This window comes from Glycine max, chromosome 7 (assembly GCF_000004515.6).
Source record: "Glycine max cultivar Williams 82 chromosome 7, Glycine_max_v4.0, whole genome shotgun sequence".
Lineage (NCBI taxonomy): Eukaryota > Viridiplantae > Streptophyta > Magnoliopsida > Fabales > Fabaceae > Glycine > Glycine max.
Window position 1 is genome coordinate 40,611,605 of NC_038243.2, and position 66,200 is coordinate 40,677,804.

At 34.2% G+C, this 66,200-nt stretch overlaps 4 protein-coding genes and 1 long non-coding RNA gene across 6 annotated transcripts; 2 read left to right on the plus strand and 3 right to left on the minus strand.

Moving 5' to 3' along the window:
- Positions 1-10,352: 10,352 nt before the first annotated feature.
- On the minus strand, positions 10,353-15,199 carry SGF14Q (putative 14-3-3 protein SGF14q). Its single transcript, XM_003528512.5, has 7 exons — positions 15,026-15,199; positions 14,119-14,425; positions 13,263-13,350; positions 13,039-13,148; positions 12,193-12,341; positions 11,533-11,579; positions 10,353-11,092 (listed from the first exon to the last, which is right to left on the minus strand). Exons 1-7 carry the CDS (start codon positions 15,096-15,098, stop codon positions 11,087-11,089), a joined length of 780 nt encoding a protein of 259 aa, XP_003528560.2. The 5' UTR covers positions 15,099-15,199; the 3' UTR covers positions 10,353-11,086.
- Positions 15,200-17,583: 2,384 nt separating this feature from the next.
- Positions 17,584-31,220, plus strand: LOC102664532 (uncharacterized). 2 transcript variants are annotated; one of them, XR_005892390.1, is made up of 8 exons: positions 17,584-18,148; positions 19,512-23,688; positions 23,776-23,872; positions 23,997-24,277; positions 24,408-24,475; positions 26,337-27,170; positions 27,833-27,888; positions 30,976-31,175. It is a non-coding gene; the product is annotated as an uncharacterized lncRNA (long non-coding RNA). The 2 variants fall into 2 exon arrangements; XR_005892391.1 differs by lacking the exon at positions 26,337-27,170 and having other exon boundaries at positions 30,976-31,220.
- Positions 31,221-33,062: 1,842 nt separating this feature from the next.
- LOC100812239 (probable methyltransferase PMT5) lies at positions 33,063-39,722 on the minus strand. The gene is made up of 9 exons (XM_006583887.4): positions 38,738-39,722; positions 38,072-38,207; positions 37,617-37,857; positions 36,618-36,840; positions 36,287-36,444; positions 35,864-36,167; positions 34,704-34,836; positions 33,688-33,893; positions 33,063-33,466 (listed from the first exon to the last, which is right to left on the minus strand). Exons 1-8 carry the CDS (start codon positions 39,271-39,273, stop codon positions 33,744-33,746), a joined length of 1,881 nt encoding a protein of 626 aa, XP_006583950.1. The 5' UTR covers positions 39,274-39,722; the 3' UTR covers positions 33,063-33,466; positions 33,688-33,743.
- Positions 39,723-50,340: 10,618 nt separating this feature from the next.
- Positions 50,341-53,381, plus strand: LOC100813319 (pentatricopeptide repeat-containing protein At2g03380, mitochondrial). Its single transcript, XM_003529413.5, has one exon. It carries the CDS (start codon positions 50,415-50,417, stop codon positions 52,512-52,514), a length of 2,100 nt encoding a protein of 699 aa, XP_003529461.1. The 5' UTR covers positions 50,341-50,414; the 3' UTR covers positions 52,515-53,381.
- An 890-nt stretch (positions 53,382-54,271) lies between these two features.
- LOC100799436 (protein GDAP2 homolog) lies at positions 54,272-64,921 on the minus strand. Its single transcript, XM_041017546.1, has 13 exons — positions 64,632-64,921; positions 63,964-64,335; positions 60,773-60,850; positions 60,206-60,254; positions 59,917-60,010; positions 59,554-59,757; positions 58,996-59,247; positions 56,843-56,951; positions 56,593-56,660; positions 55,579-55,648; positions 55,384-55,458; positions 55,212-55,303; positions 54,272-54,625 (listed from the first exon to the last, which is right to left on the minus strand). Exons 2-13 carry the CDS (start codon positions 64,270-64,272, stop codon positions 54,550-54,552), a joined length of 1,476 nt encoding a protein of 491 aa, XP_040873480.1. The 5' UTR covers positions 64,273-64,335; positions 64,632-64,921; the 3' UTR covers positions 54,272-54,549.
- Positions 64,922-66,200: the final 1,279 nt, after the last annotated feature.

A 66,200-nucleotide genomic window follows, 5' to 3' on the forward strand; every position in this document is an offset into this window, starting at 1 on the left:
TTATCATCATGCCTGTAATTGATTAAAACAGTTTTAAACACTGAAATTTTTTTCTAGCTTTAGCACCTTTCTTCTTACTTCTACATGATGATGCATTATACACATATGAAAAAGAAGGAGACTAAGATGCAAGGTGGCTCAAGGACTTGAAAGACCTAAAACAAATTTAAGAATGAGACTTTTTATTTACTCATAAAATAGTTTATTAAAATTAATGTGAGAAGAGTAGAAGATAATAGATATAAAAGAAAAACTTTTGAGTTTCTTTAGCTATTAACTATTAAATCTCTTTTTTCTAAACAAAGCTATGATATTGGTGAAGAGTTGTTGCTCATTAATTGTTACTTACGGTATCACTAAAATGATTAAAAATTACTTATAATATTTTAATTAAAATTTATTTTCAAATATAATTTTACAATAATTTTTTTGAGGTATATTAATACTAACAAAAAATTTTGGGACCTTTTTTTGGGGGGGCCTAAAGTCCTTGCTTGGACTGCTTGGGCCTTAAGCCGACCCTGTTAAGATGCAACACATAATATAACAATCAATACAAATGACACTCAAGTGAGGTAGACATGTAAAAGACAAAATTTTTTCAAGCTTGACTAGGTCTTCATGTTGCTCCCCATATCTCTAACTATCCCCCATTTAAACATGACTTGTTCTCCTCCTTTATTTTTCATTTTTCATAGAAAATTTGATAGATTTATAGATATAATATATTTGTTCTTATATCTATATCTTAAATAATATTTTGATTAAATATAATTAAATTCTAATTATATGAATTTATACTCAAAAGTTAAAACATCACACTCAAACTAAAAATTTATTAAAAAATTCAAAAACAACAAATTAAAAATTATGAAAAACAGAAAATAATTGATATTAATAATTTTATCCAAATTTAATTTTGAATTAACATAAACAATAAAAATTTGACAGATTTATACATATATATTTGTTCGTATAGGTATATCTTAAAACTAAAAAAATTTACAGATCTTAATCAAAATAATCAATACACTTGACTAATACAATTATCAATAATATTTTTTTAGCCACAATCATTTAATTAATCGGATATTAAAATATATATTAATTAGTTAATTAAATATATATTAAAAAAACATAATTAATTTATTTACTTTCAGTCAAAGTTGGGTTTGATTCAGAACCATAAGATATAGGAATATTTATCATGCCTACTTTCAGTTTATTGAAACTACACAAGGGTGAATTGAGTGTCTTACTTATTCGTCGAGATACCCTTACTCACCCAAATTAACATGGACCAAAGAAATTATCTTTTTGTTTTTTTTTCTTTCAACCTTTTGATATAAGTTTTTAATGATGTGTATGTCATTGTTAGTTGTGTTCAATATTAATGTATTTGCTATGTGTCTATCCATGTATACGATCACGACATAAATCCTAACTAACATGCTTAAAAGTCTTAATTTTTTTTATGTATAAGGATAAAAATATTATACTCCCAATTTTTTTTACGACTCTATTAGTTATTAGCATAAAAAAGTATGATTTACAATATTATTATATAAGCATTCTCTTTTTTCTTTATTCATCATTATTTTTTTATTGTAATTATAAGTTTAAATACCCAAAAATATTTTCTTTACATGATTGAAGATTTGAAGTTAGTCATTTCTATATAATTGATATTTCTTTCCTTTATGATAATAATTTTTAAAAGGAAATGATTACAAAATGAAAATTATTAATACTTTTTATTATAATTAGGTATATATGTAAGTTACATACTAATACACAAATATTATAGTTTCTTAAATAAATATTTATATAAACTAGAATTATATAAGACATGCATAAATATAAAACAATTTGAATATATATATATATATATATATATATATATATATATATATATATATATATATATATCTTAAGAATTCAATAATATAAATAACTTTTGATGTTATAAACTTCACCCATGCAAGAAACATGACACGAAGCTAATGTTATATAAAAGAAGATTTATTCATTTGGCATCACCATATTCATTTTCATTAAATAATACTACCTCATTTCATATCTTTTGATGTTTTAGTTTTCTATTCTTTTTTTTCTTCAAAAAAAAAATAGATGTTTTAGAATTTCAAAATCTAATTAATGCATTTTTCTCAAATATAACCTTATTTAATACTACTCATTCTTATATCTTTGATATTTTAACTTTCTATTTCTCCCCCAAAACATTTGATGTTTTAAAATTTCAAAGTTTAATTAATGCATTTTTCTCAAATATACCCTTATTTAATATTCATTAGTAATGGTGCAAGTATTAAAAATTAATGTATTAAATAAGGAAATTTTAGTCTAAATATAACAATTTTTAGTTCAATTAAATATTTTTTAATCTATGTGCAAAAACTTTAAACTTCAAAAGAGATGAGAAAGAGGTACTATTCACTACTAGTGGTGTAGATAACAAAGATTAAAGTATTAAATAAGGACATTTTAATCTAAATACACGAAATTTTGGTGTCATTAAATATTAATTTATGTTTAATAACTTTAAACATGAAAATATATGAGTAGCAGGTAGTAGTTAAATTTTTTCATTATAATTAAGGCAATTATTTTAATTATAGTAATCAATCAAGTTTAGAATATTCTAACTAATACAAATTAATTAATAACACAAATATATTTTGTATCTAATTTAAATTTAATTAATACTAATATGTTGTTTTATATTTATTATTATTTTACTATCATGATTTTATTAAATTGTCGTAAATATTTATTTTAATGATAATAATAAAAATGAATTAAATAATATCTTAAATAAATTATAATTTTTTATTAATAATTAAATAAATTGAATAGTTATAATAATATAAAAATTATAAATTGTAAAATTAATAGCCGGCACGGGTTATTTAACTATTTTCTAAGAAAACAAAGTAAAATTTTAAAAACAGCGGCTAACTCATTTGATGAAGTTTCTTTCTTTGCAATTAATTATAATTATTTCATAACTACAAGCAATTTTTTAAGTGTAACTACAAGCAATTAAATATACTAAAAAAGTGAAAGTACAAAAATATACCTTGGCAAACTTGAAAAAAAAAATGCGTTGGCTAGTAAGCTAATGTAAATTGACTCATTTTTTTTCCGATCGAAAATTTTGTGACTTATACTAATATAAATTATACGAATATAAGGCCGGCGCTTCAACCTACGTACCTTATAAGTTGTGTTTTTGACTGGACCTACTACCTTATAAGTTATAACCACTTATAATAATTTGTGTCGTTCTTGGTATAAACTGACCCTCTTTTATTTGCGTTTTGGACTTGGCTTCTGCGTAAAGGTTTGCAAATTCAACTCTTCTTAATTACAGATATAGCTCCTATTATTAAAGAGATTAGAAAAACCCACAAGTTAGATACAGATACAGATATTTCTTTTCTAAGGAATGACACAAATTTAAACGTTAAGCATTCAATTTCCAGTTGAGAAATTCGCAATTTTATTTTAGGAAACGTTAAACGTCCACACCAATTTAAAGGATAGACAGGTGTAAAAGAGAACTGAAAGAAGAAAAAAAAAGAAAGAGAAAAAGTGTGTGAAAGGAGAGAAAAATAAAATGAATATATATTTACATATTTTTGTGAGCACAAAAATGCAGTTGATTATTTGGAATTTGAACTTAACGCAACTAATCCTGAATACTTTCTCAGATTATATTTATATAAGACCTAATTAACTAATTTATGATAATTAAAAATTAATTAATAGTTAATTAGTAGTATTATAATTGTCTTAAATTATATTTTTTTCTTCAAAATTATCCTAATGTTAAAGAGACATATTCTTATTTTGTTTTAAAAAAAATATTATTATTAGTTTTAATTCCTTTAATATCTTTCATTATTAATATATTTGTTGCCTTATTTTTTATTGGCTATGTATGTTAATAATCAAAGCTCAACATGCTTTTTATACAAGACAAAGTTAGACTTCCAAAAAACCTAGACATTAATGTATGTCATCTGTTATTAATTAAACTCAAAAAACTACTTTTAATGGACGGAGTCTTCAAACAACAGATCAGACGAAACATCAAGGTATATGAGGACGACATGGTCATCAAGTCTCAAAGCATACCCCAACATGTGTCAGACCTGAAAGAAGTCTTCGGGAAACTTTGCAAATACGACATGCGTCCTAAAAATGCACTTTCGGGGTAGGCGGAGGCAAGTTCCTTGGCTTTATAATCACTCACCGGGGGATTGAAGCCAACCCCGACAAATGCACTGTCATATTGGAGATGCGAAGCTCGACCAACATCCAAGAAGTTCAGAAGCTGAAAGGTAGACTAGCATCCCTGTCCAGGTTCCTCACAAAGCTTGCCGAAAAGGTGAAGCCATTTTACAAAATGCTCAAGAAGATTGAGGTCTTTTCATGGGACAACACTTGTGAAGAAGCCTTCATGGCTTTCAAAAAGACCATTGCCACACCGCCAGTTTTGAGTTGACCTAGGCTAGGTACACCACTACTTCTGTATCTCTCAGTAGCTAACGAAGCCGTCAGCTCAGTCCTCGTACAAGAGGAAAGGAAACACCAATTCCCTATCTATTTCACCAACTACATACTCTATGATGCCGAGAAGAGCTACCAAATGATAAAAAAGGTGGCACTAGCACTCATCACCTCGGCTTGACAACTTAGGCCCTACTTCTAGAGTCATCAAGTGGTACTAAAGATGAATTACCCCATCAAACAGGCTCCCTCACACACGGGACAAACTTCCTCAACATAGGACAATCTCTTTCAACACTGGACAACCTCTTTTGCCCGCAAGCTAACTTAGAGCTTAGGGGGCTTATGTACTGTCCAGGACCCATAAAACACACGTGGCATCCTACATGGCACTCAAAGACATGTGTCAACGCTCCATGTCAGCCCTGCTACAGGAGTGCCGACGCTTGACCCTTAGCAGTTGGGCTCCCCAACAAATAGGTTATCTCTAACCTATTAATATTCAAATGTATTTGAATATCTTATCTATTGGCAAGTAATTAATTATCCGTAAGGCCACACATTATCTACAAGGTACAATTATCTTCTACCTTTTATATATAGGCAAATGTTTATCTCTAACATTATCTATAAGCACCCGGCTGTTATGTGCAAGCTGAGAATTATCTGCAAAGGCTACAACATCCCCTACAAACAAGGACCAACATGTCACACTCAACTAATATAAAATATAGGTTTCATCAAACCCCTCTACACAATCCCATCACACACTTAACACCCGAGCAACAAGCCTGTGCCTCCTTTTCTCTTTCTCGCTTATATGAGTTTTACTTAAGCATATACTTGCTTTACTTTTGTCACTCATATTCTTACTTGAGTGTTGGTGTGAAGTTTGGGACCCCACTTAACCACATCCACCCTGACGTGTCACGGTTCCAAATGTTGGTAAGAACAATTAATATGAATGATGGATGATGATGTTGAAGTTCCTCTCATTCTTGGAAGGATATTCATGAAGACAACAAGGGACTTAATTGATATGGATGATGTACAATTCAAGATAAGGGTTCAAGATGAAGAAGTTGTTTGTAATGTTTTCAAAGCAGTAAAGCACCTTAATGATGACAAGTCTTGTTTAAGGGTTGATGTCCTTGATGAAATGTATGTAAATTCACTAAAGCAAGTGTCAAATTCATCTTCTCTGGAGAAAGCCTTGATTGATGCATTTGAAGCACTTAATGAGGAGGAAGAAATGGAAATTGAAGATTGCTTGAAAAGTCTTGACACTTTGAAGGAAATTCCTAAAGAAGTGGCAACTCTTGAAGAATTGAGCGGATTATGCAAGAAATCTAAAAAAAATTGCAGCGAAATTTCGCTTAGTGGATGAAATTTGCCTGAGCAAGAACTTAGCAAAAAAAAAGGGTGACAACACTAAAGCCATTTTGCTCAACGGGATCCCATTTCGCTGAGCGAATAGCTCGTGAACGAAAAAGTTGAAAAACTCAACTTTCCAACTTCCCACCTTAATAACGTTCCAACTTTCCATCTTCCCCCCATATACTTTACCCACTGCATCACTTTGAGTAAGACAAGTTCTTTTTTTTCTTTCGTTTTTCGTTCTATTGTGGGTAGATTAAAGGTCTAGAATTAAGGGATTATGCAAATATGTTGAATAAACTGCGTACATTAAGATGTTTAAACCTTAGGTAGAAGATTTACTCGAGAATGGTGTGAGCACAAGATAAATTATTCATTTGTGTTTAGTAAATCTGAATGGGTTTCTGGTTTCCAAAAAAACATCATTTCACTGAGCGAAACAAGCTCATAATAACCTATTTTGAAAAATCCCATTTCGTTGAGTGAAACTTCCAATGCCTGAGCAGAAATCCATTAGTATGTTATAAATTCTAAATGATATTATTAAACCAATTGTACCTTGGAATTCAAATGAATACATGTTTAATTAAGGGGCATGCTTTTGTTACTCTCATCATTGAAATCTCTCTTTGTTCATTATTTTTCAGATGGCACCACCAAGGAAACCCATACACACTATTCCTTCAAGTAAGAAAAGGAAGTGACAAGCTTCCTTTCACCAAGAAATAGAACCCATGCACTAAGATGAGGAACATGACATTCCTCAGGGTGTTCTGGAGCCTTTGGATATGAGACGCTTCATGTCCAGATCCAAACAACAAAGATATGCAGAACTTGAGTCCAGAAGTCTAATCTGTGAGCGAAAAGTGGACCTAAAGGCTAAGGAATATGAAGAATTTCAGGCTACCATCACTAAGAAAAAATGGGACATTTTGGTAGAGCTTGAAATGAAATTCAATGAAGAAATAGTCAAAGAATTATATGTCAATGCCTGACCAATAAAGCAGCATGAGATCACTAAGATTTCATGGGTGAGAGGGGTTCGAGTGAAATATGATAGAGATACCATCAATAGGTATCTAGGGGAGCCCACTACACTCCTAAAAGATGGCAAGGACACTTATCAGAGAATGAATAAGTGACATGAATTCAACGATGACAATGTGGCTAACCTTCTCTACATTCTAGGTCATACATATGAAGTAGAAGCATCAGGAAACCCTTTGAGGATTCTTCGTCCTAGCATGAGGACTATCACCCCAATTTCTTGTTGGCTAATGTTATCCCCAAGAACCATGTGTCAAATATCAACATGGACAAGGCCCATTTGATTTGGTGCATAATTCAGGGACTCCAGGTGGACGTTGCATCTATTATATTAGACGAGATGCAAATGATCATCACCTAAACATCATCAGCTACTAGTAGCGCCTCCATACCTTTAGGATATCTTGCACTCATCATTGGACTGTGCAAATTTCATGGTCTGCAGATCCCAACTCATCCAATGAAGAGCATTTGACAACCAATCAACAAGGCCTACATTGAGACACATTGCACAAACCCCTTAGAGGAGGTATAAGGTCCTGTTCCTAGACTACAACCACCTTCCAGAGCACCTGTCACTGAGCTGGCCACCTTTCAAGATTTCACAACTATGCATTTCACCCATATGGAGCAGCAACAAGCAGCGAACCACTGGGCCTACACTTCATTAAATGATTCTTTTTATAGGTTGACCGTACACCATCATCAACATTCCAGAGAACTATTCCCTTGGCCAACACATAGTTTTCTCAGCATATAGCTTGGTCTACGGACAACCCAATTTTCCTAAGGGGGATGGAAGCTGCTGGTACTGATGTTGATGCAAGGATGGTATTGATGATGATGAAGGAGGTGATGAAGAAGAAGATGAAGAGTTTTTTAAGAATGTGTCTCATCGAGGAGATGACTGATGTTCTCCCAAGAATAATGCAATTTTACATTTCTACTATTTATTTTTCTGCAATTTAATTTCTCGCAATTTACTTTCAAAATGTTTCAGTTATGTAGTTTGACATTTTGATGTTTTAGTTAACATTTTGTTTTTGAGTAACTTGGTTTACAGTGGTTATGGTTCACTTTGATCACTTTTAGTTACTTTATATTTTGTGAATTGATGGATTATTTTGAATGGCGAACTCATTTTGTTGGGTGAGATCAGTTTCATTCTTTGTTATCTATACATGTTGAAAGCCTTTACGGGATGAAATTTTTAAGGTTTGTGACTTTGGATTGAATTGAAACATTTGTTGAACTCATTGTTTAGTATAACTTGAATACCTCTGTGAAATTCGAAGCGTTCAATAAGTGTGGCATGATGTTGTTTTTGCAAGAGAATAATTGAGACCTTAAAATGGGATGAATGTGTTTATTGGATTGCATTGATGAATGAGTGAGTACCACCATTGGAGTAATTACAATGAGTTTCACTTGATTTTGTATTTTGTTGTCTTACACTTATGATTGGGAATGATCAAGGCATGTTTTTTATAAGCCAAATAGCCAACCATTCTTAATTTTATCCCTTGCACCCTTTTTTTTGTGCCTAAATGCGAAAAGTGATTTTCTTCTTGAACCCTTTGAGCCAAAATGAAAAAACAATGACTTTCCCTCACTTTTAGGTAGGAGAGCAATTGTTTATGAAAGGGGTTCCGTTTATGTTGGAGGAAAAACTTATGTGTAAGGGTTGATTTGAATTGGAAAATAATTGGCCATCTTAAAAAGATTGCCACCAATTACAGTTTGTTTTCTCTTCATATGTGAAATAAATACTTGTTGTTAATTTTATTTATTTCCTAAAAAAAAGGAGAAAAAGCAAAAAGCAAAAATACTAGTCAAGTGAGTGAAAAATGATATGAATAAAAAGAGAAGAAGAAAATAGAATCAAGGAATCATGGTGGCAAATGTTGTAATGGAAAAAGTTGATTGAGTTGGGGATGGTTTTCATTAGGGAAAGAGGAGAGTGAGAGATTTTATGTAATTCATGTAACAATTGCTCTCTTGACCTCTTGGTGTTTTGTTGTAATCTAGAAAACCATGTTTCTTTGGAAGCCCAACTATATTACAAGCCGTGAAAGTTCTTAGTGATTTAAATTCTAGGTGCTTGAATTGTGTTGAATGTGAGAAGTATAACAAAACTTATTTGTGTACAACCAATGTGTGATGCAAAGATAAACACTTGAGTGCACCAAAAAGTGAGTGAAACACTTGATTGGTGAGGATTGCATTTTTTCCTGCATCAATAATGGATTTTCATGCTTTTTGTCCTCTTAGAATTGTGAATTTATGTATCCTTGTTATGGTTCCCAATGGAGGGCATCATTGTGGATAATCAAAACATTGTTTGATACCTTGTTGATGAGTTTTATTGGAACAACCATGTCCTAGATATATTAGAATGGGAAGGATCTCAACTCATGTTTAGTTCTGAGTTCAACATTAGTAGTTTAATTTAGATTGTATATTGTAGTTTGTTTACTTTTGTTTAGGCTACATATTGTAACAACTATGTCACAATTCCTTAGGCGCACATTCGTTTTCTATTTATCTTTAGACTTCCACTTTAATCTTAAGTATCAATAATAAAATCACCATGGCTTTTGTCACTAAAATAAATGTGATTAGACCCCAATGAACACCACATTAATACATTCAATGACATAGATCAATATGAATGAGCAACATGAAAATTGTATGCAATGTGATCTCAATCATATTTATTTCCAATTGGTCCAACTTAAGTCTTTAGCAAGATCTTGATCTTAAGTCCTTAAATACAATTTAAATATTGTACATAAATAAACAAGTTTAAACTTGTAACCCATAATCTATTTTAGTAGAAAATCAAATCCATAAAATCTGAATCCAAACATAGAACATAAAAATTCCCACCAAACCAAGGCAACAACTAAAACAACACTATACAAGCACCATTCTGATACTTAAGGGTTAGCTAGCACATTTTATCTTCTTATATATTATGTTAGTATCTTTATTCTCTGATTTTTTTTTAACAACCAAATACTTTATGCCAATAAACTTTCACCTGGTTGAACTTTTGTTGTTGTTGGAGTATAACACTACTAAAGTATTGCCACAATAAATCCTTAATCACCTCTATAGTAACAACAACCAGACTAGTGACAAAACTTTGTAGTCATATCTTGTGGTTTGATGTCTTATATCATGATATTGACTCCACCACCATGGTTAAAGATGTATCCTAATGTGGAGTATTCGCTATTTGGGCATCTCGAAAGTTGGAGTAAAAAATAAACCTAATGATCTCTAATTTGTCATATTTGTCATCCTTGGTTTCCTTTCCCTCCAAACTCAACTTCTTTAAGGAATGTTGCATTCTCGTGCCAAAGAAAGATTTTATAGTGGGATTGTAAAACTTATATTCGCGAGAAACCAACAAAGTAGCAATTAATTATCTTTAAGTCCAGTTTTCCTTCATGTGGATTATAAGGCCTTGCTTCAACTGGATATCCCTAAATGTGCATGTGTCTAATGCTGGACTTTTTCTCAACCCTCAACTATAAGGGATTATTAGCCACTACACTCTTGATTCACAAATGTTTTTTTTAGCCTGCTTTGTAAGTTTTTTTTCATCTTTTATTGCACTATAGTTCTTCCTTTGTAATTATAAACACTTCATTATTTTATACATCTCTCACCAACACTTTCATTTCTCTCTATCTCTCTTTTTATCACCTATTATACTTGTGTTTTTCTTCTCTTCCTTTCGTAGCTGTCAAATAGGTTGAATGGTTGTAAGTATCATTTTTCAATTATAAATTAGAGCCGAGAGGTATAAACATCCCCTGCTGAACGTTTTTTGCAGCCAAGGAGTGCATAGTAAACAAACATTTTGCACAAAATCAATTCAAAAGTAATCAATAAAGAGAAGAGATGCTTTTAAGTAAAATATGTAAATTATCCGTTACTTCAATTGACCACTTTACTTAAAATATACGAAGTATATAAAAAAATAAATTTGGTAACTAAAAAATGCCGCAGGTTGAACTTTTCTAGGTTTAACGAGAGCACAGCAACTATGAAGTGACCATAATTTGCATTTTCTGGTCCAAATGAACTTCACTGCTCCAGGGGCAGCGGTATCCTATCAGTGCTGTAAACAAATATAAAAAAAAATGTCAATGGAAATATTATATGTACCATTAGTGCATCAAAATTGTTGAGATAGTAGTAAATCATGATGGCTGTTTGACCAAAAATGAAAATTAATCGGTATTAATTGAGACATTGACTAATTGACCATCCAACACAAACCTCTCTTAACTGAGTTAATCGTTAAGACCAGTAAATCATGATTGCTTTTTGACCAAACTAAAATTACTAGGCATTGATTAAAACATTGACTAGCTGAATTAGCATCCTACATAAGCTTTTCTAGACTAGGTGACACCCTTTTGTCATTTTAAGGAAAAAGAACAAGTCATGTGCTTGATTTCACATCATTCCATTTAACTTTGGATTCCAACGACTTGGTACAACATACACTCGGAGAAATAATGCAAAACACAGGTGAAAACAATTTCATGCACAAACCTCAACAGTTTCAGCAGGTTTGACTTCTTCTGTTTTGATTTCGTCACCTGCATAGTGTTAATGAAGTGTTTAGAATAAAGAAGTGTTGATGTATCATTACTCTAATAAAGTCTCACTATTGAGCAGTTCTGAGTGCGTTTATTTTACACACTTGATAAAAAGAAGCAAGATTTTGCAAATAATAACTAGTACCTCTAGAAAAAAAAGATGAAATTCAAAGGCAAGCAACTAATTCCTTTTTCTTTACTCTAATGTGATTTTCTTTCAAAGGTTCGGAGGGAGGAAAGTGTTGTGGTGACACTGTATACCAAACTCTTTTTCTATCCGTCTTAGACATAATAATCATTTTAGCCAAAGAACATGTTATGGTAAGAGAAATAATAATAATAATAATAATAATAATAATAATAATAATAATAATAATAATAATACACGTTTTTTAACATTTTTATTTACCTTTAGATAAAACTTATGAAAAGCATGTTGAATAAAAGTAGGACTCATTAAACAATAAGTGGTGGAAGAATCATATCATTTATTGAGACCTACATATATATCTAATAACAGATTTTGTTAGAGACGACAGTTGCTATGTTTTATGGTAATATTACGAGGCAGAGTCCAAGTGCATCTTATGCCAAGTCTCAATCATGATCATACCTCCATCCTCAGGTAGATCGGAGGTCCAGAGAGTGAGATTGTCTCTCAGCAGCTGCATGATCAAAGTGCTGTCCTTGTATGACTCTTCACTCAAGGTGTCTAACTCTGCAATTGCCTCATCGAAAGCTTGCTTAGCCAAATGACAGGCCCTGCAAGTTTCAGAAAAAAAAGTGAAATAAGCAATTGGACCAATGCAGATGATCATAGAAGTGTTGGAAACCATATGGGAGTGTAATAAGTGAAATGAGGAAAACTTAGACTTTACAAAAATAATGATAATTTATAAACATGGATGGACCAGATGTAAGAATAAGTGCATGTTTGGATTAAAGTTGAGAGAGAGTAAAAGTACTTTAATGTTAAAGCAATAATTTTTTTCCTTTCTTCATTTGGTACATTAGAATTTGTTATTGTGCATTCAAATTTGCAAAAATGCTTTCCAAACTTTAATCCAAACATTGTCCAATTATGTTATATCAACTTGATGACATGGACACCCTCTTCCCCCACCCCCAAAAAATAACTTGCCAAGTATGCGGCGGATGTTTCTTCCTTCACTCCCCCAAATTTCTCACGACATCTCCTTAGCATTTCGGAAAGGCTAATCCAAAATGTAATTTACATCTTGGGTTAACCTTTTTGAAATGTAAATTAGATGTTAAGAGAAACTTGTAGGGTACAAGAAGAAAGAGCCGTATATGGCCATTTGGGTCCAATGGATTTAATTCACACCAAACCCAATACGAAAGGCCCCAAATGGCAACAGAGAATAAAATAACTCAAAGTTTGTTGTTTTTATGGTTCTTTGCGGCAATGCTTGAATGGACCAAAAGAAAAAAAAAATACCTTTCAGGAGAGTTCAGTATCTCATAATAGAAGACTGAGAAGTTGAGTGCAAGTCCAAGACGGATTGGATGTGTTGATGGAAGATCTGTGCTTGCAGTAGCTAAAGCAGCCTAATGATAACAATAGTTTGAACATCAAACAACAACACCAAATATAGATAAACACAAGAAATTATATATGTATGAAGCAGTTCTTTGCTGAAATGAGAGATATCATACACCAACCTCATATCCCTTCAGTGATTGCTCAGCTGCCTCCTTTCTGTCCTGGTCGGTCTTGAACTCGGCTAGATATCGATAATAGTCACCTTTCCTGGATCAAAATGAATTGATTAAGCTCAAGGAAATCAAATACAGAATCAAAGCATGCTAAGCTAAAATAGCAAGAGATATATCATGACACGATTTTTTTTCTTGTTACATTATATTTTTCACATTTGTGTATCAAATAAGATAACAGAATATAAACACATAAAGCCACTGTCCACTGACATATTCATGGCATTGGACTCCTTGAATTGGGCTGTTTGCGAACAAACAGTACAAAAAGCCTAAAAGATAAATTCCATCCCTCATTTAGTTAATTTCAGTCATAGGTGACCCCAAAGAAAATTAATGCCATTAATATATATTGACACAAATTCTTCCTTAAAGAAAAGGGTGAGAATTTTAACTATTGATTGACAGGTTAGCTAATGATTATAAGAAACTTTTTTGATATTATGTTATTGATTAATATTTATTATCTTTATTGGGATCTTCTCTCTTAATTATACTCAAAATCTAAGAGTTTACTTAAAAGATTTGAATTGAGTTTCACTCAAATTAAGGACATGTTGATTTGATTATATATATATATATATATAAAACTTAAATCTCAATTTTTGATTTCAATCAATTGTTATAATTCCTCATTAAAGTAAATCCCTCACTTTAGAGAAGTGATATCTATATCTATCAAGTTATATTTCAAAAAGGAATAACATCTACTCAAAGAAAGTAAAAAGTCAATGACAAAAAGGGTAGAAATTAAGTAAATAATATTCAAAGGACATAAGTAAAAATATTGAACATGACTCACATCTTATAGTAGAAAACGGTGGCTTCTCCTGAGGTGGAAGAAGGAACAAGATGCTGATCAATAATGCTGAGAATATCACTGCAAATCTTGGACAGTTCCTCTTCGACCTTTTGGCGATAATTTTTTATCAGTTTTGCATTGCTCTCATTTCCTTTAGACTCTTCCTTCTGTTCAATTGATGACATGATGCGCCAAGAGGCTCTTCTTGCACCAATCACATTCTTATATCCCACTGAGAGCAGGTTCCTCTCTTCCACAGTCAGTTCTAGATCAAGTTTTGCAATTGTCTTCATGCATTCAACCATCTCTGATATATATCACACAAATATCAAGATCAACATATTAATATAACATTGTCCATTCATTAATTTGTTTGCATCCAACATGGGATTGCACCCTCGCGTAACAACTCATAATCATTCTTATCAATTAGCATTATGGTATATGCAACAACATTATAATAAATTAATAATCAATCTCATTTCATTTTTGCTTTTCGAAAGAAAAAAAATCTCTCATAAGATTCTCATCATTAACCAATTACAAAATCAATTATATGAATCAATTTCAACATAATAAATTAATAATCGATCTCTCAGAAGTTTCTCATAATTAATCAAACAAAATTAATTAAAGCTATATTTGGGAATCCGTTGGTTAGGAGGTGAATGTTCCGTTTATGAAAGGAACTCAAGTGTATCTTTCGAAATGAACGTCATTTTTGAGGTCTGGGAACGTGTTCCCGAACATGCATTAATTAACTAATTTAACTTAATTTATGCCATGACATATTAGTTAATGTAAAATGTTACAAAACAAATAATCAAGATTAACATAATTGAATGGAGTAATAATGTTTATGATTAGAAGGAAACAAAATAAAAAAAAGAAAAGAAGTGATGAACACCTTCATATCTCTCGGCTTGCTCAGAGAGCTTGGCCAAGTAAACTTGGGTCTCTCTCTCCTTCTCCGTGGACATTGTTGTTGTATTATTGAATCAGAGAAAAAGAAAAAAAAAACAAAGCTTTTGAGAAAATGTGCAATAATGTGATTGTGGAGAAGAAGAATGCGAGGAAGAAGGAAAGGAAGGGTAGAGTGTTTATATAGATGGAACAAGTCGTGGGGGGAGAGGGCAAGACTGAATCTGAGCCGTTGGATTATGAGAGATTTTGAAAGATGAAAAAAACGCGCAATTCCGAAGGACTGTGATCGTGCTTAGTTGTAATTCTAGTTGTGCTCTTTCTTAAAGCCAATCACCCAAGCCTAACTTGTCGGAATTGCTTACCATGATTTGAAAATTTTATAATTATATTAATTAATCTCAAAATTGGCATCTATTCAATTAAGATTTATTATTATCCTTTTAGACTTCATATTTTTAACGGTAAAAATTCCATGTATATATGTTGTATAGCTTTCATTCTTATAATCTAGTGCTCCTTTTATATATAAGGTAGATTGAAAAAAATAGATAAGAATATAATATTAAAGACTTTTTTTGTAGATGATGTCTGATGGGAAAAAATATAATATTAAAGACTCATTTGGTAAAATAAGATAGAATCAAATAAAATAAGAGTAAGATCTATTCTTCGATCATTTTTTGTTTTACTCATAATGCTTGATTCTGAGATTTTATTTAAGGAAATCAATATAGTACCACTCACACAAACCATTAACATAATATAAAATAAGAGTATGATATATAGGATGAAATGAAAAAAAAAAAAACTAAAGCCATATACATTAGTATGATAGGATAAAATAAAATGAAAAAGTAGAAAGAGCCAAATACATTTTTAAATAGTATATATGTTATCGTATTTTCTTTTGGGAATATATTATCCTATCTTATGTTTGAGACAAGTTAGATAATATCGGAATTGTATTGTCAAAGGTTTACAAAATATATGTGGTATCCTTTGTGACATTCTGAGACATGTGTCAACTCTATATGTCACATTACCCTGACATAGGAGCACAGGCGTTCGATCCTTAGCCAACACACATGCACTGCACACCTGCTTGCATACTCGTCTATACATACTCTCTCTTATTTTCCTAATTCATACATTTACTTAAGCGTCGTAGTTCTTTATTTTGTAGGTCTCCTCTTTTATTTTTCTAATAAAGGTCACTCTTAATTTGACGTGTGAAATCTAGGAACCTACCTTAATCACGTCCACCCTAACATGTGTCGGCTTCGAATTTTGATAAGTTCAAGAATATGTAATAAAACTAGTATATTCACCAAAAAAATATATAACAAAACTAGAATTTCATAATTTCTATTGTACATAATAAATGTTTAATTTTATATAACTAAAATTTATAATAAATAAATAAATAAATTATTTTTAATATTTTTTATTCTGACATTATTTTAAATATATAATTATATTGTAATTAAAATTCTTAATAAATAAATAGTTTTGAACATATAAATTATATTTTGAATTTATAATAAATAATCTAAGTTAAACATATAATTTATTTAGTTCATGTACTTGTCGTGAATTCTCAATTTAGTTTTTATATGTTAAACTTATTAAATCAATTATTATATGTGTAATTTAATTAGTTCTAAACTTTATTAGTTTTGTTTTTATTGTCGTTAACTTCCTTAGATATTCTTAATATGGTTATTATACGTGTAATACAATTTTAATTTGATTCATATAGGTAAGAGCCAAATTAAGAATGCACTATAAATATAAGAATCAAATTAAGAATGTGTAATGAAATTAATGATCATTGTATACTGATAAAGACCAAACTAATAATGTTTGACTAATTTAATAAGTTTTTAGATATAGAGATCAAATAAAAAAAAATGCATGACACGTACAGGACTATATGTCATGGGTTGAAATTACATGTCCCAAAATCTTGTCTCCTTTCCTGTCCCTCAAATCATATTGCACTACATCAAATAAAATTTTACATGTTGGCAATTTTAAATTTGAATGCCCTTAGAACACAAAAACAAGTGTCATTATGCTTCTGACTCCTCTTCACTTTCTGAATTTCTCAAAACATGAGTCATTTCACTGACTAGTGAGCACAGTTGTGGAACCCAGTTTGATCCGGCAAATTGGATCGGTCCAATCAGAATTCGATGACCTAATCGGATCGGTTCTACTATTAAATTGATTATGCAATTGACTCAGCCAGTTAGATACCGGATCCTAGTTGGACTGATCAATCCAACCCCGCCGGTCTTACAAAAAATGGACAATCTCTAAGTCGTTTTAATGTCTTATTATTATTAATTATTATTTTGAATTTTGAAATATGGATAAACTTTTATGACTCAAATAATACTAGTTATATACTTATATATAATAAATACACATATAATTTTAAAGTTTTAATATATACCGAATCAAACTAGATCAATTAATAATTCACCGGTTGGACCATTAATCCATTATCTCCATTGGATCAATGACTAGACCAGATTTCACAACATGCTAGTGAGTACCCCATCCCCTTCTTCTTGGCCCACCTCTCAATTTGCCTGCAACACAAATTCCTTGTTCTCCACTTACTCCCCCTCTCTATTCTTGTTTGTTTTAATTGATTTACTTCACACTCATGGGAGAATTCCCCACATCGTAGCATACGGGGAAAGAGAATTACAAGCAAAGCAACAACACTGGTTTGTCAACCTCAAACACGAGAAGCCGCAAACACGTTTTCCATAAGAAGCAACAATTTCATGGTCGACGATGTTCAACAACATCAAAATTACCATCCTCCAAATATGGGAAACGTACAGTTTAATGACCAGGAGGTCTCAGTAGGTATGTCTGTAAAGGAAGGAGGTGTTGATGAGGAATGAGAACACACAGATCGAACTTGATGCACCGATATGGATTTGGCGAGCTAGTCGAGATTCAAAAATTGGTGGGTAGTGGAGATGCGAAAATTGATCCATGAGAAAGTGGGTTGGAGAGGCAGTAACAGCGAGAGGGTTATCGAAAGAATAAGGGAACAAGAAGAGGAAGGATCTCTCTGGCGACCAAGGTAAGAAAGTTAAAATATATGTAACAATTAATGCTGACATGTATAATTTTAATTCACCTGGCATAAGATTATTTATGGATAGATAGGGAAGAAGATAGGATTTTGGAGGATTTCCGTCCGTTAACAATGTGCTACACACTTAAAGGGAGCAAATTAAGAATGTGTTGAGAAGATAACACTTGAAGTATAATGATAGGAACAAAACTGATAATATTTGCATGTATAAAAACCAATTTAGTAAGATTTTATACATAGAGACCAAATTGAAAATCCGTGACATTAAAAGGGTCTAAATTATGTGTTTAAGTAATACAAAGTTATTTTTAATTATTCATAATTTCTTTAAAAAAATCATTAAAATTCAATATAATGTTATGTTTGATAAAACATTTAAGTTAGTCTTTATTTTTTTATTGCATAAAAAATTTGTTTGTTTGTTCGGTAAATAAATTTTTTGTAGCTTATTGATAATTTTTAACATTTTTTGAAACGCTATTTAAAGTATCATTTTTTAAACGTTAGTTTCTAGTTTTTTATATATTTTTTTTTTTATCCTTAATATATTTATATATCAAAATTTCTAATAAACATTTTTAAAATAAATCATGATTTTTTTTTGTCATTTTATACTTTTCAGTTAATTCAAGAGCTAGTTTTATCAAACACTTATAATTTAATAATCAAACACCTATAATTTAATAAGTTAACTTTTCCTAGCTTATTGAATTATAAGTATTTGGTAAAATTGATTGTTCTAGTATTTTAAAAATGTTACTTCAAGTAGGGTTTCAAAAAACACTAAAGCTATTAACACTACAAGAAAAATCGTTATTATCGATAGAATATTTCCAGGAATGTATTTCGTTAGAAATGTTTGAATTACCAACGAAATTTACTGAGGGATTATATTTCGCCCGAAAATGTTTGAATTACCAACATATAATTTTTCTGTGGGAAAGTATAAATTACTGACGAACGTTTACCCAGGGATTTTGTTCTGTCAGACATTTAAAAATTACTATTGGATTTTACCCATGAAATATGTATCCATTGGAAATTAAAATTTTACACAAAATAAAAAACCCAACCCTAGCCAGACTCTCAATCACTCACGTTTGCCCTCATTGTCGTCACACGCTCACGCCCACGTTGCCGTCGCATGCTCACTATTGTCGCACATCATCATGCCGTCCTCTCACCCGTATTGTCACGTCGCTGTCGTTGAGCCCACACCACCATTCCACACGCCGCCGCACACTTATTGTCGTGCTCATGCCAGCTGTTTTGTAATTTTTTTTTACTTCAATTTCTTTTCCTTTTTTACTCACCGACTCACTTTGTGTCTGTTTTGCGCATGTCAAAGAAGTGGCTTCAGCTGAAAGGAGAAGAAATGCCAAGCTCTCATTTACCTTTTAATTGGTTGACAAAAATGGTTGTTTCAAAGTTCAAGAGGTAAATCAATATGCTCTCTTTTCTATCTTAGCTTAGGGTTTATTGTCCGTAAGTTTGAGGATGATGTATATTACTTTGGTTGATAAGTAACTGCATCATGCATATCTAATTTTATTGATGAGTGTGGACACATGAAGCTCAAGGTTTCCTCTGGCTGCGGCTGCAAGGAGAAGAAACTAACCTTTTTCTAGTGTGTTTCGTCTAAATATGTTATGAAGTGACATTATGAACTTCACTAGTCTTTTCCCGTGGAATATTGCACAGGTCAAGTGTGTTGTCTATGCTTAATACATAATTTCAAACACAAGCAAATTGTAATATATGTGTAGAATCAATTGTCTTAGAGCTTATTTAAGCTTGCTGAAAATGAACAAAACTTGCAACAAATGCTTGTATGAGTTTGTGAACTTCATTGTTGCTTGTTTGTGTTTTCAAAGGCACGGTAGGAATGGCATTGTGGTTCAGGAAACCCATGGCTTTTGCACATATGAAAATTATCTTAATGTCCAGCTATTAAACTTGCTAACTAACAATATTGAAGGGATAAAATAGTTAGAATGTTAAAAGAATAACTATGCAAAATAGTAAACTATTTTATTGTTGGCCAAAGGAACCCTACCTGTGCCTACAGGGAACATGAATGTTTCGTCCGAAGGTGGAACCCAACCTCAGGATGAGTGGATGGTGGTTAGGCGCAAAAATCGTAATGGATCATTGTTAGGAGCCCAAGAACAGACCCAAGAGTTTGAGGACCCGGGAGAACCTCCAAGAACAAAGTAAGAGAAAGAGAGATAGTTATTTTCTTTCTTGTTTCTTCCTTGGTACAATCAAGGATATATATAGCTGATTACAAGAGCTAAATGACTAAAAGGCTAAAGGATAACATAACAGAAACAATAAAAGAAAGCAAAGTAATAACAGAAATCGTAAATGCAATAACAGAAAAGTTGTTTTTCCTAGCCTCGAGCCTCAGCACTAAATCCAAACAGATTCTGTTAGCGGATAAAATCGTCCAAGTGCCTGGGTATTTTGATATTCCTATTGGGCCTTCTTATGTTGGTTCCTACTTCCTGCACACCCATCTATCGTGGCACTATGCCTATCAATCATCTAACCAAGAATGAAATGATTTGAAAATAAATGCCAATAATTCAAATTAGACCATTGATAGGAGATAGATGATGGGCAATCCAAAGGCTTCTTTATTGGTGGAAAGTCCATGGATGTTGGGCCACCTATCAAGCACGTGTCCAATCCACAACGCCCCAAGTTCGATATGAAGAATAAGCAACCTCGAAATAAGAGTATTGTCCCAATACAAACCATGATAAACAATGCTACATACTATAACAATCGATACAATTTGCCACAAACCTTTTAACATCTTCGCGGAACCCTGCCCAATGGAAGTTTTTCGATATGTGTGGCAGGGTCTTAGTGACTCCGGCGTGGCCCCCTATCGGAGTGGTATGGTATTCAACAAGCAATATAGGAGCAATTGGGATATCCCTTGGTAACCAAATTCGACCAGAGTGAAGCACCAAATCCTGAGAAAGGGTGAACTGGGGATGTTGCTGGGGATTGTCTCGAAGGGATTGACGCAGAATGCGATACTCCTGGTTGTCTTCCAACTGCTGACAAAGTTCCTCCAGGAAGGTCAAGGATGGCATTGAGAGGATCATGGACAGGGATGACTCAGATTCTGGTAGGCGGGACAGGGCATCAGCTGCTTGGTTGTGACTACCGGAGCGGTATTGAATTTCATAGTCATAACCTAATAATCTGGCCAAATACATATGTTGCTCAGGTGTCTGGATTACCTGAGTCAACAACTCTTTAAGGCTTCTATGGTCCGTGATGATGATAAAGTGATGGCCAAGCAGGTACTGCCTCCATTTCTTCACGGCGATGGTGATGGCACATAATTCACAAACATAGGCTGAGGCACCCAAGAGCTTGGAGGTAAACAGCTTGCTGAAGAAGGCGATGAGGTGTCCTTTCTGGGATAAGACTGCACCCATCCCTACTCCCGAAGCGTCGGTCTCAACGGTGAAGGGCCTAGTGAAGTCTGGCAAAGCTAAGATAAGGGCAGTTGACAGAGCTTGTTTGAGGTTGTCAAAGGCGGCCTGAGCTTGAGGAGACCATTGGAAGGATTCAAGGGTGGTAACTGCTACCAATGGTGCCGCAATTGTCGCATACCCTTGAATGAATTTCCTGTAAAATCCGGCGAGCCCGAGGAAACTTCTAACTGCCTTGGTGGAGCATGGAGGAGGCCATTGTTGAATGGCGGCAATCTTCGAAGCGACCTGTTCCACCCCCTGTCCGAAAACCATGTGGCCAAGGTATTCCACCTGTGGCTGCGCAAAGGAACATTTGGTTAATTTTAAAGCAAATTTATTGTCCAACAACACCTAAAAAGCTGTTTGTAAATGGTGTAAGTGAGCCTCAAAGGAGGGGCTATAGATCAAAATATCATCGAAGAAGATGATAATGAACTGCCAGAGATATGGTCTGAAGAGCATGTTCATGGTGGCTTGGAACGAAGAGGGCGCATTGCATAGTCCAAACGACATTACTTTAAACTCGTAATGGCCGTGGTAAGTCCTGAATGCGGTCTTATGTATCTCATCTTGCTACATTCTTATTTGATGGTACCCCTGCAACAAATCAAGCTTTGAAAAGCATTGGGCGCCTCCTAATTCATCAAGTAATTCATCTATGGTGGGTATGGGGAATCGATCCTTGACAGTGATCGTGTTCAGAGCGCGGTAATCCACGCAGAACTGCCATGTGCCATCGAATTTACGGACGAGCAACACCGGCGACGAGAATGGGCTCGTGCTGGGTTTGATGAGCCCTTTTTGCAACATGGAGTCCACCTGAGCTTCTATCTCTTGCTTCTGATAGTGGGGGTAGCGATATGGGTAGACGTTCACCGGCAATGAGTGGGGAAAAAGATGAATATGGTGGTTCGTCGTTCTTGCCGGAGGCTAGGTTTGAGGCTGATGGAAGAGGAGCTCGAAGTTACGGAGAAGGTGTTGAATCTCCAATAGTGGATCAAAATTGGTGGGGCTTAGCATAGGGTCAGTCAACATCGTTATGTGGAAGTACGATGTGTCTGACTGATGACGGCAAATCCGACGAAGTTGATTGTGGGTAAGATAGCCTAACTGTGTTTCATGTTCACCTTGTAGCACCACGAGGCGATCCTGATAAAAGAATTGCATGACCAAGGTGTTATAATTGGTAAGCACGGGACCCAGCATTTTAAGCCACTGCACACCGAAAATAATGTTAGCGCCTGAAATTGGGAGTATGTATAAATGGAGGTTAAAAGAAGTGTCCTGAATCTTGACTGAAACATCTTCACAAAGGCTGGTGCACTCCAAGTATTGGCCGTTGACAACCATGACCCACAGGGGTGACTCTGTCTGCTGGCAAGGTAAGCCCAACTAAGTCGAAACCTGGGGCTGAACGAAGTTGAGAGTACGCCCGTCGTCAACGAGGACAGTGACGTGGTGGCCGGAGATGAGGCCCGTCAATCACAATGCTTCTGGGGCCAAATGGCCCAAAAGGGAGTTCCGGCTGATTTGGGCCTGATATTGTGATGGGCTATCGGGTGGGTCAAGAGCCGGGTTCGAGTCGCCTGGTTCTATATTAACCCACGAGGGTTTGTCTTTCTCCACGATTAGGAGAAGAACCCTAGTGGCGCAGCGATGCCCTCTGTGGTACTTCTCATCGCACGTGAAACACAAGCCTCACTCCCGGCGTGAGGTTAGCTCTTCAGGTGTCAGGCGGCGCACTGGTGGTGGCTGGGTACGGGGAGGTGACGGCAAAAGTGGTGATAACGCGGGGGGATGTCCTGGCGGAAGGGGAAGTGGTGGAGGACGTGGGCGAGAAGGTGGACGATAGTCTGAGAGCTTCTCCTCTTGGAGGCGAGCCAGGCCGACGGCCTAAACCAGGGTGAAAGGCTGATGCGCTTGTACCTCGTGGTGGATCTCCGGGGACAGGCCTGAGATGAAGCAAGCCAAGAGGAATGGCGATGGCAAGCCGATTATCCTATTTGCCAAGTCCTCGAACTCCGACAGGTATTCTACTACTGATCCCTTCTGTGTTAGTTTGAACAATGTGCCTGTAGGATCATCATACTGAGATGGCGCAAACCTCGTTTGCAGGGCTTGTAGAAATGCTGGCCATGATGTAAATTGAGCGTTGCTGGTCATGTACTAGAACCAAGCGAGAGCTCGACCTTCCATGTAAAAGGAGGCTATGGTGAGGCAATCCTTTTCCGGTGTGTTATGATATTCAAAGTACTGGTTGATCTTAAAGATCCAACCAAGTGTTTTTGTGCCATCAAACCTTGGAATATTGAGTTTCATTTTATATGTTGTTGCAGGTACAGTAATGGAGTTGGAAGGAATGGGTATGGGGTTGGTTGTGGAAGGAGAAACAGGGGTAAGGCGGGTGAGGATGCCGTCCAGTTTCAGAGACATGTTGTGCATGGTGTCTCCTAAACGGGCAAGGACATCAGCGAGGTGGGGAGGATTGGGTGAGTAAGCTATGGATGACAATCAACGAGAGCACCAATTGTTGGGAACTCAGAAGCTGGTTTTCGAGGAACCAGGGACCTCCAGCACAAAAGATAAAGGAAAGGGAAGAAGACAACTTAATAGGAAGGTAAATTGTTATTTCATTTCTGATCCTTGCTTGTTATTTACATTGCTATATATAATACTTCCTAAAGACAGAATGATTCTTAGAAAAACATTGCAATAGCGGATTTGATACTCCTGTCCCCTGCTAGCAGACCACGATCAAGCCAAGGATATTCTAGAAGTTGGCCTCACCACACCTTCCTCACACGTAGTCGTTGAGGTAAGTTGGTTTTGTGATTTTTCTTTTGGGATTCTTTTCTTCTTGCACCCCCTGTTTAACTATATTGCTTCCTGCTTCCTCTGTTGTTTCCTATGTTGGTTGAAGGTTCGTATCAGTGTCACATTCGTGACTTAGTTAAATTACATCACCCTTTTATTTTTCTTCTCTATGAAACTCATGCGCCTTTTAGTTGAGTGGATAAATAGTGGATGCCTTTTGGCTATAAACCAGTGTTTGTTCAAGAAGCTCAGGGCCATTCTAGGGGAATATGGGTCTTATCTTGTATTCAAAATATTCAATTTGTGTTGGTAGATCAATTCACTCAATCCGTTACTTTTCGTCTTCAGAGAAGGAATGTCAGTTGGTTTTGTTTTGCTAAATAGGCTTCTTTGAACCCTATTGCTAGGAAGCTGCTCTAGGATCATCTTATAGACATTAGAATTTTATGTACTGGTCTGTGGTTGATGTTAGGTGATTTTAATGAGATTCTTACTGCTCAAGAGGTCACCAGGGGAGTCTTTTCTATTTTATAGCTCTCCTTTTTACTGATATGATGGATAACTGTAATATGTTGGATATTTAGTTGAAAAGGGGTCCGGATAGGTGTGCCTCTTTTTCTCATGATCTTGTTGAGATGCTTCCAACTCAAACCTCTGATCATCCCCTCATTTCGAGTTGTTTGAAGGCAAAAAGTAAGAAGAATAAATTTAATTTTCATGCGGCATGGGTCTCCCACCCGGATTATAATGCATTGGTGGAAGCTAGTTGGAATCACTTCAGGTAATATATAGCATAAACTTGATTAGATTAAATCCAATGCTCAGGATTTTAACGAAAAAGTGTTTGGTAATATTTTTAAAAGAAAAAGGAAATTGGAGGGACGCTTGAGAGGCATTCTTAGGGAGTTGGATTTGGCTTATGATAAACAATTAGAGAATTTGACGAAAGACTTTCTGCTTCAATACAACCAAGTTCTAGCCTAAGAGGAGATGTTATGGTTCCAAAAATTCAGGGAGCAGTGGGTTAGGTATAGGAATAAAAACACAAATTTTCCATACTAAAAGCATTTCTCGCCGAAGGAGAAATAAAATTATCTGCCTTGATATTGGTGGCATCTAGTGTATGGATGAAGAAATTTTGAAAACAGAAGTTGTGGCTTTTTTCAAAATAATGATCAATGCCTTCCTTACTCCCTCTCTTTGTCTAATATTCCTCAAATTAATGGGGACTTGCATGATGAGTTGCTTCTGACGGTTATAAAAGTGGAGGTTAGACGAGCTCTTTTCTCTATGAATCGCTATAAAGCACCATGTCCAAATGGTGTCCAACCCATCTTCTATCCTACTTATTGGGATAGTATTTCTTCTCATCTTTGGGATCTAGTGTCTCATGCTTTCACTTCAGGTTCCATTAATCCAAGTTGACTGAAACTCTTAGTGTGCCTATTCCTAAGGCGAATTCTTCTATTTCTTTAAAAGATTTTAGGCCTATTAGTTTGTGCAATGTGACCCTTAAAATCATTTCTAAAGTTTTGGTCTATTGTATTAGACCTCACTTAGATAATCTCATTGGTCTGCTGCAAAGAAATTTTATCCCTCAATGGGGGTCTTCAAATAATGCCATTATTGCTCAAGAGATTGCTCATCACATGCATAATAAAAAAGGAAAAATTGGGTATCTTATGCATAAGATCAATTTTGAGAAGGTCTATGATAGAATTGATTGGGACTTTCTGAAATTAACTCTTACTGATTTTGGTTTTCCATAGAAAATTATTGACCTTATCATGAGTTGTACTACTGAGGTCGCCTTATCACTAAAGTGGAATAATGAAGTTATGGATCAATTCCATCCCTTGCAGGGCTTACAACAAAGGAACCTATGTCCCCTTACTTGTTTGTTTTGTACATGGAGAAATTGGCTCTTATCCAAGAGAAAGTGGATGCTCAGGTTTGGGAACCAGTCTCTATATCAATATCAAGACCTAAAGTCTCTCATTTGTGTTTCTCTAATGAATGTCTGCTTTTCATCAAGGAAACCTCCTCTCAAGCTATGTTAATCAAACAAACTTTAGACGCTTTCTAATTGGCAGCTGGGTTTAAAATTAATATTCAGAAATCCAAGTTCCTTCCATCTAAGAATGTTCCAAGGGCTAAAGTTGAGAGATTGGATTCCATCCTTGGTTTCACCCATACATACAAGATAGATAGGTAGCTTTGTTTTCCCATTCTTATTGGTAGAGCAAAGAAGTCATATTTCAGCTTCATCATTGAGAAAATTCAAGGGAAATAGGCGGTTTGAAAGCAGAAGCTCTTGAACCGTGCGGGGTGAGCAACTTTAGCCAAATGAGTTATCTCGACCATTCCTACATATGTAATACAGAATTGCTTGATGCCATAAGGTATATGAGATCAAATTGACCAAATTGTTCGTGGTTTCATCTGGGGGAAGCCCACATCTAATTGGGTGTCATTGGAAACAATAACTATATCGGGAGCTAATGGTGGTTTAGAGGTTCGGACGGCTAGAGTGGCAAACATTTCCCTTCTAGGAAAACATATTTGGGATATGATTCATGATCCAAATAGACTTTGGTGTATGTCTTCAATAAAGGATTAGATGATTTTAGGGCACCTCTAGAGGAGTTGTTTGCTGTCTTACAAAATAGCCAAAAGGAAAGTGCTACTGCGCTCGGGTATGTTGCCGTTCTCCTTATTATTATAGTATACTTATTTTGCTTTCTCTATATCCATTGTATTGTTTGTGAATGCCAATATGCGAATTTGTGAAATTTGTGGATTTTTTTTGTATTCTTCCAAGTTAAAAGAAAATATGTCAAGTCATCGGAGAATGTTGGTATAAGCAGTGTAACTATGAGTATAGCAAGAAAACAAGCTGAGGTGGTGGCAGTGCTAGTTACCTAATTAAAGATGGGAATGTCTCTTAAACATTCCTAGTTCAAACATTAGCCCTCTGTTTCAACTTCCTGCATGAAGGTAAAAAAAGAAAGGACTATTTCTTATTCATTGGTAGCCAATAATAACAAAAGAAAGATCATATTGAAAATGTATTTGACTCTGAATGAACTTTATAGCTACTTGCAACTTGTCCATTGACCTTCTTATTTGGCTCCAGTTCTGATCTTTCTTGAAGCCTTCATACATAATTTTTAGACACTTATTTTAATTAGATACTTGCATTGATTACAATTAATCAGTGGCTCTCTCTAATGTGTACATGAAAACAGAAAACAACAGTTTGTTCATTAAATTTCTTCAAAGTGAAAACTGTTAGTTTTTTCCTAAGTTCATTAAGTGTCTAAATATGTATTTTTCTTCTTGTCTCTTCTTTTAATAGGCATCGAATGTTGGTTTATCTCAAGTACTGCTTTATAGGTCTTCTCATCCCACCAGGTAATATTTTTCCCTGTTCTTTAATCTCTTTATTTATTTGTATTTGTTTTTTGCTTTAAAACAATTCCAATAATACTTCATAGTGATGATTCATCTGTTATTCTATTGAATATAATTGTAGGCCGCAAAAGTATTCCTCCCACACGCTTACCATCTCTTAGAAGAGAACTTGTAGAGTTTTTGTTAAAAGACTCCTATACTCCGAAATCACATACAGTTTCAGACTTTGTGTCTAGACGACCCTGCCTGAATCTTTATCTTCTCTTACAGCCAATAAACCTATATAGGAAGCAAAAAAGGAAAATGATAATGGCACTGAAACTCAAAATGCTTTGGTTCAGATTGGCAATAAACCTATAGAGGAAGCAAAAAAGGAAAATGTCTAGAACAATTTCAAAATATCTATTTTTTAAAATTTAAATTTTGATTAAACAAAATAATCTTATGCATGAGATTTATTGCCAATCTGATTTTTCTTCCTTTGGACCATCAAATTTTGTTTTGAAAAGGAAATGAACTATGAGGTGATTGGAAATCAAGTGTCCCTTTACAATCCTTTTCTAGGAGCATGGATAATTATTATGCATGTTGGTGATTTGTGTTGGATCAGGTGGCCTCATAATAATTAAGAAAGGGGGGTTGAATTAATTATTCCTAAACATTTACTAATTAAAAATTTACTATTCTAAGACTTTTACTATGTTGTTAAGTAAATAAATAGTAGAAAAGAAACTTAACCAAAAGTAAAAGCGGGAATTAAAATGCACAGCGAAAATTAAAAGAGTAGGGAAGAAGGAGACAAACACACAAGAGTTTTTATACTGGTTCGGCAACAATCCCTGCCTACATCCAGTCCTCAAGCGACCTACGGTCCTTGAGATTTCTTTTCCAACTTTGTAAAAATCCTTTTACAAGCAAAGATCCATAAGGGATGTACCCTCCATTGTTTTCTTTGAACAACCTAGTGGATGTACCCTCGACTAGAACTGATCCACAAGCGATGTAAAGAATGAATAGCACAAGTTTTCAAGGTTTAGAAAATCAGAAAACTTTAGAAATCTTTTGACAAAGGAAGAAGAAGAAGAAGTTCAAAGAGATTTAGAAATCAATGTGGAAAAATTGCTTGTGTAAAGAATGAATTGGAAAAGATGGATTGTGAAATGCAAAACAAAGCCTTGCTTTTATAGACTCTTCATGTTTGGTCGAGAGAACCATTAGAAGGGTTATGACCTTTAGAAAATCTTAAAACCAATTTGAAAAGGTCAAAAACTATTTGAAGAGTTACATCTTTTGATTTGTTCAGAAACTATCACTGGTAATCGATAACCAAATCAGTGTAATCGATTACACAAAGCTTTTTTTTTTGTGAAAGGATGTGACTCTTCACATTTGAATTTGAATTTCAACGTTCAAACACACTGGTAATCGATTACCGAAACATTGTAATCGATTACAACATTTTGAAATCAATTGGAACGTTGTTGCCACCATAAGGTCTCCCAGCATTTGGATTCATTTGGTGCTCTAGTCCTTCTATTCGCCTGTAGAGCTCTTCATTGTTACGGTTCAACAAACGTTGTATTTGTGTAGTCATCGCTTCCAGTAATAAGCGCTGAGATCCGTCCAGTTGATGATATACACCACCATTGTCACCAGCTCCTGCCATGATTAAGGAACAAAGAATTTTGCAATAATTTAAAAAAAAAAGATTCAGGACCTCACCACACTATACTCACGTGTTTCTCTCTTTGATGGTAGTTCACTCGTGTTTTATGCTCTCAATATAGGCTTTTGTGTGATGTTTTCACTCTTGCCTTTTACCACTCACTCCCTCTTAAGTTCCTGGATGAATCAAATTAGACACACAAGGTATATAACAGGAAAGACAATTTAATTATCACAGACTGTGTAGTAGATTTAATTTGGATAACAAATCAGATTTGATTTTGGTTAACAGATTAGACTTGATTTGGATTTAGATTTGATTTGGATAACATATTAGACTTGATTTGGATTGCAGATTGGATTTGATTTGGATGACAGATTAGACTTGATTTGGATAGCAAATTGGATTTGATTTGGATAATAGATCTGATTTGGATAACAAATTTTGATTTGATTTGATTTGGATAACAGATCAAATTTAGATAATAAATAGAATAAACAAGGAAGATAAAAAAATAAGATAATAGATAAGATAACAGATAGAATAAAAAAGATTTGAATAACAGACTTGCCAAACAAAAAAATGTCTCTAACTGCCTCAATTTCGTGTTCAAAGATCAAACACCCACTTTTTTTTTCTTTTCTTCTCTTTTTTTTTTCAAAATTTCTACAACTTTTTTTTTAACTTGAAACAAAACTCAAATAGATTTTTTTTTGGACACAAAATCTGAAAGAAACAAGAAACAAGAACAAGAACAAAAACGTGACAAGAACTAGAACAAGAACGAAACAAAGACACAAACAAGAACACAACAAGACGCAAACAAGAAAACAAATAACAGAACAAGGACAAAACATGAACCTGGACAAATTACAAAGAAAGAAAAAAAGAATTGGATAGGATAGAACCTGCATCAAGAGTCGAAGCTCTGATACCTGATGATGTGATCCTGACTAGGAGCGGATTGCTTGATACAGGCTACAGAGATTTTGGATGACGCCACTTCCAGTGAAGGAAGATAAGTCAGGGTAGACGTCACAAGGATTACCTTGATAAGTTTGAGATTGGTTCAACAAGGAACCCAGAGAGAAGCTCTCACCAAATTTTATGAAAATGCCAAAAGTTTTCTTTATTGAAAACAAAAGCTAATACTTATAGTGTATCTGAACAAAAAGATAAAAATAGACATGAGCCTTCAAAATAATTTGGGCCAAAAAAAAGATTATAAATAAAAAATTAGAACATATTTATTATGGGCCTTCAAATTAATCTAGGCCTTTAGCAACAATTAATAGTCTTGATAGTGACTCTGCCTCTAGCCAGTTTTAGGATTCTCATCAGTTTATCTTCTCTCTTTTAGTTTAACTTGGTTTTTTGGATGCATAGGACATCATTATCCTTGATTTCTCTATGTTATACAGAAAACTACTTTCACAATCGGACAGGACATCACTATTCCAGGTAAGGAATGAGAGTCCTACTCAATTGTATGATGTAAATATTTTATAGAAAAGTTATTTTAATTTCTTATCTAAGTATCTTAAGTATTATTTTGAATAGTGAAATGATTGTATGACCGAGTATGATTGGAAGAATGTTGCCAACACAATACATGCATATTATAACCTAAATTTAAAATGGGTCTAAAATCTTAACCGGAAAAAAATATCGTAACTACAATGTATATTTGGTTGCAAGTCAATCCTCTGGAGAAATGCTTGGAGCACCCAACATTTTTAATGGTACACTCAGCAGTTTTTTAAAATACTGAAAATGTCCTTATGGGTATTTTTTGTTATAAATAACATATTAGCTTTTTCATTTCTGCAACGTCTTTTTTTGTAAAACCGCACTCCCTTAGTGTAACTTGCTTCCGTTAACGTCCTTTTGTGAGTGTTTGTTGTCACCAGTAGTGTAAGTGCGTCGTTTACGGATATACAGTGAAGTTCGGTAATTCGTATGTTTTGAATTTTTTAAAAAATTATATTTTATTTATTTACAAAATTTGATAATTAAACAAATTTGACATTTAACTGAATGTTGTATTTAGATGTTTATTACCGTAATTAATAGTTAAACAAATATGATATTTAATTGAATGATGCATTTAGATGTTTATTAAAGTGATTGAAAATTAAACAAATATGGTATTTAATTGAATGATATATTTAAATGCTTATTACAGCAATCGATAATTAAAAAATTTTGGTATTTAATTAAATGATGTATTTAGATGTTTATTATAGTGATTGAAAATTAAACAAATTTGGTATTTAATTGAATGGTGTATTTAGATGTTTATATATGTAAAAAAAATACATTATTACATCAAAATTAATTGTAATAAGGTCAAAAAATGCATTAGTAGATATATGTTAATAATGTATTTTTTTACATATGTAAATTTTTATTAAACCTATGATTTTTATTTACAATTTATATATGTAAACAAATTAATTATTAGATAAAAATTAATTGTCACAAAATTTATTACGTAAATTTACATGTGCATTAAATATATATTAGAAATTTTAGTGTTATATATAACGATATTAATTATTTTATAACATAATTGATTTATTAACTTAATTGGTTGGAGTATCGTGCTAATAATGAAGGTTAAGGTGTCCCGACTTGGATGCCCAAAACAATAACACAAATATGCGCGTATTCCTAGCTTCAATGTTAATTTGGCATTTGAGGTAACTTTTTAAGTGATTTTGGTTCAACTTAACACAAAACCAAATGCACACTAATTAGGAAGTATTTAGTTGAAGGAAAATTTTAGTTTCGGGAATCTATTGTTTTGTATTCAATTTGAAAAAATATTTTCAGAAAATATTTATTTTCAGAATGTTTTAAGAAAATCTAAAGTGGAGAGAATGAAAAATTGCGATATTAAAAATTATGTAAAAATATTAATAATAACAGTAACAAAAATACTTTTACAACAAAATTTATCCAAATCTATAATTTGATTAAATTAGTTAAAAAATTATCTTATTTTATGCACAAGAAATGTTATAATAAATTATTTATAAAATAGTGTTTTAGCCAATAAAATATGTAGGATAAATTTAATCCTTTCAAAAACAGTTTAGTTATTAAAATTAATTATTTTCTCAAAAATGAATTGTTAATAATAACTATTTTGGATGTACTCGCGTTTGGAGAATGTTTCAATTATGAACTTATGTTGACTTGATAGTTCATTACTTTTCCAAATTATAAATAGTAATAACTATTCTAGATTTACCTCCCATTTAGTTATTGTAAAAACTACATAACTTAATTTTTATATTGCATTCAAGATATATAAGAGCAAGAGAATAACCTTGCCAAGTTAAAAATATATATTTTCATAAATTTTCTCTTATTTTAAAAATAATAAAATTTATTTTAAAAAACTCTTGTATGATAAATAAAAGATATTAAAAACTTTAAATAAAAAACAATAACAACAACATAACTTTACCCCACTAGAATTAAAGTTTTAAAATAACAAACCGAACGACAATATTTTATCATTAGGCTATTTCTAAACGAATAAAAAAACATGCATATCCAGACGAGGGGAGTGTTAGGTACCTATCTCCACTTCATTCTTGAATTACATGATCATTCAGATTCTTTCTAAAAAATTTGTGATTGTTCAACAGAAGTGATAGAAGTCCAATGATCGATAAAGACATATTGAAGTATAAAAAAATAAAAAAAAAGAATGCTAACAAGATATTAGAAAAATGAATGACTACAAACTTAGACCAAAAAAATAAACTGTAACTAAATTCAACATGAACCTTCGCAATCTACAGCTTTCTCAATCATCTGACCCGGTTGTGGACAAGATTGAAAACGTCAAGGCTCTGCGCATTGTATATACAAAGATGTGCCAACTAAACAATCCATTCTCTGAAATTGCACAATGACAAAATATTCAGTTGCATGCTGTAGGTGATTTCTATTCACGAACTACTTCAACTGATTCAGGCCATGCCTCCTATCATGAACATCATTATCTATCCAATGCATCTAAAATGCTTATTTTATAGTACTAAATTAAATGCTACCCACTTTTACCAAAGTAAGATGTTACCAAATACAATGTTTAGAAAAAGGATTCGAGGAATTACCAGAGAAAAAAAATTGTGTTCATTTGTCATGGTGAGATATACTTGAGCTCCATCAATTATTTTTTCACAAATGGTTTCTGGCAAACAAGTAGCCTCTGGTCACTGCCATTCTGAAGATCAACTATCCTTGCATCCCAACGTACCTGTGTTGCAAACATGCGAGCCATCTCGATAGCTCCCATTGTATCAGAAAGAATGACCCATCCCTACAAAATTGATGCAACGTAATAAAAAGTTAGGCTTCATTGACCATGCCAATATACTGAGACTGACAACTACTTGTATTCAGATGCACAAATCCAATAAATTACTACCTTCAGTCTTATATATAGGAGCCCTTTAAGCACTTCACAATACTTGGGGATATTAGTTCATTTAATTAGTGATATTAAATCTGTCAACAATTTGTTTAATTTTTTCACAATTATCCTTAAAATTATTGGGATATCATCTTTTATTCTCTTTCCACCTAATTAATTAATGTATCTACACTTAAGTGATAACATTTTGCTTTCTATAGGAAATAGCAAAGTGAATGATAGAGATAGTTCTGGCTAGTGATCTTCCCCTATTCTCATGAGAATCCAAGAAATTAATTCCCTGCACTCGTCGTTCACGGACCAGAAAAAAATATTGAGTAACTAATTAACTATGGGCATTTTTTAAAAGAAAAAAAAATTGTTAAAGACAATTTAAAAGAACCATGGCAAACTTTCCAAGAGATTCCTATAATAATGATCACGGGTAGTATTTCATACGAGCATCACAACAATATTGAGCATACATCATTAGATTAAATGACTGAAAAAGAATTGTATAATATCTACCAAGATCATCCTTTCTGGAGGATATGTAAAAAAAAAACCTAATAAAAGGTGGAAAGGAAGAGGAAGGAAGGTGCCAGATAACTGTTCTGCTATCTCTTTTTTTTTTAAAATGTACATTGTACAAAAATCAAGGATGAAACCTTCCTGCGCAAACAATCCTGAAAATGAATATAAACAGGGGCATCATACCTCTGGACGCAGTATTCTATCCATCTCCAAGAATAAGTCTACCATGCTGCACCTCTCTGAGGAGAGATGTGAGATAAGTCCATATGCATGAAGCATATCATATGTTCTGGGGTAGGTGGGGAAAGGTTCACACCTGAAGATTGATATCAGTTGTCAGATACAAAAAAGAATTATCTGAAGCTCATATGCATTAACAGAGTGAACTCCGAACAGGTAGATGATGTTCTTTAGAATTGGGTTTCACAATAAAACTAAGTCTACTTTCAAATCCAACAGATCAAGTGCATGCATGTAACCTACATTCATCTTCAAATTCATTCTCAAAAGCAAAGCAAAATAAAGAAAGCAAGGGTGTGCTAGACATAAAGGTTAAAAGGTAAAGGTGAATATTAGGTATTGAAATCTCAGTATTGAATGTATCTCATCTTTGGTATATTATGCCTGTTTGTTTAAGCTTTTAAGAAATTAATTTTAAGAATTCATAAAAATAAAAATAAAATTATTTACATTTTAGAGATTTTATGAGAAGTAGAGATTAGCATTTGTTTGGTTACAACTATAAAAAATATTTTTCATTGTAAAAGATAGTTACAGTTAGTTCTTTTTTTTTCCCAAAAGCTACTCAAAAAAGCTTCTCAAAATAATAAGAAATTTGATTTTAAACAAGCTAAATATTTTTAAAAATACTTTCTTTTCAAAATAAAAGGTATTTTTCATGAAAAATAACTAAAATCAATGGACTCTAAACTAATAAGTCTACATTAGCTGAACTAATGCCATTTAATAATTTACAAAATAATGAATTGATGAGGTATTATTTTGTACATATTTTACAAACATCACTAAATCCTTTTCAATGCAGAAATTTTCATACTCAGCAGTAAAAATATCATGTACGTATATCTTTATAAAGTAAATTAACTAAAAATTACTGTTACTTTCCCAACTAGCATACACCACTCTTCTGTCATTTTTCATAAGAATGAGCTAGGGTAAGTGAAATAGATCTATCAGGCTTTAGTGGTATTATCAGTTTATCACCCTCAAGCTCTACAGTATTTCCTTCATACCTTGAATAAATTTTTCAGTATTTGGAAACATTGTTTAGATCACAGTATCACACACAACTTGCCTAGATCGTCAACAAAAAAGCAACTTACCAGTCATGCATGACACCAGCAAAACCTCTATCTAGTATAAGAGGAAGTGCATTAGAAGCCCTTGCAGGAACAACATTCATGACCCACACAGACTTTTTCTCCTCCAGCAGGGCAGCATTCAAACCCCCAAAATTAGCACTCATGTCCATAACATTCCGGATCATGTTATATGGAGGCAATGGATCTTCATCTCCAGGTCTCTTCGGATGGTCAGAGAAAATTAGTGGTGTAAGTAATGACCAATAATTGTTAACAGCTGATCTCCAATATTGGAAGTCTTCATAAAATTCTTCAGGCTGAACTCCTGCAATAATAAAAATAAATTCATGAAAAGGCAAAGCAGTATAAAAAGGAAATGAAATTTAGAGGGGAAGAAGCAAGGAGAAAAACATAAGCAGAAAGCTATTAAGAAACAATACTTTCCATGAATTTTAAGTTCAGCTGAACTCAATTCAGATTCAGAAGATCTGTTCTGTATTGCAATCCAGCGCTTGCTAGAGGTCCCACTTATACATGGCAGAAGAGGCCGATAGTATGACTGAGTATCGTCTCCTTTACACACTTGTATAGTACGCTGCTTGCTGCAATTAAAAAACAAATATCATTGAAAACCTATAGTTATAATAGGAAGTGTTCAATGAAGCAAACCAATAGCAGAACTAGTGATAGTTGATATTAGTCATCTCAAATAAACAGTCTATTGACAATAATTATTTATCATTTACATCACCCATGTTAATACAAATATCCTTACCGAGATGCATAACAATCAATATCAGCGGTCTTCTGCCAGATGAAAGTTTCATCTTGCTGAGCTAAAAGAGTCCAGCAGAGTTGTTGGGTCAGCCCTTCCATTGGGTTTGCCATGATCCTTTTTTTCTCCCGTGATGAACCCTGTGGCCTGCTTGTAGGTGAGGTTAAAACAAAATATCCTCCAGGTTTAAGAACACGGTCCACTTCTATAAGGAACATCCCATCTGCAGAATGAAGTCAATGTTAGAAAGCAAAGGACAGCAGTTCATAGAAGTTAAACGATATTCACAATGGTATAGAAAAGTCATGGAACTACAGAAAAAGTATATGGAAATGGTAATACATATGGAGATAACGAAAGAAAAAGATAAAAAAATGGGTCAAATTCTCATACAAACATTTCAGACACCTATTTCAGCCATTGATTCAATAGGTGACAAACAAATTACTTAAAAATGAATTAGCAACCAACTTATGACTATATATAGGCCCACTTTTTCTTGTGTTGAAATTCAGTTAAATCATAAATAATGGATGTAACAAGGATCTGACTTCTAAACATTTGATTATAAATATTATTACATCCCAAGGATCAATTATCCCATAAACTTAAGATGTTAGATGAAGGCCAAAAATGGTTTTTATATCTCTAACACAATCGACTGCATTTGTGTCATTTTAATCATTGATGATTTGGTCACTAATTTGACATTTGAGTATGTGACAAATAACCTAATCATACCTATTTGGACTCACAATCTACAACACCAAATATTGTGCACCTTACTCGGTCTTCTCTCTCATTTGTCATTCATACAACATTTGAACAAATACAAGAACTTCACTCTCAAAAATACACAAAGATATAATATGAATCTGTTCATCAACATGTAAGTTATACTATGAAAGACAGATAGAATTTTATAATGCCTACAACTACAAGTAAATCACTCTTTTTAAGAATAAAATAGTAATTAATGCTCATTAAATGTATAATTACTTTTTTCAACCCACATAATGCCGCACTGAGCACAGTGAACCATGTCATAAGATAATGATGGATATGGAAGCTGTCTTGAGATGAAGTTGCCAATCATAGCAGGAAGACCTCTCTCAAGAGACAATTGAACCTGGCTACCAGTTGCTTCATATGCCGCAATACAGACCGCCATTATTTTCAGTGACAATAAATGAGCTCCAAAGCTACCAAATCCACAATTAATATCTAGTATATTTCGAATCTGTTATGAAGTGATTAATATACATCAGTCATATATATTATGGAAGAAAAAAACCTGGTCCTTAACGAGAATTATTAAAACAACATAGGCACCTAAATAACATAATCTTTCATAATGCAGGGAACTATTTTGCGCAAACCCTGTCCATGTAAAGCACTATAGTTCCCCAAAGAACAACAATTAGTAACTAGGCCTTGGTGTATGTAAGACTTACACCAGCTTGGGGAAGCTCAGTGTCACTTCCTAACCCTATCATCTCCGCAAGTTGGCGAGTATAATCTTTCACGCTGTTGAAGATCATACCATCCTCTGCATGAAAGGCAATTTGGTTCTCTTCTAGTAGCATCAACCTTGAGAAATCGTCACAAAATTTTAGAAAACGATGCGCAAAGTAAAAAAGACTAAAAACAATCAATCATGAATCACAACAGAGAAAAACCAGACAAAAGCTACATTACTTTCATTCAATCAATTACTCCTTTATCCCCGCAACCCCCCATAAAATATTGTCGCAAATGCAGTCAGTGCCCTTAAAAAGCGGAAAGTTTTCATTAAACAATGACATTAATGCACATCTACTGTGATTTTTAATGTGAATTCCAATAAAAGCTTTCTATTTTGAGTTCCTCATGACCCTGGTTGGCAAGACCCAAAAACTTTCTATTCACAGTCAGTAGTTATAACTACTAATAAGGGTTTTAAAAACTTGCAGGAGAGGCTTCTGCAACCACAGCAGTGACATACTCATAATTTCTGTGATATCAATATTTCCAATGCAACTACAACCCCAATTAACCAATTTAAAACCATGGTTTTATTTTTATCCAAAATGATGTCAATGTCAATTTCCCAGCCTAGCAAGTAGCAACTAAGGAAGCACCTTTTGGTCATACTTCCAGACGAAAGAAACTGATCTTTGGTGATCTTCACATTTCCACTCCATATAACGTCTCTCCCAGACGGCCACTGTAAGGGAGCCTTGTACTCCTTCGGAGGCCGAACCAAACACTTCTCTGTTCCCTTATACACCTCGCAATGCCGATCAAACTCCTCGCCCTCTTTAAACCCAGCAATCAAATTCGCAGACACGTTGTGACACGGCACGAAATTCTCCCTCTCCTTGCCGCAAAGCCCGACCTCCTTCTGCCGCGCGCCGCCGCCACCGCTCGACAAGGTCCTCAGCTCCAAGTAGCCCACCGCCGCCTGCTCCTTTATCCTCCTGTAGCTCGTGTAGATTAGCGATTCCGCGGTGGTGGTGCGAGGCGAAGAACCAACGGCGGTGTTCAAGGACGAGGACGAAGAAGAACTCAAAACTGCTATCAGAGCGAGGAGGCTTATCAAGCACAGGATCAACCAGCTCAGTGGCGGCTTAGGGCCGATGACGAAGGACTGTTTCTTCAACCACGAGCTTCCCATGTCCGAAATCGTGAGTCACGCGCAGATTCTAAAACGACGCTATATTGTGAACTCCGTTGGCGTTAACCCTAGCTTTCCGACCATAACAATGTGAATCCTCACTCTCGCTGCGAGCATTGAAACGGAAACGCAGATGCAAACGCTGAATCGCCGAAGTTTCGTGCCACGATCGAGCAATGCTGATCGGAGGAAACAGCGAGCGAGCGAGAGAGATCAATCGGATCGCCGGGAAAATTTGAATTTGAAAACGCGACGAGGATCCGATCGCGCGTGGATTCGGAGAGAGGAATTATGGTTTTGCCCGTGAAGAAGAAGAAGAGAGTGTGATCGATTCAGAGAGCAGTGGATTGATTCCGAAACGGTGAGAAGAAGAACGTTGTTTCGGTTGGGTCCATATTATTTGGATTGCGACATTTACTTGTTTTCAAAACAAAGTATTTTCTTTTTCCTTTTTCTCTTTCTTACTTTATTTATATTCCTCTCAAATCTCAATCATGCATTATTAAACAGATTCAAAACAGCATATTTGTATCTTCTACTACTGTTTCTCTTCCATCTAAACTAATTTAGAAAAATAAATGTAATTGGATCTAACTGGTTGAATAAAATTTATGAATTATTATAAATTTTTTATACTGTTTCCAAATTCTTACACGTCAACAAACAAGAAAAACAAATTATTACTCTCTCAAGTCTCAGTTAATGGCGTTGTATACTTTTGGAATTAAATTACTAGCATATAAAATTGATGTCTTCCTAATCGAGCCTTCATTAAAGAATCAATAAAATATAAGTTTTATTGAAAATTATGTTAAGATTAGCATTGGAAATCGCATTAACAATAGGGACTATTTGTTTTATAGACTAAATTATAATCCAGGGATTGATATTCCAGGAAAGGCTATTAACAAAAATATTATTTTCATCAACATGTTTATTAGTAATTACTTAACATTTTTTTAGAATTTTAAAATTTATTTTAATTAAAAAAATCAAAACAAATAGAATAAAACGAAAGTGTGAAGTTATTTTAGACAATTATTACTAATATCATGGGAATATAATATTCTCATTTATTTTCCAGAGGTAAACGGACTTGTTTAAATTAGATTTGATCAAATTTAAATAAGTTGGTTTAAGTTGATTTTCTATGGGGAAAAATGAAACCCAAATCAAATCAACTCATTTATAAACAATTTGGGTTGAGTTGAGTCAAGGAGTCAATACATTTAATTTTGTTTGTTCTTTTTAAAACACAATATTTTTTATAAGCCAAAGTTTTTATTAAATAAATCAAACATAACTATTTCTTGTTAGATTTTTTATTAAAAAAAACTTTGTAATGCTATCATACTCCACTCCAATGACTCATATCTATCTATCTATCCATCTATGGGAGATAAAAAAAATTAATAATATCATATTTGAGATAAGGATTTTTAATAACCATGGTGAAGATGTGTTTCAAACACTTTTTTCTATGAAAATCAATGGGTCATTACGAAGTCTATTTTTTGTAAATAGACCCGAAATATTTTTAGAAATCTATTTGAAGTGTCTTCAATCAATAAAATCCTTGTTGCTTTGATCTTGAAAATTAAAGATGCAGTGATACTTACTCAATTCAGGTTGATAAGTCTTTGTAATCAATAGTCACTAGTATTTGATTTTTTTAATTTCGAAATATATATTATATATTACATATAATAATTATTATTATAATTTAATAATTTAACAGGTCAATGAATCATGTCAACAATCAACTTATTCAGATATTAAAACTAATGATCCAATCCAAAACTCAACTTGTTTTATTAATTTGGTTCGAATTTGATCTAAACATTAGATCAATTTGGATTCAAAGTGATCTACAGTGACTTACACCCCTATCTATTTACATGAAAATAAAAGGCAAGAAAAATCATGTGTAATATATATTCATGGAAATAGATCGAGCATGTCTGAGAATAGTATTCTGTAACTTGTAAAAAATATAGGAATGATTCATTCCTAACTTATATTCCTGTGAATAAATTTGTATGTCTTGAAACAAATACACTCATAATAAATTATTAATCAATTCGTATTGTTTATAATAAAAAAATGTTTAATTTTAATTTGTTAACTAAGATTCTGGTTTCATAAAAATAAAAACAAAAACTAAGATACTGATTGGCATTGGCATTAAATTTAAATAAATAGAGTCATAAAACCATCAATAAATAATAAATAAGGATCCAAGTTCTTCGTGGAGCTCAAGCATTAATGACAAATTGACAATGAAAGGTATACAACATTAATCCAACAGCTACCAAATGGAGGCAACTCTATTAGTTGCCAGCCATGCACGAGTTGAAGACAAAGAATATGGATATATCCAAGTTCTTATTTTAAATGTAAACTTAATTTGTATTTGCAAATTGATTTTTTGAGTGCACACTCTCAATTCATATTTGAAATAATTTACTCGACTCAATTCAATTCTTTTCTTATTTCTTTTTAAAAAATCTGTTAAGATTATGATGCTTAGTGTTTTAACCACTTCATTTATTAAGTTAAAGAATTAATGTGCCCGTAATTATAATTTTGAAGTTTTTAATGTTTTGTTGGACCAATTTTAATACTTGTCCTGCTGATAAATTTTTTTTAATACTTATCCTAATATTTTTATGGGGAATTAATGCATTTCCATTTAGGACTATATGATCTGTTCCAAGGCATTTCAATTTTATAGAATAGTTGTACTTGTGAACGGTACAAAATCGTAGGTACGTATATCCATATCTAACTACGACAGCAGCATGCATGTGTGATATGACATAATATACGATATTATAGCGTTCAAAATTCATCACGCAGCAGGCATGTATGACATGACATAATATTTGAAATAATATATAATTTTCTTACCCCAAAATATTTCACAATAGGAAGTTCACAATTAATATTTTAAAATACTAAGATTTAATTATAAAAAGACTAACCTCTCACAGTAAATATTTTTTGATAAATGAGTTTCGGAATTGAATTCGTCATTAGATGCTTAAAGATGTGTTTGGTGGGAATGAAAAAAAAATACATATATATCTATATATATATATATATATGATAAATATTATAGATGAAAATAGACAAGAAAAAAAGAAATAAAATAAATGAAAATAAGTAAAAAAATGGAGTAAAGATAACAGTGCTTGATTTAATTAAGAAAAATATAAAATAAACAGATAATAGAGAAATAAAAAATAAAATAAAATAATATTCTTCAATTTTATGCCACTAGAACCATCAATGGTTATTTTTTCACTTTTTTAGTCATTTTGTAGATACTTTTTGCTCCTTTTTTTTATACTTATTTTTACTTTACTAAACACTTTATTTTGTATCTCCTATTTGTTGGATCGAGTGACCTCAGAATAATTAAGAAGGGGACATTGAATTAATTATTCCTAAACCTTTACTAATTAAAACTCTTAAGGCTTTTACTAAATTGTTAAGAGAATATGGAGTAGAAGAGAAACTTAACAGAAAGTAAAAGCGAAAATTAAATGTACAACGGAAAGTAAAATAGTAGGGAAGAAGGAAACAAATACACAAGAGTTTTTATATTGGTTCGGCAACAACCCGTGCCTACATCCAATCCCAAGCGACCTGCGGTCCTTAAAATTTCTTTCAACCTTATAAAAATCCTTTTACAAGCAAAGATCCATAAGGAATGTACTCTCTCTTGTTCTCTTTGAACCTAGTGGATGTACCCTCCACTAGAACTAATCCACAAGAGATGTACCCTCTCTTGTTCTCAGTCAAACCCAAGTAGATGTACCATTTACTTGTACCACAAAGGATGTACCCTCCAATGTGTTAAGACAAAGATCTCAGGCGGTTAAACCTTTGATACTTTGTGAATGGGGATACAAAAGAATTCTCAGGAGGTTAGTCCTTTGAACACTTTTGTATAAGGGAATGAGAAGAATCAAAAAGAATTCTCAGATTGTGTCTTATTGAATTCGTTGACAAGGGAGAAGGGAGAAGGGAGACACAAAAGAATTCAAGCGGTTAGTCCTTTGTTCTTTTGGAAAAGGGAGAAGAAAGACACAAAAAGAATTCAGGCAGTTAGTCCTTGGCGAATTCTTTTTGGCAAAGGGAGAAGAGAATGAAAAGATGAATAACACAAGTTTTCAAGGTTTGAAAAACCAGAAAACTTTGGAAAGCTTTTGGTACAAAGAAGAAGAAGAAGTTCAAAGAGATTTAGGACTTTGTAAAAGATTGATTGAATAAGTGTTCAAGATACTTAAAATGCAAAACAAAGTCTTGCTTTTATAGACTCTTCATGTCTGGTCAAGACAACCATTAGAAGAGTTATGTCTTTTAGAAAAACTTAAAAACCAATTTGAAAAAGTCAAAAACCTTTTTGAAGAGTTACATCTTTTGATTTTTTCAGAAACAATCACTGGTAATCGATTACCAAATCAGTGTAATCGATTACACAAAGCTTTTATGTGAAAGGATGTGACTCTTCACATTTGAATTTGAATTTCAATGTTCAAAGGCACTAGTAATCGATTACCAAAACATTGTAATCGATTACAGCTTTTTGAAATCAATTGGAACGTTGTAAATTCAATTTGAAAACTTTTTCAAAAACATTTTGCTATTGGTAATCGATTACAGCAATCTGGTAATCGATTACCAGAGAGTAAAAACTCTTTGGTAAACATGTTTTGTGAAAAATCCATGTGCTACTCAGTTTTTGAAAAATCCTTTTTATACTTATCTTGATTAAGTCTTCTCTTGATTCTTGAATCTTGAGTCTTGTATCTTGATTCTTGAATTCAACTTTCCTCTTGAATCTTGAAGTGTTCTTCAATCTTGAATCTTGAAGTGTTCTTCAACTTTTCCTCTTGAGTCTTGAAATGTTCTTGATTCCTTCTTGAACATCTTGAACTCATTCTTTGATTGACCTTTGAACTTTTTGTCATCACCTTTGTCATCATCTTTTGTTATCATCATTGTTATCGTCAAAACATCTTTGAATCACTCTTGATGAGTGTTAGTGACATACTGCCGGGCTACAACAAAAGACCTGTAAAAAGAAGCATCCTGCAGTAGATCAGACCTATATTTGGAGAGGTTGCAACTTGAGACCATTGGTCAAGAAATGGGTTTTGTTATTTGCAATAGATCTCAAATATATTTTGATTGAGTCACTAAGAGAGCTCCATTGGACAAGGAATGGACTTTAATCCCCAAAAAATAGCCTAGAGAACCCAGCTGTTTGAGAGAAAAAGAGGGATTGAGATGCTGAATCAACTTGTCAACCAAGGAAGATGAATTACCAATTATGATGATATCATCCATATAAACTAGAATGTAGGTAATTGTTGAAGAAGTCTTGTAAATGAATAAAGATAGGTCACATTTACTGTCAGTAAACCCAAACTGCAGTAAAGTAGCTTTGAGACTCTCTAACCAAGCCCTAGGATCTTGTTTTAACCCATAAATTGCTCTATGTAATTTGCATACAAGTGACTTATCTGAAGACTCAAAACCTAGAGGTTGAGTCATGTAATCTTCCTCTTTTAAAAGCTCATTAAGATAGGAAGTATTTACACTAACTGTTGCAAAGGCCACTTGTGAGTGAAGGCAAGAGTTAAAATCGCCCAAACTGACCTTGGTTTAATTGCAGGAGAAAATGTCTCATGGAATCAATTCCAAACTTTTGATTAAAACCTTTAGTCACCAATCTGGCTTTGTACCTTTTTATACTGCAGTCAGAGTTTTACTTAACTCTGAATACCCACTTAGATCCAATTGCATTTCTGTGTGGAGGAAGAGGAACTAGGGTCCATGTATTATTTCTTTGAAGAGCCTGAAACTCATCAGTCATAGCAAAATACCACTTGGAGTCTTGAAGTGATTGTTTTACTGACTTGGGTTCAGTATGAGCAACAAACAAGGAAGGATGAATCCTTGGCTACACTGTCCCAGCTTTGGCTCTTGTAATCATAGGGTGAACATTTTCTAGTCTAACAAGAGAGGTCTATGGGGAATTTGGAGATTTAGTTGCAAAAGACAGAGGATGATCATTAGACTAAGAAGTGCCAGTACTTACATCAGTTGCAGAAGACGAGGAATGATCATTAGACTGAGAAGTACCAGCATTTACAGTAGCAATAGAAGTTGTTGTATCCTGAACAAGGGATGCAGGAACAGAGGATTGAGATACAGCAATGCCAAAACTGTGAGGTTCAAGAGAGGGTAATGAAGAATGACTTTGAGGTGGAGATGTATTTAAAGAGGAAGGGGGAAGAGAAAATGACTCAATTATAGGTAAGGTAGTGAAAAAGGATGCAATAGAAACATAATTGGAAGAAGAGGTAGAAAATAGTTTAGTATAAGGAAAATGATGTTCATTAAAAATGACATCTTTAGACATAAAAATATGACCAGAAGAGGACATGCACTTGTAACCCTTGCAACTAGGTGAGTAACCCAAAAGCACACATTCAGAGGACCCGAATTCAAGTTTACGGAAATAATAAGGACGCAAGAAGGGAAAACAAGAGCAACCAAAGACTCTTAAGAATTGATAATCAGGATCAATTTGAAAAAGAACAGTATAAGGGATATCAAACTTAAGAGGAGCTGAAGGTAATATGTTTATAAGATACACAGTTGTTTGAAAAGCATGATCCTAAAAGGAGAGAGAAAGGGATGCATGGCTAAGAAGAGAGAGGCCTAAATCAACTATATGACAATACTTTCTCTCCACAACACTATTTTGATTATGTGTGTAAAGGCAAGTTAGTTTATATGAATGATCCCCAATTCAGACAAATATGAAGAGAAAACTCGAAATTCACCTCCCCAATCTATTTGAATAGCTTTAATCTTCTTTTTAAATTACAACTCAACAAGTGACTTGAATTGTTTAAAAACAGATAAAGCATCAAATTTATTCTTTAGAAAATATATCCAAGTAAACCCAGAATAAGCATCAACACAGGACATATAATAACGAAATTGACAATGAGAATTCATAGGAGCAGGAGCCCATAAATCACTGTATATTAATTCCAAAGGAGAATTGTATACAGATTGAGAAAGCTTAGAAACAAATCTATAAATCTTGCCCATACCATACAATAAGCAGAACAGAAAGGAAGTTCACCTTTAATAGAAAATTTGAAATTACAACAATTAAGCACAAGCTCTACAGCTTGAGAGTTAGGGTGGCCTAGTCTAAGGTGCCAAGTATATACAGAATTAGGCATAGTATTAATACAATCGGCAGAAGAAACAGATTTTATACAAGAGCTAAAAGCTAGAGAAGACACAATAGAGCAGAACTGAAGATTAAAGAGCTGGTACAAGCCATCAGGTCCAACATCTCCTTGAAGAAGTATTTTATTGGAATCATGAGATTTAAAAAAGCAACAATTAGCATGAAATTCAAAGAAAACATGATTATCTTTAGCAAATTGCTTACACTAATTAGATTCTTAGTGATTTGAGGAACAAGAAGCATGTTTTTAAGAACAAGCTTATCATTAGGACTGAAAGGGGAAATAAAATTGGAATGACCAAAGGTGAGATATTCAAACCTTGTCCATTACCAATGAAGATCTGATTTGGACCCTCAAAAGGAGAAGTTTGTTGGATATTCTGTGAGTTATTTGTCACATGGAAGGATGCTCCAGAATCTAGAAACCAAGAGGATGAAGTATTGGAATTAGAATTTGCCATCATAGCTTGTGGAGGCCTAGAGTTAGAGTTTTGAGAATTGGCATTGTGATTCTGACTTTGTTGTGAACTCTTGGAAGCAGAAGAATTGTTCCAGTTTTTGTTTTGATTCTGATTCTGACCCCAATTTTGATTATGGTTCTGATTTTGAGACCAGTTAGTACGATTATTGTTGTTTCCATAATTGCCATTGTTGTTGTTCCCATAATTTCCACTGTTTCCAGCATGTGAAGCCTGATACTACGGATTGAACCTACCATAGCAAGTAAGAGTTGTGTGGTTGTACTTGAAACAAACTTGACATTATACTGAGCTCTGACAACCATGGTCACCACTGCGGTTGAAACCTCCTCCGCCACGACCATTACGATCAGCAGAACCTATAGAATCAGAGGAATACTGATTCGTATACACTGTATTAGTGTCAGAGTACAAATTTGAGTTATCATTCTCAGTGGAATGCGAAGAAGTCGTTTGAGTAAGATTCACTATTTGTGTGAAGGAATTACTTGAAGGTTCGAGTCTGGTGCAATGGTGATGTGCGGTAGATGACTATCAATTAGAGCAATCATTGAGTCAAAAATTCCTAGGTAGACCTTCAAGAATTGCATCCATGTGTTCACGATAGGTAGCAACATCACCAACCGAAGCAGCGCATCAATAAGCTCTTTGATATGATAGAGAAAATCAGAAATATGACAATTGTCAAGTGTCATGTGATGGAGCTCCAATTGAAGCTATTGAGCCTTTGTTCATGTCTGGTGATGAAAATACACTTGGATCTTGTCCCACACTTGATACGAGTGCGTCTATCCAAGAACACGAGCAAGCATCGAGCTCGAGAGCGTTGACTGAACCCAAACAAGGAGAAACTAATCATGTTCTTGCCATATCGAGAAGAGAGGATTAACACGATCAAGATTGAAATCTTCATCAGAGACATATCGTTGGAGGGATTTGAGGATTCACAACGAAGCGATTAAGTCCACGCATAGTGATCCCTGACTTGATTTGTTGTCACCACAGCTAGAAATCATTTAATTTTTTTGTGATTTGATGCAAAAAAAAAATTCATAGGGAACGACAAAGTGAAAATATCTTGATTCATCGGAACAATGTTGAGTGGAGTCGAATTAGAGTTGTTCGTTGGAGACAAAGTCCCATTGGTGTTGTTAGCTGGAGTCAGATTGCACCCGTGTCGCCAATGTTAACCAGAGTTGCATGAATATTTGTAGAAGCCATGAAAAATGGATCAGAGAGCTCTATATACCATTAGAAAGTATAGAGAAAAGAAAAGGGATTTGTATATTGCATTGAGAAAATATTACAAAGCCACTGTAATCTCTTACAAGAGCAGTATTTATACTATTGAGATTCAATTGTAACATAAATCTAACTAAACACAACTGTAACCTAACTATAGTTATAAAGCTAACTAGAGTTATTTACTCATACACTTACAAAACTCAAGTTACTTGTGGTCTATCGGCATAGAAAAATATTCTTAAGTTACTTGGTAAAGAAGCCAAAAAGTATAAAAGGAATTTTACAACCTTAAAGTTAAATGCATGTAAAACATTGTTAGTAAGAAGGATTCAATCATCCTAACAAAAACTACAAATAATATTAAAACTCTGAGCATGCATGCAAAACAGATGATGAAATAGATGGATACTCACAATTTTCATTTCTGCAATTTCTGAAAGATTTAGAGTGTGTTTGAATAGAGAATTTTAACTGAGGAAAATAATTTATCAGAGAATTTAAATTTTTTTAATCTAAAAATTCATTATTTGGATGTTTTTATGAAGAATTTAAATTTTTGAAATTTTAAAACAGAATTTTAAATAACTAAAAATGTGGAATTTTAATTTCCTTCTAAAAGGTGAGAAATTGAAATTCTCTTATTACAGAAGAACTTTCCAAGACGATATTCTCGTATTTCCTTTATAACATTCATCCTCTCTTCCACCTGAAAGTTCCTGAAATCTCATTTTGGAACTCTCGACCCATTTTCTTTCACCGTCATAATTTTAATTTTTTTTTTATCCAAATACAAAATTTTGAAAATAAAAGAATTTCAACTGAAATATTTAAAATTCTTAGAATTTAAAATTCTTCCCTCATCTAAAAAGGTTGGCTGAAAAGAAAATCAACCTAACTTATGTAACATCAACCACAAACTACCAATGAACTACGGTAACAATGTACCTCCCCCTCCATCAAAGCAGCTACGAGGACCTTGGGCTAAAAGGAAACAAAAATAAAATAATGATTTTTGAAACAAATAAGGAAGGAAAAAAAACTAATAAGAATAATTTTATGATTTTAGAATATTTCAAAAAGTATTAGATGTAGAAGATTGTTCCAAAGAAAATTCTCATCGTTTGGCACTCAACCACTAACTGGTAGGGGTGGGTAAGCAGGTCGACCCGCCCTGCGTAAGGCCCACCTGCGTTGGCAGCGAACCGGGCCAGTCCGTCCCGCTTCTTACTAAGACAAAATAAATTGGTCCGCCCCCGCCCCGCGGACCCCACGGGTCAAACAGGCCGGTCCGTGGGCCTAGTTTTAAAAGAATTTCAATTTTAATAAAAAATACAATACAATCAAATTAAGTTCAATACAAAAGTAAATAAAATCTCAATAATTAGTCAATTACTTCAATAAAATAAATAATGTCTTAACAAAAGAAAATCCAAGCAATAAATATAAAATTTGAAATTTAAACATCTCCAACAACAAATGATTCCATATTTGAAGTAGCTTGAGCCTTCTTCATCTCCACATTTAAGAGTACAACAACAATGAATCAGCCCCCAACAAAAATAGGATAAAAACAAATTCCAGAAAGAGAAGAGATGTACTTTGCGTGGTGGCGGACCGAGGCTATGTCGCTGTGGTGTGTTGCACGACTGCTGCGTGAGTGTGAGTCACATTTTGTTTTCCTTGTAAGGGAAAGAGTCGTATGAGTTGCGTGTATGCGTGGTGGAAAAAATCGTGAAGAGAAAAAATGTTCTTAGTCTACTACGATGATAACGGTTACATAAATATGATGTGAGTTATTTTTTATCATAAAAATATATTGAAATATCTTTAAAAATACTTATTTAACAATTATTTTTAACTTAAATGATAAGAATTGATATTTTTATTATTTATGATTGCATATATGAAAAGGATAGATAAAAGAGAAAAAAATCGAAAAAATATCAAAAAGAAAGATTTTTAGCATCACTTATCTTTATTATCTTAATCTTTTATGTAAGTTATCTTTTCCTTTTTTATCATTATCATCCTTTAACAAAAAAAAATCAAAAACCTAGTATAATTGATCAAACCCTTCCTCCCTTAGGCTTAAACCTTAAAGTCTTAAACCCTGAACTATAACATAACATAACATGTTCCCAATTTCAAGAGTCCTCCGCGTCACCACAAAACCTCGTCTTCACTGGAACTCCCTCTACCACCACCATGGACAAAAACAACAGCCACCATCACCTCCAACATTCTACCTCTCCCGCCTCTGCACAAATCTCCCCTCCCTCAAAACCCTCCACGCCTCCTTCCTCATCCATGGCCTCACCAACGACCTCCTCCTCTCCACAAAGCTCCTCAGCCTCTACGCCTCCTTCGGCCAACTCCGCCACGCCCGCAAAATCTTCAACCATCTCCCCACGCGCGACCTCTACTGCTTCAAAGTCATGATCCGCGCCTACTTCCTAAACGACACCCCCTCCGGCGTCGTTTCGCTCTACCGCCTCATGCGCCTCTCCCTCCACCCCACCCCGCACGACTACGTCCTCTTCTCCATCGTTTTCAAATCCTGCGCCGAGTCGCGCGACTTCCAAACCCTCACAATCACCCACTGCCACTTCGTCAAGTCTCTCCCCTCCGACTCCTTCGTCCTCACGTGCCTCGTCGACGCGTACGCCAAGTTCGCGCGCGTCGACGAGGCCACACGAGCCTTCGACGAGATCCACGAAAACGACGACGTCGTTTCGTGGACCTCCATGATCGTCGCGTACGTGCAAAACGACTGCGCGCGTGAGGGGCTTACCCTGTTCAACAGAATGCGAGAAGCGTTTGTAGACGGAAACGAGTTCACTGTTGGGAGCTTGGTTAGCGCGTGCACCAAATTGAATTGGCTTCACCAGGGAAAGTGGGTTCATGGGTTTGTTATTAAAAACGGAATTTGTGTTAATTCTTACCTAACGACGTCGCTTTTGAACATGTATGTTAAATGCGGGAACATTCAGGACGCATGTAAGGTGTTTGATGAAAGTTCTTCATCCTCTTATGATCGTGATCTTGTTTCCTGGACGGCTATGATTGTAGGGTATAGTCAGAGAGGCTATCCTCATTTGGCACTAGAATTGTTCAAAGACAAGAAATGGAGCGGGATTTTGCCCAATTCGGTTACCGTTTCGAGTTTGTTGTCCTCGTGTGCACAGTTAGGTAACTCTGTTATGGGGAAGTTGCTTCATGGATTGGCGGTTAAGTGTGGATTGGATGATCATCCTGTGAGGAATGCTCTTGTTGATATGTATGCGAAATGCGGTGTTGTTTCGGATGCTCGTTGTGTGTTTGAAGCAATGCTTGAGAAGGATGTTGTGTCTTGGAACTCGATTATCTCTGGCTTTGTGCAGAGTGGCGAGGCTTATGAGGCTCTGAATCTTTTCAGGAGAATGGGATTGGAGTTGTTTTCACCGGATGCTGTTACTGTGGTTGGCATTCTCTCCGCGTGTGCTTCACTTGGCATGCTTCACCTTGGTTGTTCGGTTCATGGTTTGGCGTTGAAGGATGGCCTGGTGGTGTCCAGCATCTATGTTGGCACTGCTCTGCTGAACTTCTACGCGAAATGTGGGGACGCAAGGGCAGCAAGGATGGTGTTCGATTCGATGGGGGAGAAGAACGCAGTGACTTGGGGCGCAATGATTGGCGGCTATGGGATGCAGGGCGATGGGAATGGATCACTCACATTGTTTAGGGATATGTTGGAGGAGCTTGTTGAACCGAATGAAGTGGTGTTCACAACTATATTGGCAGCTTGCAGCCACTCAGGGATGGTCGGAGAGGGTTCAAGGTTGTTTAATTTGATGTGTGGGGAGTTGAATTTTGTTCCTTCCATGAAGCACTATGCATGTATGGTTGACATGTTGGCACGTGCTGGGAACCTTGAAGAGGCGTTGGATTTTATTGAGAGAATGCCTGTTCAGCCTAGTGTTAGTGTGTTTGGAGCTTTTCTCCATGGGTGTGGACTTCATTCTAGGTTTGAGTTGGGAGGGGCGGCGATTAAGAAGATGTTGGAGTTGCACCCTGATGAAGCTTGTTACTATGTGCTTGTGTCGAACTTGTATGCTTCGGATGGGAGATGGGGCATGGTTAAGCAAGTGAGGGAGATGATAAAGCAAAGGGGATTGAACAAGGTTCCTGGTTGTAGTTCAGTGGAGATGGATCTCCAGAATGATAGTTATGCTAAAGTAGCAGTTGTTTCTTAATCAGTCATGTACATCTTCTGTGCATGATTATGTGGTGGTAAAGCCAAACTACTTGCTCAAACAAGTGATTCCACAGGTAACATTTCATGGGCTCTCCTATGTAAACAAGTCTTGGAAGAGTAGAGATAAAATTTGGGAGTAAGACTCAAGGAGATTGGAAGATGTGAATGGATCTGATTTGGAGATATCAGTAAATATTTTCACCTTTTCCCTATTGAATTGAAGTGTTTTTTACGTAACCAATCTGTGAAGTATGTTAAATAGAAGGACTATTCCTGAAAAGCAGCTTGAAGCTCCTCTAGTATCAACCATTAGCCCCACAAGACACAGTTCTTATGAGGTATGCAAGCAGAGGCAAATATTTTCTTGTCATTGCCTTCTGCTGCAATCTAGTGGATGATGTAATCAGCATTCTTCTGTAGACTAGATAAGTTGGACTGTGGATAATCTGCGGAGAAAGTTTGATCATTCAAAAGAAAAAGATTGTGAGGATAATGAGTATTCCTCAGAAAGTTTGTGCACTCTCACTCTTGGAGTTTGACTCGCCATTTTTTCGTCACACTTTGTATTAGGATGCGCTTGAATGACTTGGATCTCCATCAAATTGGACATGTAGCTCATGACAGTGGGTGGTAGATTTGTTCCTGAATCACTGTTCTTCACTAACGCTGTTATTGATGCCAAAATTATTTGCGCAGTGTAATAAACTTTGTCGATATATTTAGAAGTTCCTAATAGTTAGGATCTTTTGTTCATAAATATATATTAGTTTTTACAATGTAATAAACTTTGTAATTGAAACTTGTACAAAACCTTGCATATTTGCCATTCATCAATGGATTAGACTGGTCTTGAAGTTTTGGATCACTTTTCTTTCTACCACTATTTCAATTTTATTCTTTCACTCTTTTTTCAATTCTTTCCTTTCTGTTTGCAATTAAATCTCTTGATCGATCACTAAGATTAATATTTTTTTTCTTTTCAACTATTTTTCATCAATCACTCTTTTTCAACCAGCGTTATACAATTATTGGATGGTTTTCAGTGGAAGTAATGCTTTTTCCTGATTCTATCTGGAATCTAAATTTCGATGAAAATTGCAAAATTTTCCCAACATATTATATTCAAGACCTGCACTAAATCTCTTTTCAAAACTCTTATCATACTTATGTGTATCAAATTTTTGTGAAGCATATTCATCTCGTTAAAGTTAAACAAGCATCTTAAATCAATAAATGACTCGCATCGACCAAAAACAAGATTTATGGTGAAAATTTAATTGCATAGTGAAATATAATCCCTGACTTCCTCCTCTTGCACTTAAGCTTCTTGTCTAACGGATAGTTATTTAATCCATATAAGGTAGAAATTTCAAAGTTTATTTGGATTGAAGCAGTTATATCATGTTAGAACACATGATCAACTATAGACTACAAACTAAATCATAATCACTTAGAATAACACCGGATCATTCTAATTAGGCCGCTTCATGGGAATTGTTCGAAGAGTTAGTTCATACCAAAACTCATTATGAAACAACCCTTTTTGAAATTCATGGGAATTGTACATGAAAGCTAAAATTCTGAAATTCTTCCGAATTTAAAAAACCATAAGCAAGCTTTAAAACAATTTCTCCAACAGAAAACAAAATCGCATTGGCACGTTAATAATGAGCAAACAACTTAACCACGGGTTTGGTTAGCACAGTTAACACGGAACAATAGCAAAAACCAATTATGCAATGATAGAAACGAAAATCATCAAAGACTAATTTTATTCAATATATTTCCCTTGAATATACAAACAATTAAAGAAATCCAACCATTAGCTTCCACAATCAATAACATATACAAACGGGGGAACTTATCACTCCTTCCAAAAATCCAAAAAAAAAAAAAAAGAATGCTTCCATACACATTTCAAATTCATACAAGCCCCTCTTCCTGTTAACAGCGACAATAAGGGCAAGGCAAATAATTTAGAAACTGCAGTGAATGGTCCTCCTTTATCAACTAATGATAGAAGTTCATGTGTGTCATGGTCTGTTGTACACATATTTTGTTCTGGGATCCACAATGAGACCCGTCCCTCCATTCACTTCCAAGTCATGCCTGTGTGAATAAAAGTATGAAACAATTTAGTGCCAAGCACTATGATCTAAAACTAAATTTGCTATTAAGAAAATAGATACAGCAAGAAAAAGGATTTTCAGCACAAATAACAAAGAATTCCTGTGAGGATATATGTTAGGACTGAGAATGCAGGTTCCAGACAGTTGCAAGTTAATTATAGAAAGAGGAGGAACGGGGTAGTTTGGGAAAGGTGAGAAGGTTATTAGGCTGTGGTGAAATGTGCAGGTCTGTTGGTGTAAATAGAGTGTGTTAAGGGAAAGAAGGATTATTCATTTTTCATCAAATTTGTAAATTGAGCTAGGCTCTTTGTGAAGGGGCAACCCTTAGAGGAGGATTCATTCTCTTAGTTCTTGTACTTCCCTTACCCATCAATAATATTCTTTCTTTTCATCTCATCATCTCTTGGTTCCTAACAATACTAGCATAGGGCATTCCTAACATGCTAAAACTGCTTTATTTCCAAATACTTTTCAGAAGCCGTATATTGAAAATGAAAAAGTTGTACAAAATAACATTACAAAAAAGAAAATATAGATGGCACCGTGTGAAAACATAAAGACTCAACTGAAACACAAAATCTGGGATGGTCAACTGTTCACGAGGTATGTATCTGAAGAGCTGCAGAAGTCGATCAGCATATACCACTTTCTTCCAAACCTGAAAGTTAACTTTTAATAACACAAATATATACATACACATATGAGGTCATTAAATATGCTTTGATTTCAATACTGTACCACACTGTCCACAAACATCTGAAGTCCAAATACTGCTGCTTTTAGTCCGAAAGTTGGGTGAAGGACATATATTGCCTACACGTCAGATTGAGATTGAGAAATAAGAAAACTTTGAAAGTGTAATGCATTTGGACAACAGAAATAGTTTGTAAAAGTACCAAACCAAACAGAGAGAAGAAAATAAACAGTGCTTACATGCAGGTTGCGCTGGTGCTTCCGACCAAGTATTTGTTGCAATCTTCTCATCCAACCCAGGTCTGGCTGCCTAATTATATCAAAACAGGACGGGAAAAAGTAAAATTAAACTGTCAACAAAGCCAAAACCATGGGCGTTGAACAGAAATCAGGAGATACCAATAATTGTAAACTACACACTTTCACAATTCACAATGCAACTTGCTGATGTAAAATATTCTTAACCAACCTTCAAAATGTACTAACATTCATTCAACTATGCTTCACTCCAGTGGCACAACTTCAATTCATTTTAACACATTTTATCAAAAAAGGGTCACCTTTGTCTCTTAAGTGATGCATCATATAAGCCTACCACTCAAACAGGAATATATCCCCTCAGCAAAAAATGCATTTTAACAGCTAAAGCATCCTCAAGAAAGTAGCATATACTTGAGTCACATTGAATCAAACCAAAAGGTAGCTCAAATTTAATATTGGACCATGTATCAAGTTTTGGCAACATAAACAGGAAGGAAAAGTTTTAGTAACATAAACAGGAAGAAAAATATCATAGAATCATTCTCCAAAAAAGTACAGACTACAAGTGGTCAAGTGGCTTCATGATGCCATGCCTCGCATTGACAAAGCCAATGGCCAAGCACATGTTTCCAGCAACTATGCACTGCCAGTACAATGTGAATAGTTTGGTAACCAAAATACCATTCCAGATGTATAAAAGAAAAATGTTTAAACATATTTTCTATATCTTGACTGTTGAATTTTCAGATTTCCCTTTACCTGGTTGAATAAAAGGAGTGAATTACCAATTACCAAAGCTTATGGCTACAGAACTATTTCAATTAATTTGACAAAGTAATCACACAAAATAATTAGTTAGCAATGAACGTTTAACAATTATCTCATTCCCCTTGAACATTCCTAAAATATTTTTCAATGATTAGCATATAACAAGCCTATATTTCATGAATAAACAATAGACCAATGGGTAGAATTCAAACATTTAACACTTACATCTGCAAAGATGCAGCAGAGTGGAAGTAGACAATAGAAAAAGGCTTTTGTATTAAAGGCTCAAACTCCTGAAATTTAACACCAAGGAAAACAAAGGGGGGTTGGGGGGGGGGAAGACTGATTAGAACTTACGATCACAAATCAGTTTTTCCTTTTAAATAGAAGTATGCATTGCCAAAAAATTTATAATGGCCAAACTAATGCTTGCCAACAGAAAAAGATATCCAGCAGCAGGGTATAACCAAATTACCTTCACCACATATAGCACAAATCGCTCCAGATCAAGACACCGAAGTAAAAAGTGGGCCCCTACAACAACCATGACAGGATGCCCCTCACTGTCTACCCCACCACGATAGCTGAAAAACACATCTTGGACATTAATTGAAAAAATCATATAAACCCTTAAAAGATCAATCTGAACACATACATAAAGCATTCACATTGATAGGCTATGAGTAGCAAGAATGTAAGGAATTTCTGAAACACAAAACTCCATCATAATTTCCATTATTATTGAATCTTGTTGGAAGCCAAACCACATTAATGTTCCACTTTCCATATGGCTTAGGTTTTTTGTATAGCAATTTGAATAAGTTTAAATGTATCTTAGGAAATAGTGCTAACTTAATTGCTTCCTTGTAAATTGTATTTGACATTTACTATCTTTGTAATCTTCCATGTATATAAATAAAAGTTAATTCATAAATTTTTTTTATTTCTCATTTCTCACAAATCTAAGTAAATAAATCTTATCCAGCAACATTGTTTTTATTTTCTTCACCGCAAAAGACTTGCTATCATTACAGAACAGTCTGACCGTTAAATATTAATGCATTATAGGGATTAACAAACACTAAAAATAATAATACTGAAAAACCTCAATTTATATTACAACTCACTGATCTGAACTAAGCAAACATTAGAATCAGAAACAAAAGGAAAGTATTAACAAATAAAGAGACACTATAAAATATGCAGCCCTTCTCCCAGGCAGAAGCCTTCCTAAGGTCCTTGCCCCAAAATTCTCCCCTTTAGAATCAGAGGAATACAGATTCGTATACACTGTATTGGTGTCAGAGTACGAATTTGAGTTATCATTCTCAGTGGAATGCGAAGAAGTCGTTTAAGTAAGATTCACTATTCATGTGAAGGAATTACTCGAAGATTTGAGTCTGGTGTATTTTTCGAAGTCATAGTTCCTGCACAAGAATGTAACCTTCCGCTTCTTCAATGGTGATGTGTGGTAGACGACTCTCAATTAGAGCAATCGTTGAGTCAAAATTCCTAGGTAGACCTTCAAGAATTGCATCCATGTGTTCACGATAGGTAGCAGCATCACCAACCGAAGCAAGTGCATCAATAAGCTCTTTGATGTAAGAGAGAAAATCAGAAACTGGACAATTGTCAAGCGTCTTGTGACGGAGCTCCAATTGAAGCTGTTGTGCCTTTGTTCATGTCTGATGATGGAAATACACTTGGGTCTTGTCCCACACTTGATACGAGTACGTCTATCCAAGAACACGAGCAAGCATCGAGCTCGAGAGCGTTGACTGAAGCCAAACAAGGAGAAACTAATCTTGTTCCTACCACATCGAGAAGAGAGGATTAACGCGATCAAGATCGCAATCTTCATCAAAGACATATTGCGGAGGGATTTGAGGATTCACAACGAAGCGATTGAGTCCACGCATAGTGATCGCTGACTTGATTTGCTGTCGCCACAGCAAGAAGTTCTTATCATTTAACTTTTTTGTGATTTGATGCAAAAAAAAATAAAATTCATAGGGAACGACAAAGTGGAAATATCTTGATTCATCAGAACAGTGTTGAGTGGAGTCAAACCGGAGTTGTTCGCTAGAGACAGAGTCGCACCGGTGTTGTTTGCTGGAGTCAGATCGCACCAGTGTCGCCGGTGTTAACCAAAGTTGCATCAGTATTTGCGGAAGCCATGAAAATGGATCAGAGAGCTCTAGATACCATGTAGAAAGTATAGAGAAGAGAAAAGAGATTTGTATATTGCATTGAGAAAATATTACAAAGGCACTGTAATCTCTTACAAGAGCAGTATTTATACTATTGAGATTCAGTTGTAACATAAATCTAACTAAACACAACTGTCAACTAACTATAGTTATAAAGCTAACTAGAGTTATTTACTCATACACTTACAAGACTCAAGTTACTTGTGGTCTATCGGCATAGAAAAATATTCTTAAGTTACTTGGTAAAGAAGCCAAAAAGGATACAAGGAATTTTACAACCTTAAAGTTAAATACATGTAAAACATTGTTAGTAAGAAGGATTCAATCATCCTAACAAAAACTACAAATAAATCCCCACAAATAATACTAAAACTCTGAGCATGCATGCATAACAATGATGAAATAGGTGGATACTTACACAATTTTCATTTCTGCAATTTCAGAAAGATTTAAGGAATTTGCTTTAGACAGGTATCTAGAGTGTAGAGAATATTCTTCGGCAGCAGACAATGAGGGTCCACCAAGGTCGCCATATCCAATCAATTTAGCACAATTCCAGCCTCTTTGTGCTTCAGCAGTTTTCTCCCACTGCTCCATCCGCCGTTGATCGGGGTCTTTGATCATGGACATGAAGGCAGGATCCAGAAATGAATCTAAATGTGATGAATTCCTATAAAAGCCACATGGATCAGGAAACTTCTATCAGAAGTTAGATTAAAAAAATGGATTGTGTTCTGTTTAATCAAATACAACAAAAACTCTTAAGCAAATAAAGTTATGTGCAATCAAATTAATTTAAAGCTATCAGACAGATATCTCAAATATAGTGAAACACAGAAGGCTTGAATAGTTGCAACAGAAAATGTTTTAGTTTTATTTTCTGCTCCAATAAATCAATTGTAGGTTGCTTTCCATAATAGATCCATTTTACGTGTTATTTGTTATTCTGTGAATTTGGTTTGCATCAACTACTGACCTGCTAACCAAGCCGACATCACTAACAGGATGATCAGCTGGAAATTCAGGTGGTCTTGAAACTATCCTTTTGGGCAAAGGCTTTATTCTGATTTTACGCTCATCTGAGATTGTCTCACCATTTTCATCCCCAACATCTGCAGGAAGTTTAGACAAAGCAACTTGCTCCTCATGTTTATCCCGAGGAAAGTACAGAGGAAGCAACCTTCATGAATAATACAAAAGGTAAAAATAATAAATAATTAATACAAAGACTAAAGGTTGGCTGAAAAGAAAATCAACCTGACTTATGTAACTCTTGGAAGTTCAAGTTACTAAAAAATTTGCAGATATCATCATGAAAACAAACAAATGCTTAAAATACCTTTTATATATCTCAGTATCAGTTGTGCTCACAGTGCAAAAGACAACAGCTATTATGTTGTTTTTCTGCTTCTCAAGAAATCGCCGCACTGTTCCTGAATAAAAGATGGTTTAGCCTAAGATTAATATACCACCCTTCAGGCATTTGTAAACAATTGCTAACTTGAAACAGAAATCATACTTTAATATACTAGCTGCATTCAGCAGGGATACGATAAAATAAGCTGAGATCATTGGAAATTATACATTGCAGTATAATAATGATTTATGAAAAAGATAAAAAGATGCACCCGGCATGCACTCTGTTCTCCTACTCAAGCTGCAACTGTTACCCCTGATCTATAAATCAATGAAACACTAGCTTGAGGCAATATGCAAGGTTACTTGAATACACAAATGAGTGTAATATGCGTAACCTCCCCAAATCTCAGTTCTTTAAGCAATTGTTTGAGATACATAAGTTCAAAAAAGTGGCTGAAGTCAAGGACGGAACCAGGGATTTTTATTTTGGGGAGGGGGGGGGGGGGGGGTGCGGGTGATAATTGTCGTTCAATAAAAAATAAATATATATCTTATGAAAGTAAATATAACAATACATCAAAATAATTGACTTCTTTTTTCTTAAAATGTTGTTCATCAAGTTTACAAGTCTATGATGAAATATTTAAAGTGTGTGACTGAGATATGGCAATTTTTCTGGACCTGCTTCTTACAAGTTTAAGAAATATCAAACCACAAAATATAAAGCAACTAAAAACATAATAATTAATAAATATGTAATTCATGTGGCAAGCTCACATAACATTCAACTTCAACATGGAGTGCATAATAAATTTTTGGTAAATAGTTAACTATACCAGTGTCGCACATTCTTCTGCAAGACCAGGTCCAGCTGCATCATGCAACCCAGGGCTGCTGTGTGCTTCATCCATATTCTGTTCATGACAAGAAATGAAAACCAGGTAAGAAATAAGATATCATTAGCCCCATTTCATTTCTAACATGCTTAACAGTATCATTATATTATGAATAATGAATAATGATGATATATCCTACTAATGACCATTCTATTTCTGATACCTAATAAAGAAAACATTAAATGGAAAGTAGATGGATGCATTTCATGCCTTGAGAACACAAAATGAAATCAATACTTTTTTATTTAGTAATTAGGAGGATCATTAGGAAGATTGATTAGGAGGATCCAGAATTAATATCTCACTTTATGTAGTTACACTCTGAGATGCAGGATAAAATATTCAAACAACAAAAATATGAAAAGGACTCTGTAAGGAATTGGTAAAGAATAATGAAAAGATGAAAGAATGGCAGAAAGAAATCTGAAAGGATGTGTATTGCTCCTCAGAATCGAAGGTTCCCAAAGAAAGAAATGAATGTACAAACTATCTAGGACCTTAGAGCCTGGTCTCTCCCCCAAATCAGTTGCAACTCCAAAACCAACTAATTCCCTTCTAATCTTTCCTTTTTATTACTCTTCTACTGTTTCTGACTCTGACTTTACACATCAGTTTTGGATACACTAGCAGGGTCCCATCTAATTGGGGCTTATTCCTAATCCTTCTATTGTATACATTATTAATTGGGGGCCTAACAGACTCTTGACAAGAGTCAATTAATGTAAGAATATAATTTGATTCCTAGTTGCAAGCAGCCACAGGATAACAAGTGGTCTGTGAAAAGGAAAAAAAATGGATATTTGTCAAATTATCATGCTTTTGGTTCTTAATATTTGAATACGTCTATGCAAACAATATCATAAGTTTTCAATTTGATTTTATCAGCAATATCATCTTCGCTAACCTACAATGTTATTAATTTTAAATGCTGAAAATATATATTAGCATTTCAACACAGACTTTTAAATTACACAAAACAGACTAAGTGCCTGAGTGCCTATAAGAAATTATGCAACAGCAACCATCAAAGTCTTTTCCCACTAGATAGGATCAGCTACATAGACCAAATGATGCCAGGGTTCAATCATGAATTAAATCCTTGACATGTCCATTTAGATGTAAGACATTTTTAATGGTTTCACCTAGACTGTTTCTTCTCAGATGGTCAAACAACCTAGGCGAGATTCTACCATCTTTTCTCCAATAGTGCTACCCTTACTTTAAAATGTCACTTCAACTGATTCACTCTGAGATGCAGCTTGCCGCCAGCCTTGATCACATATTTCCTTTTCCCCTTGTATGTGCTTCCAGTGACTTACCTGTCTCAAGTGGTTGTTGGCTTGCAGCGCAATTGCAGTCAGCACCATCACAAGGTCACAGAGACAGAGAAAGATGGATTAAAGAGACACGGGAGAGATAAGGCAAAGAGCGAGAAGAGCCTGAAGTGTGTGACTAGAAACATTGGTTCAATTTTGAGTGGGAAAATTTTGGTGATGTGCTCTAGGTAATTTTTGGGTGAAGGAAAATTGGAGGAGACAGGAGGAAAAATAAGAGGAAAAGGTTAAATAATTTATATTTTGAAAATTTAAAATATGAAAGAGGGAAAAAATTGTGATGTAAATGATAGGAGAAAAAATACATAAATTACATGATTTTATAGATTATATAATGACACAGATAGTTTTAATATAATTTGTGTTGTTGTGAACAATTCACACCACAACAACCGCAATCTACATTACAACATCAGCAATATTCGTATCTGCAAAACAGTAATGCGACCACAACCACAATTTAAAACCTTGGTTCTAACACTAATTATAACACCACCATACATATATTTGTTGGTACAATATAAGTGATACAAAATCCTTTCTTCTGTAGAGCCTTCTAGAAAACTTCTTTGGGCATCTAGTCATCCTCTTGCAATTCAACATGCAATTCTTTTTGCTTCCTATGGTACTTCTCCATCAATCTTCATAAAAGGTATATGCACCATTGAGCAGTTGACCTTCCTGGTATAAAACAAAATTGGTTCTCTAAAATGTAAGTCCCTTGTCTTGATCTTTTTTTAATTACTTTTTCCCATAGTTTCATGGTTCATGAGCCTAATCCCTCTATAGTTAGCAAACTTTTGCAAATCTCCCTTGTTCTCAAAAATAGGAATTAAAGTGCTCCCTTTCCATCTAGCATTTTATATGATTTCATTATCTCATTAAAATTTTCGAAAGCCAAGTTATACCTTGCTCCCCTAGACAGTAGACACTTCCAAACTTCAGAAGAATAAAGAAACTATAGGCTCAAAAAAATGAAACATTCATGCATTTCCTCAAAAGGGAAAGGCCTACCAAAAGGAAGGGTGCCTGCAAAAATCTAATTTTAACTTGAAGAGCAGGGAGAGGCTGGAAACTTTATCAACTGCTTTGTTTTATGTACAAAACAATCACTTTACATAACAATATAACCTGTTTTTGGTGTCATTTTAGGTCTAACCTGTTCCCTAGGAGTCCTTAATGGCCATTATCTCGTCAAAGAATGAAGAAAGGAAAACATGGGGGGAAAACTATATATCTATCTAAGTGCTGAATCACTCATCACACTATATAATAATGATCAATAACATGGATGTTTGGGCAGTAAATTTCAGCCAGCAGGGAAAATTTATAATTTGATCATAAAATTCTTATATTCAGTTGTCTTCAAGATTATAAGCAAATGAGCATGAACCTACAGAAGTTATATAAATGAAGGAAACCTTTAATAAAATACTATATTAAATTTCAATATTTCAGAGAATCAGAGAAATCTTTTAGCCACCAAAAAGCTAATTGTTACACTATATTGAAATAATCATTTGAAATTTAAATCCATAATGGCATTAACGGTAAATTGAAAAAAGGACCAAAATGGAACCATTCGAAAACATAAAAAACCAAAATTAGACTTTTAAAACTTAAAGGACCAAATGAAAAAACACTAAAATGTAAAGGACCAAAAGTAACATAGCGTAAACAAAAAACAAGGTATAATGAAATGAGCATGAGTTCCATCATGATGTTCCACAAATCATAGTGACAAGATAGAAAACAACACAACGAACAATACTGAACAAAAAATCAGATAGTGCCCACCTCATTTGTTGAATTTACCACCGCATCCACCTCAAGATTCCAGGGATTCCCCCTCCACAAATATATCTTCGAATTGACTTCATCGTCAACAGGAAACTTTGACACCGACTCACTGCCATCGCCACTGTCTGCCCTTGAGGGCGATGCTAAAGGATCGGGAAAGTGTGAACTAGAAAATGAAGTTTCAAACCCCAAGACCTGATCAGCATCATTCCATCGCGGAACTTGGTCTAACGCCACAACAGAGTCCCCACTGTCAGTAGGCAATCCACCGCGCTGAATGGCAGAGGTAGCCACAGGCATATACATTTCAGGGACTCCTAGTCCTATCTACAGTACCAATCCCTTTCTTGAGCTTCCACAATCACTATGCTACAAACAATCAATAATCTAACATTCAGAATTCCGCAAACATGATATAAGCTCACTCAACTGACATAAACTACAACTACTGATACTATAAGCCATACAATCGCCTTAAAAAAAAAAAAACCTTCCTTTCATTCATAAAACCAGAAATTAGATTCAAGGCCAAATTTTAAAGACTACCCATATATCTTAAATCATCATTTCTCAGATTACCCAAATTGAAAAGTACCATGGAAAAGGAAAATTAGTTAAAATCAGAACCCTAATTCAATATTTTAGGAAAGAGAAGAAAGTGAAACCTGAAATTGATGGAAGAGAATCTGCAGGTGGGATTCTGAGGTGTCGAAAAAGTGTTCCTCAAAAATTAATTTTGTTTGGGACAAATGAGAAAAACAAGGATTAAGATTGGTGCGTTGGTCGCTGTTATTACAATGGAGCTTGCAAATGCAAAAGCTTATTTATGTGTTTTTACGACAAAAGGAAAACAAATAAGAAATGATTAATTTGTCTTTTTCTGAAACTTTACGGCTTGGTAATTGAGATCCAGGTGAGTGAGACTCAAGCGAATTTCTGAGAATGAATTCAGATGAATTTGTAAAAATATTAAAACATTCAGTTAGCAGAAAGAAAAAAGAGGGTAAATAAATACTCCCTCCTTTTCTTTCTTTCTACCGAGTTTTCTTCTTTTCTTTTTCCTATCGTTTTAAACTAAATTACTTGACATTTTAGGGGGAAAATATAATATGATTTTTAGTAAATATATTTACTGTCAATAATAACAAAAAAATTATTACTTTAGCAAAAAAAATTATTCACTTAATTAAATATGGGAAACATTTATTAGTTATTTGTACCAATTGTCATTTAATAATGATAATAAAAAAATATTATATTAAATAAAATAAATTAAATGACTAATAATTTTATGCTTAAATATGTTTTAGTCCCTTAATTTGAAATAATTATTTTTTTAGTCTTTTAATAGAAAATTTACGAATATTAGTCCTTCAAATCTTGGAAAAGTCAATTTTGGATCCATCACTTTCAACTCCATTAACTTCTCCCTTACATGGCAAATGGAGGACACCTCACCAATTGTCACTTCTTTTTAAAGAATTCATGTGTATAATAAATTTTTAAAGTTAAAAAAAAATAATGAGTAGGTAATAGAAACTGTTAAGTTTTCTTCTAAAAAAAGAAACTGGTAGGTTTTCAAAAGAAGATAAAAGAATCGTAAAATTTAGGCTCTTTGTGCAAGGTTGACAGAAGACGTTTATAGTTTCATTATTTGGAATGGAAAATCGTGTTTGTAACGACATTTGGAGTGAGGACAAACAATGTTTGGTGCAAATACGAATGACATTTGGGGTGAGGTGGAATGATGTTTCTTATTAGGGGGACGTTGTTACACAAAGGAAGAAACTTTGTTGGGTTGGTTGAACGTCGTTACTATGGTGATCATTGTGTGAAGACATTGTAACTAGGTTATTGTAGGTATGCATTTAGGAATTTAAGGATAAGGTTTTTGAAATTTAGGGTTTGGGAAATTTGGGAATTTGGGTTTTGTTCATTTGCAAATAATTTGGGGTGAGTAATTCAAAATTAAAGAGTTTCATTGATTTGTCAATAATTTCAGGTTACCAATTTTGTATTGGTTTGAATAAGTGTTGTTGTGTCAATTGTAAATTTGGAATGATATTCCTGTGTTTTGAATTATTGATATTGATCATTACAATTAGGAGTAACATTAATTGCAAGTTTCTAGTTATGTAATGCAGGATCATTCAAAATGCTATTACATCACAAGGGATAACTGAAATTTGTACCATCATCGTGGCAATCATCTTGGTCGTATAATTTGAAGTCCC

Bases quoted from the DNA above. Each gene is read 5' to 3' on its own strand.
- SGF14Q (XM_003528512.5), bottom strand. From the start codon at position 15,098: ATGTCCACGGAGAAGGAGAGAGAGACCCAAGTTTACTTGGCCAAGCTC. The intron at 14,426-15,025 runs GTGTTCATCACT...GATATATATCAG, and splicing joins GCAAGCCGAGAGATATGAAG to AGATGGTTGAATGCATGAAG. The intron at 11,580-12,192 runs GTATGATCATGA...AACACTATGCAG, and splicing joins CGATCTACCTGAGGATGGAG to GTGACGAAATCAAAACAGAA.
- LOC100812239 (XM_006583887.4), bottom strand. From the start codon at position 39,273: ATGGGAAGCTCGTGGTTGAAGAAACAGTCCTTCGTCATCGGCCCTAAG. The intron at 36,168-36,286 runs GAAAGTATTGTT...TTATTATTGCAG, and splicing joins AGCTGAACTTAAAATTCATG to GAGTTCAGCCTGAAGAATTT. The intron at 34,837-35,863 runs GTAAGTTGCTTT...ATCAATCTTCAG, and splicing joins GCTGGTGTCATGCATGACTG to GTGTGAACCTTTCCCCACCT.
- LOC100813319 (XM_003529413.5), top strand. From the start codon at position 50,415: ATGTTCCCAATTTCAAGAGTCCTCCGCGTCACCACAAAACCTCGTCTT.
- LOC100799436 (XM_041017546.1), bottom strand. From the start codon at position 64,272: ATGTATATGCCTGTGGCTACCTCTGCCATTCAGCGCGGTGGATTGCCT. The intron at 60,255-60,772 runs GTATAGTTAACT...ATTGATTTATAG, and splicing joins CAGAAGAATGTGCGACACTG to ATCAGGGGTAACAGTTGCAG. The intron at 59,758-59,916 runs GTATTTTAAGCA...TTATTCATGAAG, and splicing joins GATACTGAGATATATAAAAG to GTTGCTTCCTCTGTACTTTC.